At 41.4% G+C, this 53,986-nt stretch overlaps 4 protein-coding genes across 4 annotated transcripts in view; all 4 read left to right on the plus strand.

The window, feature by feature from the left end:
* Window positions 1-2,441, plus strand: part of LOC105192538 (nucleolysin TIAR) — a 472,885-nt gene extending 470,444 nt beyond the window's left edge. Inside the window, exon 11 of the mRNA XM_025298465.1 lies at window positions 2,353-2,441. Within this exon, the coding sequence (XP_025154250.1) occupies window positions 2,353-2,367 (15 nt within the window). The 3' untranslated portion in view covers window positions 2,368-2,441. The remainder of the gene's footprint in view (window positions 1-2,352) is intronic.
* Window positions 2,442-15,130: 12,689 nt separating this feature from the next.
* Window positions 15,131-17,862, plus strand: Prp3 (pre-mRNA processing factor 3). The gene is made up of 5 exons (XM_011156735.3): window positions 15,131-15,502; window positions 15,651-15,862; window positions 15,961-16,744; window positions 16,849-17,206; window positions 17,309-17,862. The coding sequence occupies exons 1-5, from the start codon at window positions 15,355-15,357 to the stop codon at window positions 17,709-17,711; spliced, it is 1,905 nt and encodes a 634-aa protein (XP_011155037.1). The 5' UTR covers window positions 15,131-15,354; the 3' UTR covers window positions 17,712-17,862.
* Window positions 17,863-18,653: 791 nt separating this feature from the next.
* LOC105192536 (peroxidasin) lies at window positions 18,654-28,205 on the plus strand. Its single transcript, XM_011156734.3, has 8 exons — window positions 18,654-18,837; window positions 21,682-22,453; window positions 22,901-23,328; window positions 24,280-24,527; window positions 26,405-26,654; window positions 27,179-27,297; window positions 27,559-27,718; window positions 27,854-28,205. The coding sequence occupies exons 1-8, from the start codon at window positions 18,782-18,784 to the stop codon at window positions 27,936-27,938; spliced, it is 2,118 nt and encodes a 705-aa protein (XP_011155036.1). The 5' UTR covers window positions 18,654-18,781; the 3' UTR covers window positions 27,939-28,205.
* Window positions 28,206-31,053: 2,848 nt separating this feature from the next.
* On the plus strand, window positions 31,054-36,263 carry Hsc70-5 (Heat shock protein 70 cognate 5). Its single transcript, XM_011156731.3, has 11 exons — window positions 31,054-31,307; window positions 32,126-32,187; window positions 32,417-32,562; window positions 32,699-32,822; window positions 32,916-33,224; window positions 33,424-33,586; window positions 33,666-34,122; window positions 34,333-34,629; window positions 34,871-35,058; window positions 35,133-35,273; window positions 35,364-36,263. The coding sequence occupies exons 1-11, from the start codon at window positions 31,215-31,217 to the stop codon at window positions 35,439-35,441; spliced, it is 2,058 nt and encodes a 685-aa protein (XP_011155033.1). The 5' UTR covers window positions 31,054-31,214; the 3' UTR covers window positions 35,442-36,263.
* Window positions 36,264-53,986: the final 17,723 nt, after the last annotated feature.

The following is a 53,986-nucleotide window of genomic DNA, read 5'->3' on the forward strand; positions in this document are numbered from 1 at the left end:
GTGATAGCACGAGCAGTTTCAATACTTGAAAAGATGGGAAGCGGCTGGAAACTTACTGCAACCCCTCTCCGTTATCTCCGCGCTCGATCTTTTGTATCTCCATCGTCCTATCTCTCGCTCCTCATACCCGCCAACCATTCTCACCCCTTCGGTTTTAAGTACCGCGGCTCATGCTCGTCGCACCGATAATATCTTGTCTCCTCTTTTCCTCAGAACGCGTTTATGTAGGAGCAACGCCTCAACGGTAGAATCAGACGCGAATCTAATGCGGAAACTAACGAAACTAAAAAACGAGCCCCGAGGCTCGCTCAGACTGTCAAGAGGCCCTGAAGAATATAAGATTGATCACAGATATCTCTTTTTCTCTCCAATTTATGTGTACGTATGTACACTTCAAGCTTGAACATCAATTTATTTTCTAAAATTTCGTGAATTATAAATGTGAAAACGTAAATCAATGTTTTTTCACCATATCGCTCTCTTCACTTCTCTACTGCATATCCGTTGGTTATGCTGCCGCGGGCGTAGCCTTCGGAGCCTCGGCGAGTCATCGCCTGCCCCTGCGTAGAACGTGTTTGAGATTTGGCATTCTCGACGTGCCCCGACACGAATTTTCAATAGTACTATTCTCCCTTGTATCGGGAAACTCGCGGCTCGAAAGAGTCGCGCTTTGAAGGGGTGCGATGACTCGTCTGACGTCTCTTCCGAATGAAACTCTCTCGCGACACCACATCCCGTGGATATGTAATCCATAATTTTGCCCGCGAGAGAACGGATAAAAGACGAAAAAACAAAAAAAACAGCAAAGAGAGAGACAGAGAGGAAAGGAAAGAAGAGGTTAGATAGATAGACGGATGGGGAGAGTTCGTCGATGATGACTGAAATGAAAACGAGATAGGACGAGTGATAGACGACTTTGTTATTAATCAAAAGACGGACGGAGATCGTACTTTAAGCGAATCAAAAGCGTGTTCGACGTTCCTCAATCAAAAAAAAAAAAATGAAAGAAAAAGGGAGAAAGATCGATGATTAAAGTGCGACGCGCGAAGTGCTCGAAACGCGGGAGTGAAGAAACGGCACAATCAAACCTGCCCAACATCGTGTAGAGTTTAGATGTTTTGCGATGAAAATAGTGTCTACCGTTAATCCGTCGCGCGATTGTGTCGACCGGCTAAAAGAGTGGCTTTTCCATGTGAGAGAGAGAGAGAGAGGGGGGGAGGGGGGAGGAAGAAAAAGAGAGAGAGAGAGAGAGAGAGAGAGAGAGAAAAAGAGAAAAAGAGAGGCAAGCCCGACAATAAAAATCGCCACAATTCCAATGTTTTCTATCGCGATGAGTGATTCCGATACAGTGATTCGTACGTAATCGAAATTAAGAGTGATAGTCGTGTTGCCGCTACGTGCATTTTGTTGGCTGCGTTTTGTGTCGCCTCGCTTTTCCGCGATTTGCAGGTCTTCAGAGAGAGTGTTTCACGATGATTCAAAACGCAGACTATCGTTCTGAGTTTTGTTTCGTAAAGTTTTGCCAAAAATTACACTAGAGGGTGTGCCTCGCGCTGGGTTAATCATCCGAATTTGTTCTCATTGCTTATAATATCGTCGTTATATTAACGTTATTATCATTACCGGTGTGTTACATCAACATATTCCATGATGCAATCAGAGCATCATATCAGAAATATTCACGTTCACATATATACGTTCAGATTTTTTCTTTACCTGCACATAACTCTCTTACTGAATGCATTTAGCTTACCCCAAATTTTCTACTTTACTGTATCTTTAATTTAGTGCAACACGTGTTTGATATCCTTATTTTAATTGAGTTCTTATACAAATTATCATGCATGATCGCACGTTATGTAAACACGACCGCGATTACTTCCGGTATCTTCCGCATGTTCGAATCGAGCATTAATTCTTTAACCATCTTTCGACTTATTTCTCTCGTAACCTGCACACTGAGAACAATTCTTTCTATAATCAAGTTACAATCAAGTGTTGTTATCTTCCGTGTGGCCAGTCGATTATCTTTATAGTGTGTAACGACATAAATTTCGATAAAACCGTAACGCGTTGTCGTAATAAATTAGAACTCGATTCTTTTCCACGCTAATGCTAAACGAAATGTATTTTGAATCGCGCGTGATTGTGCAACATCAAGTCAATCCGTAAACTATTGACAACGTTAAAAGTACTAGAAAGAGAGAAAGAGAGATGGAGAGAGAAAGCGTATAGATACACGACGTTACAATAAAATGCAGGTTACAATCGTAATTTGCAAAAGTTTTGCATCATTTCAAATTCTAGCTTAAAATGAAATCGTCATGCTAACCAAATCTCGTTTTCTACTAGAAATTGGGTGACTAGCCTCGAGGACACGGCACGAGTATGCAAAGAGAAAGCAACAAAATTATAAATAAATATATATACATACATATAAATACAAATACATATATATGTATATATTATATATATAAATATATATTTGTAGCCATATATACGTATATATTTATATATATACACATATATATACATATATGTATATATATATATATATATATATATATATATATATACACATACAGCATACACACTTACGCGCAGCGGCGGCGAGGGCTGTTATTTTCAATCGTCGTGCGTAAAAAACAAAGCGCTGTGCGTGAGAAAGTTAGCTCGTAAGAAGCGAACGTAAATAAAGAAAAAATAAAAGGGAAAATATCGTGTACATTATTAGTTAGGCGAAAGAAATAAAAGTATAGGTTATTTTTGTGAAAGGTGGAACGAGCGAGGGGAGAGGGGGAGAACGGAGACCGAGAGTGGCAAGTGGGACCCAATGGCAGATTGTAATAAGAATTATGCAATAAGAGCCCGTTCTATTACCGCGTACATTCGCATCTGTCGATCAAATCCTGTAACGATAACGCATCCTCCGAGAGGCGTTTAACCAACAAAAAGAGAGAAAAGAAAGAAAGTTGATCGGATCTGACACACTCTACTTTTACGTTCCTTACGTTCCACCCAGTCGCTCCCCTTGTCGAATTGCTCGCTATGCACTCCGACTCGATTCCACCTTCGACAGAGAAAAAGCGAGGGATCCTGCACTCTTTTAAAGAATCAGCGTGGACGCCCGATCCTGTAAAAAGTATTTGAAGAAAGGCGCCTTAAGTATTAAGGCGTGTATATGACTTAATGTAGTACCGTACGTTGTCTAGGGCATATACCGAGTGGAGCTAGCCGAGTCTTAAACGAGTCGTCGCGTTAAATGAGAAACCAAAAGTATAGCATAAAAAGTGATAGATAGATAATTATTAATGTAATCTAACTTATATAGTAGGCGAAAAAGAGAACAAGACAAACAAACGGGCGGGCGGTGGAATCGCGCGCGGAAACGGCGATTAGCGGGAAAACGAGGAACGGAGCGAAATAAGATGTAAAAAAGAAAAGAAAAGGAGAAGAAAAAGGCAAAAAGGGACAAAAAGGTATGCGAACTCGACGAGAGAGAGAGAGAGAGAGAGAGAGAGAGAGAGAGAGAGAGAGAGAGAGAGAGAGAGAGAGAGAGAGCCGCACAGTGTAGAGCGAAACTGGCGAGAGATCCACTTTACGGTACCTAAAACGTCGCGAACGCATCCGGGAAAAGACACGCGCGCGCGCACAAATGCGAGCGGACGCGTACACGTGGTGTAAAAACATATACGCGTATGTAAATACACATTACACCAAGTACACAAAAGATGAACACACAGCGTATGTGTAGTTGTGTAGCGGCGAGAAACTTAACAAAAGCTCTAGACACGTAGTCTAGTCTAGTCTAGCTTGTCGATCACTAGGTTAACGAGTAAGAAGACGAAAAAAAAGCGTTCATGAGAAATAGTGCAATAACTATATCCGCAAGTTATACTCAGCACCCAAAATACACGGCACAATACCGGCAGGACGCGTGTATATGCATACACCTACCGAAAGGAAAAAAAAATAAACACAGACACACTCACACATATATACACAGAGACACACACACACGTGCCGCGGCTGCTGCCTCCATCCTTCGCTCGCGTCCTCAAGTCGCAGTTCTCAGATTCTATATAACCCGGTAACGGTAAGTTGAATAGCGTGAGATTCATACCGCTTTAAGATTTTTACCGTCGCGTCGTTTGAGCTTCAGCGAGCGACCGCCCTGACCATCCAACCTCTCATCGAATCACCGCATTCTCGAGTTGCAACAAAATTTAATGCGTGCCTTTTTTCTTCCTCGCTCCCCGATTCCCGTCACGCAGCCTGTTTCCTCTCTCTCTCTCTCTCTCTCTCTCTCTCTCTCTCTCTCTCTCTCTCTCTCTCTCTCTCTCTCTCTCTCTCTCTCTCTCTCTCTCTGTCTGTCTCTTTCTCTCACTCTCTCCTCCGTCGTAGTATCTCGTAACGGACACTATGTTATTTTCACCCCTTCTCTCCCTCCCGTCTCTCCGTGCCTCGTCTCTACCCTCGATGCTCTCTTATTTGTTTCCGACGACTGATGTGTCCCGACGCCACCCCTCGCATGTTCCTCCGCCCGGACAGACTTATCTCGCGGAGACTTACCAAACGATAGTCGACAATCATTGAAGAAACATACATTTAGAAACTTGTACGTGTTCTTTTCACTGAGCGAGAGAGAGAGAGAGGGGAGGCTAGGTATTAATTATCGTTACCGACGTGTTTGCACAAGTCCCGTGCAGGCAATGGACAGAGGAGGTGGCGTCGGTCCTAGGGGGAAGATAAGAGAGCAAGGAGTATCGATTGCCCGCGATGCTATCCTATCGTGTTCGCAATGCTTTCACCTCCCGCGAATGCACCACAAAACGCGATTTTGATAACGATCGACACGTAGGCACCGCGAATGCACACACGAAACATATCATCGAGCCAATCAGACGATCCTACCGCTCCCAATTAGGAACTGCAATGAGGGACGTGGAATGCAATTAAGCAATTGATGTTTCGGGTTACTCTCGAACCGTCGTTGTTCGCTCGTGAAAAGCGCTTTCTCTCTTTTTTACAACAACAATACGGGGCTCCCCGTGACTGTTTAAGAAATCAATTTTCAGCCGGCCGATCAATCCGCGAGAACAAACGAAACAAAACACGCATTTATCGTGCGCTCATTTCAACCTCACCGCGAATCACGCGAGTAGCAATGACAATCGCCTGACAAATTTACTCGAGAATACAATGCGAGCGCGATACCGAGAAGAGTATTTATCGATCGCGTCTACATAAAGGATAAACGAGGCACTTTGATTTTATTCGCGACTGCGGACTTTCGCTAACGAATATCTACGAACGGCAATTTAATAGACAAAAAGGCAGCGAATTATCGGGATTCTTTGCGTATCGATAATCGACATAGCCATATCAGATCACGCATGGTTTTTTACTCGATAATCATCATCGATCGTTATAGAAAGTTAAGCAGAGTTGATTTTCGAATCTTCACGAAGTACCGTCGCCCATTAGCGCGTAAATTGCCACCGAACGCGCGCATTTCCATTCATCGTCGAAGAAAAGGCGAGGCGCATTTTACAATTAAATTATTCACATCGTGACGCCGCTCGCGCGAGTCTGACATAATTCTTAACGGGACGAGGGCAGCAGTCGGGCCAAATTGGGATACTTAACCGATGCAAAGCACCATGGAAACAGCTTAGTGTTAGCGCAAGAACGTTTAAAGAGAACAAAAGCACACAATGAAAGAAAAAACAAAAAAGTAGGAGCCATAAGCGTAGATACCGAAGCATAACGTAAAATAATGTATGTTTATGATCATATGTATTACAAGAAAGACTACAAAAACGAGACACGCGCATCTATATGTAATACAGATATGTATATTATATATACATATATGCATATATGTGTAAGAAGATAATATTATAGCCAACAGATAGAAATTATATCGGATCTAAGCTTAACGAGGTGGAGATGGGAGCGAACGAATGCGGGTGCGTGACATCTGTAAATGCACGTCCCGCGACATACTGTGTTAAATACTTTTAGCCGTAAGAGAGAAATAAGGAAGCACACATTGAGAAGCGTAACTCGTAAGGGAAAAAATAAATGTTGTGGCTAGCTTGCCGGACCCCCTCCCCTCCTCCCGTGCCCCTAATTATATATATATATACGTGTGATGTATGGGACAAGAGAGAGAGAGAGAGAGAGAGAGAGAGAGAGAGAGAGAGAGAGAGAGAGAGAGAGAGAGAGGGAGAGGGTGCATGGAATTGCGTGAAAGAGAGCGTGCGTGAGAGAAAACGGATGAATAGGGCGAGCATACGAGGGCGAGGCGCAGAGAACGAGTGGTTTGGTGGTCGGGCGGAGGGATGAATCCAGCGAAAGTAAGAGCGAACCATGGGGAGAATAAAAGAAAGAGTGAGAGACACGATTCAGCCGAAGAAAACGTTCCAAGAGATAAAAATCCAAAGATAAAAAAAAGAGAGAGGGACACAATTGCGATCACGTCCGATTACAGAGAGGAGAGGGAGAGAAAGAGAAAAATTACGACACACGTTCCTTCATTGTAATCCCGTAGCTTTTCGTATGACTTCGACGAAATTCTGCGTTTGCGGGGCCTCGAATAGACACGGCCCCTCTCCCTACCCCGGTGTGAGAGACGCGGCATATCACTTACGACCGTATGCTAAGAAGTTAGGTGCCTTTTTCCACTTCTTTATGTGTATGCATTTCGGTAAAAGAGAACGACAACGAGGGGAAGCGTGAGAGCAGCAGGGAGCAGCGAGGAGAGACGGGGAGTTAGCGAAACGCGAGAACGATCGGGGAAAAGGGGGCGAAACGTATGCACCGGCGAAATATACATATATTGTAATATCACGCATTAAAAAAAGAAAAAGAGAGAGAGAGAGAGAGAGAGAAAAAAAGAGAATACGGCACGGCGAAGAGTTCGAGGGAAGGGGCCGGTACGACATCCATCCATCGTGCATCGCGTTCGGCGTAGTGCTCATACATACATACATACATACGTATGACAAATGTGTGTGCGTATGTGTGTGTGTGTGTGTGTGCGCGCGGTACACACAGCCTCCGGAATGATAGGTGCGCGAGACGTGTGTGTAGGAAGCGAGCGGCGACAAACGTCGTCGTGATAATAAACGAAATGCGACGCGGGGGCGATCGAGCGCTTCGTGACTTAAGTATACTTCCGTGATTAAACGTATGGCCCGCGGGGTTCTATGGCAGCCTGCGTTGCGTGCTTAAGTTTAAGGAAACTAAGGACGGCTCGTGAGCGACACGCTGAGCGAAAGCTATATTAATGTACATGTAATTTGCAACGACGTGACATACGCGCGGGCGCAGCGGCGCACGCAGGCACAACAACAGCGACAGCAACAGCAACAACACGACGCCAACAATAACAACAACAAAATATACACAACTACCACCGAGACATAACAACAATACACGAAACCGTACACGTACGGTAGGGAAAACGAGAGAACGAGAGAAGAGAAGCCGGTGTAACGCGCGATGCAAGGCAGTGGAAACAGACAGCGTGTGCACACAGGCACGACAAGCAGGGAGGTGGGGGGGGGGGGAAGGGGGCTGCGTTACACTAGCAGAAACAATTTTCCACAGGACACACACACACACACGCACACACACACGCATACACGACACTACCGCGAGACGCCCTGGGACATGCGTAAGAAAAAAAACGTGTATGATATTATATATACATAACATAAAGTACACTATAAATAATGATGAATATAAATAAAAAATATATATAAATACTATATAAAAAAAGTAAATAAAATATAAATATGAAGGAAGTATATAAACAAAAATATAGGATAAATCACGCATAGGCTTAAGAATACAAGATATTATTATGATGATGTATGGTTGGTTTATAATGTAAAATATATTATAGAAAATGTATGTGCGTTTTTGCTGTCTCTTTTAATCCTGATTCGACCCCGCATCACCAACCCGACGAGATTACTCGCTCGGGGGAGCAGCGACGAGATGTATGCACGTGATGAAGATGCATCCCAACACCGAAAGTCGTTAGCCAACGGGCGAACACTCCAGGCCTCGCGCATGAAATGAAATGTCAAATCGGCGAAAAGCCACGGGAAATCCCCGTGAAAAGATTCGACGGTGCGATTAAGGTAAGTTTGCACACATTTGTGTGACCGACGACGACGCGAAGAGGTTCGCATTTATGAAATGAAGAAAGTCCAATCCGCTGATAATTTCCGCGCGATAACTTACTTCTTTTTTACGCTCGCGCGCACGCGCGCGCGGCTGTACTAATTTCGCAACGATAATCTTTGCCATCTGTTTATATGATGAAAACAAAGAGCATTTAACTCTAAGTACAAACAGCGCGTAACAATTAAACGTTTGCATTCAGCGGTAATTAAACGTAAATATCACTCGCATCGATAGTAGCCGCGAGATATAACGGCTGTATACGCTTGTTCTCCCCGTTAAAAAAATAAGGGATGTGCGCGCCGCGCGCCGCAACGTGCGGCTGGTAATTATACAAACGCGGCAAGCAACGCGGGAACGAGGAGAAGGGAAGAAACACGATGCAGCAGCAGCAGCGCGCAAAACATCAATCGAAAAAGAAAAATCGGGAGTTACGGTGCGCTGACGATTTAATCCTGCAAATATTTGCGTATCCCAATCTGAAATCATTTCCGTGTTACATACGTGTAACATCTTCGAATCTCGGTCAGTGAATTAGTACGACGGTAGAGCTTGTAAAATTTTCTAATAGGCAGAGAGAAGAAAAATACCGTATGTACTCTGCTATACGCCAAGGTACATTTCAACAATTTCCACGATTCCTCATGTGTCAATAGAAAACGTTAGAGAATACGCCAGAATACAAAAAAGGGCTGAGAGACAGCAAGTCTCGCGACGAGCGCGAGGGTGCCGAATACTTGTTGTCATGACTGCTGTCACGTCGATGTTTCTACGCCGTTGAAAAGTACCACGATCCGCCAGACAGTAATTGCCGAATAACGCGCGCAACGACATGTGATGCACGCGAGATGTGACGAAATTGAAAATAAACAAAGTGAGCCGACGATCTCCAGAGTAAGGCTCACGCTGAGAGCTGCGAATGCCGCTCTGTGAATTCACCCTTTGCGCAACGCTCTCTCTTGCTCTCCCTTCATCCCCCCCCCTCTCTCTCTCTCTCTCTCTCTCTCTCTCTCTCTCTCTCTCTCTCTCTCTCTCTCTCTCTTTCTCCTCCTCTACGTATTCGTGCACACACTTGCGTACACGTTTCTGCATAGACCGAGGGGATCGTACGTTGCGTATAACCGGTAGATATAGTCGCGCTTAATTGCGAAGCAGGGGTGCGGTGCCCGGTTATTTTAGCCCGGCTGACGGACGCGCGGACATGACAGCTGAGAAAGTCCGAGCTCTCCCCGTTCGTCCTGCGTGCAGTAACATCGCAGCAATGCTCAACCACTTACGTGTCGCGTTGCGCTAATTATTTTCTTGGCCGTGCTAATTTCGCTGCGTCGGCAAACGTCGCTTCCTTTTTCACAATGAGAGGAGAAAGAGAAAGGGGGAGGGGGAGGGGGGGGGAGAGAGAGAGAGAGAGAGAGAGAGGGAGAGAGAGAGAGAGAGAGAGCTCGATCTCGCCACGTGTATTCTCGTTTATCATATTTGGATTTACTCGGAAAATCCGCGAGAAATCAGACACAGTGGTAAATATTGATATAAATGCGTGGAAAAAGGATCGTATTATCCGATTGATAATGGCGCAGCAATATTATCGGGTACGATGTAATTACATGTAATAAATTCCAAAATGACTTTGCTCAACTTTTTTAACTAAAGCACCCTCTCGCATCGGGAGTTTCTGCGTTTAATATTTTAGGATCTTAACAAATTGTGAGAGAAATATTATAAATTTACGCAAATCCCCCCGCGAGTCGGAAAACGCGTTTTAATTGTCTGCGCGCGCGCGCGCGCGCACACGCGCGGTATCGTTAGACCAAATGATAAAATATAACGTTGCATTTCGAAGTGCAGCCGGGCTTAGGGTTAATGACCGCAAAATTTGGGAACCTCTATCATATGGATACATGTTCAGCAGCACGTGTACACATATACGTATATACGATCCATCACGTATCTTTACGCGCATGATATGTAGATACGCGTCTCTGTATACGCGAACGTACACACAACCGGCGCGCTCTCCGTTAATACATCGAATACCCAACGGCCGTACAAGAGAATAGCGTAGTATAAAGCATAAACTACAATTAGTGGTAATCCGCGTGACACGGGCATGGCACCCTTTGCGCATATTAGAGCATTAGCTGCCGAGTCATACGAGCGAACCGTACATCATTTCGGGACGTGCCCACGTCTACCGGCAAAATCGTTAAATTTACGAAGAAACACGACTGACCCGATACATAGTGACTGAATATAACTCGCGAGGCATGGCGCCCGCGGCAGCATCGTGCGTATCGCGTCGTTATTGCGCAAATAACGGGATAAGTTTTTACGCAAAATTGCGCGAGCGTAATGATACGGCTGACGGGGGAGGGTTTCGTCGGGGAGAGACTCGGGCGATCGAGCTAAATCAAGCCAAATGGAACGCCTTGCTTTGCATGCTGGCGAACTCCGTTATGTTATGGACGGATCATTAGACAGGACTGTTCCTATTTGCCCCGCGACTGCATGATTATTTACTGCTCCCATGTCGCGAAAACTAGTTTGCATCGACCACGGTGATAAACGATCTAAGCTCGCCGCGTTAATGCCGCGGGTTAATGCAGTTCTCGTGATTATCAAGACGTTGACGACGCATCTCACGGATAAAGACTCGGAATCCTGCCACTTATCTGTACAGTCGAGTAAGTACGGCAACGGGGGCACCACGATTTTATGGTTTCACGGAAATAGATATGGACTATACAGTCAAGAGCCAAGCGAGGCAGAACGCGATCGTAAAAAAAAAAAGAAAAAGAGAGAGAAAGAAAGAACGAGAGAGATATTGGACTATTCCGGAAAGGTGCATCGTCTGCAGAGTCTGTTTTAAGAGGATGAAAGATTCTTGAAATGTAAGTTCTTTTCCTATGATTTGCGACGCAAAGCAGATTACTTAAAAGTTATGGCGGCCGCCCACACCGGCATCGAGCCGTTATCGACGCGGTTTACGCAGATACATCAATAGCTGTTACACACAGCCATTTACATACCCTTATTTTTTTACGTACCTCCGAGAACGTTAAGGTTTCTATAAAATAAACTCGCACGACCGCAGCGCAGCTTTTATGATCCGTAACGCTTTTTACAGCGCAAAGGGAATCAATCGGCGCGAGCGCGTATCTTCGGGAGAATCAAGGAAGATAGCGGAATAACAACGATCGATCGCTTTCATCTTAATCTCTACTGACATTCTATTTCCACATTATTCCCGGCGATACAAATTCTGCACAGCCCGCACTTTTTTCTTTCTTTTTTTTTTTTTATGAAAATAACGTCGGAAAAATTCTGGCCGATTGTCACGACTCCGGATCATATTCTTTTTTTTTTACGCGAAATAATTTCAATAAAAAGTTCGAAACGGTCGATTCTGCACTGGATGTTGGGATGAAGTTTGGTTTTACAAACTGGATTCAGGAACTGCACATTCACGCTAGGTATCCCATTCCGTATCAACAGTCAGTTTCAGTTACTTTGTAGTAATTTGCCTAACAGATAACTATGGTGCAACTTTTATTAGCGAATACAAATCAAACGACTTGCGTGAGGTGCCCATAGTCGGAGGTTGTAGCCTGATCAGACGTACTACTTTTCGAGAACATGCCCTCATTTTTACATTGCATCCTCGGACTTCCTCGCGTATTCTTTATATACTGATTCTCATTTCACATTCACAATTCGTGATCATAAATTTGGATATATTTTCTGTTCTATTTGCTACCTTCGTATACTGCGGGCATATATATCAGCAGTCAGATTTATATGAATCTGTGAAATACCGTTCTCCGAATTTTTTCACGCCAAATTTATAAACAGTGTTGTGATTAATATAATATGCAAAACGAAATGTAAAGCGCTTTCGCGTTGTTTTTGTCATTAAATATAGAGCATTTATTTCCAGGATACTCATTCATTAATTATCGGACGGTCGTATGTTTATTTTATGTCAGTGAAAAGCGCGCAAAATAAGCATTGCTCGGCGTATCCTCCAGAATAAACTCGAGCCAAAATTTTGCCTTTACAATAACACTGCAAATTCTGTCAAATTTAAAGGACCAATAAAGAATTTCAAGATATAACACGATGCAAACTATTGCACTACCTGGATACTGCAAATAATGACTCACTGTCGTTACTTTTATCTTGAATATTGTAAAGAAAAATATTTCAAAATTATTTGATACTTGATTATCTCTCATAATATTCTACACACATCTATATTTAATATTTATTCTTAATTTCCATCAGCAATGTATTAATTAGTTAATCGTAATTTATTAAGCTGCAAATAAAATATGTGAGATGGGTAAATATTAAATAATTCAATAAAAATTAAAGATTAATATGCAGATAAATAAAAGAAACAATAATTTTTTATTCCCTCATCTCTCTTCCTCATCTCGATATAATGAGATATTAAATAATTTTCTTTGAATATACAATAAATAATTAACCATATAATTGCTAAAATTTTATTTCTAAAATTCTTTTTCTTTTCCCTCTTTTAAATCTCTGTATCGTGACAAGTTTCTCACTTCAATAAAAAATCATAAAGAAGTTGTTAAGGAAGAAAATTTTCTTTTTATTCGTTTCCTGATCTTTATTGAATTATTTGATTTTTTTATCTCGCATACTATATATTTACAGTAGGTAAGTAATTAATACATTGCTGATTGAAATTAAGAATAAGATGAAACGTATTTTAGAATATTGACAAATAATTGAATATTAAATAATTCTATAGAATAAATCTTTCTTTAAAACTCAACATAATCGAGCTAGGACAAAATAGCTTACACAATGCTGTAACTCCAGATTCTCTGTTGATGCTTCAAGTTTGGTGGAATTTGCAGGGTTAATGTAGAACCAAAATTTCGACTCGGTAAAATAAACAGTAATGCACTACGATACACCGTAAGCGCCAATTAAGTTTAATTGATGCCTAAACCGAACAAAGGAAATGCGAGGCGCGGAATTCCAATTCCTTCATTTCAATCAACAGAAAAGTTTAGAGCAACAGCCTTGGAATGGAGCAAATGTGGTTCGCAGAATTGGCCTCATCGGTCACCAGAGAAGCGTGGAACAGCGTAGTTCCCTCTGCCATTCTCATTTGCGGTTGTCGGTCCACTGCCATTCCACCACCCTCGCAACCGCTTTCGTCCTTTACACCTTCGTATATTTCGTTCCAACAACACGTTACGTTGTAAGTCTCCTCTGAACGGCCGTAAGATGCATAGTGATTGATTGTTTGGCGCTTCGGTACCCGCCGGAACTATTGAAAGTGGTCGGGAACGAGCGTCGGAATTCAATAATTCGATTCTCACGCAATGTTCTGATTAGATCACGTCACGATAATAGATGATGTAATTAAGTAAAAGAATTTTGGACATGTAAACAATATTTTAACCAGCGTACCACATATATCCATTCCAAATTAATATTTCAAGTCAATTAATATGACGTTGTTGTCGAGTGCCTTTTGTATTGGAGCAGTAGCACACAAACACGTTATCGAATAAATAAATTATTATTTAAAAATAGCTTTGTCGTCATTCATTTTTGCTCTCTTTTATATTTTCCCAGTTTTACTTTGTTTTCCACAAACCGATGAAATAAAGATTATACGCATATATTATCAGTAATGTTATTTTCAAGCTTTCAAATAGTTTTCCGACATAAAAACCAAGTTATATATATCCACATCTCAAAGAAAAAATAGAATATATTTAAAACATACAATTATGTTATCATAATATATAATTTTTTATTCAATATCATCTCGTTCCAGAATATCAAATGAAAAAATTATATATATATATACACTGATACGTTAAATTTTTCTCACACTGATAAATACATCGCGACAAAACAAATTTATTCTCTTTCTTATTGAAGCACATGTACTGTAGCATCAAAGTGCATAGCGTGTTGTATGCATAGCCTCTCAAACTTGAAGATCCAGTCAAGGGTCAATGCGTGCCAATTACGAGAAGCTACCTAAATCTCCCTTGAGAGTACTTCTCGCTTGAAGGGTGAGTGTAAATATCGTCATTAGCAAAATTAGTAAGTGTCAGGAAATTAATAATTTGAATAATCACGTTATTGTAGTATCTATATGAGGATACAAAGAATTATCATTGACAAATATCCCACTGCTGAAATTTATAATCTATATAGTTCTCTTCTATATTTTTAATTTTTGTATATTTTTCTATAAAAAGAAAGAGATAACAAGGACTAGGGAATTTATATTCACTAAAAATCAATAGAAGAAGATAACTGCCGACCAATGGTAACTGAATTCTAGTAGAAACGTAGTACCTCTAGGGAATAATACGCGAGTCGTGTGGTTACTAGAAAATTTTTTCCCTTTCTGTAAATAACAGATATGTAACATGTAGCAATTAATTATAGTGTTGTTTTCTATCACGTATACACACTATTTCCTGTAAATATTATTAAAAATGACAGAATGTTATTAAAAATTGTATTCGAAAAATACAGTCTGCATGTTCCGATATTCACTGCCAACATTGAAAAAACATAGTTTGTGTCACGTATACTATAGATTTTCAGTGCTGGCAGTGAATATCGGAACGCAGCCATATGGTCTGTTCTGTTTAGCTACACTACTGAACTGGTGCGATAAGTTAAAGTGAGAAAAAATATAGTTGTCTCATTCTAACTTATTGCACTAGTTCCGCAGTGTGCAGCTAGAAAGAACAGACCAATAATGGACAGGCATTGTCTTTTGGGACCTAACTTGATTGGTACTTAGAAGTATCAGATCTAGAAGCATATGCGAATCACAAGTAACTCAATAAGCATACAACAGTTATGTTTTTTGATCACGACCAACATGGTATCATAGCAAGCTTACTGTTTGAAATTTATCACTATCTTGTACGATTGAAATATAGTGAAAGTATATGTACCTATGTGTTCTTTTGTATAGTAAACAAAAATCTTAGTGTTGAGCACAGTTCAAAATAGTTATCTTTGACCTTAGTGCATACTTTGTGTCAATACTTAACCTTAAAACTGAGATTATATTATGAAAACAAATTATTTTTTAAATTTGTAAATTGTTATTTGTAATCCAGCAACTAAAATAAAATTAGAAAAATGTCGTATTTAACGAGAAAAGAAATAGACGAAATGAAGCCTCAGATTGAAAAAGCGGTTCACAAGTTCCTTGGCTTCAGTGAACCAGCAATAGTTACTACTGCTGTAAATTGTATCACTTCTGGGTATGATAAACGTAAAACAGCAGGTCAGTAGTAAATGTGTAACAAAAATATTTTACATAAAACGTCTACTGTCAATTTTTATATGAAAGGCAATATTACAATATACGTGCGACATGATAAGAATATGTATATATGTATAAAATTTTATAATATATATTTTTTAAATTGTAGACAAATTATCAGCATTATTAGAAGAGAAGAAAGCTTCTAAATTGACAGAAAAAATATTTACAATATACGATGATACTAAAGCAGCTCAAAAAAACAAAAAGAGAGCTCATGCCGAAGATAAGGATAAAGAAAAAGATGTAAAGAAATCAAGATTTAGAGATGATGATGTAAAAAATGACAAGCCTATAGAGACTCAATATTCTGAAGATAAGGTACACTATAAAATTTCTATTTTCACAATCGTAACTTTCTAATATTAGTATAATACTTTCTGTATGTGTTCTAATACTTGCTTTATATATATTTTTAGATAAGACAAATGATGGCTAATGCACAAAGGGAAATAGAAGAGAGGAAAAGAGCTTTGAAAGCAACAAACCAAGAAGATATTTCTGCAAAGCCGCTATTCAAGGGACGTGACACATTACCTACAGTAGGGAGCATGTATAATCAGGGCCTATTAAGTAAAACGGATTCAGACAAGGCACGGAAAATAGCTGCATTGCAAGCTCAAATCAGGAATAAGCTAAACTCAGGGGTACTTGGTAATGTTAATGTACCAGACAAACCAACACCTTTAATCTTAGATGAATCTGGCAGAACAGTAGATATAACAGGCAAAGAAGTGCAACTCACTCAAGTAGTACCCACTTTAAAAGCTAATATACGTGCGAAGAAGAGGGAAGAATTCAAGGCTCAGTTGCAAGAGTCGAAAGGTCCAGAAGAGATACAAGATACGTACTTTTTCGACAATAGAATAAGAGTGAAATCAGCGGTACGCGGTAAACGTTCATTGAAATTTCACGAACCGGGCAAGTTCCAACAACAGGCGGAAAGAATGCGCATGAAGGCGCAATTAGAAAAACTACAAAATGAAATTAGTCAAATTGCTAGAAAAACTGGTATTAGTTCGGCGACTAAATTAGCTCTCATAGCACCTAAGAACGAAGCTCTCTCTGAAGATGTGCCTAATGTGGAATGGTGGGATTCCGTTATATTAACCGGTGGATATCCCAATGAAGATGAGCCAACGACAATCAAAAGTTCTACTATCACCAATTTAGTGGAGCATCCGACGCAAATGCGAGCCCCGAGTATATATTAAATTAATTTTATCTCTCTCATGTATCTCTCTCTCGTTAATATACTCGTTAAAATACACTATCAACTCACACGTAATTATTTCGTACCGTTACAGCGGATCCTCTGAAGCCGATATACATGCCTGTTTTCCTCACGAAGAAAGAACGTAAGAAATTGAGGAGGCAAAATAGACGAGAGGCATGGAAGGAAGAGCAAGAGAAGATTCGATTAGGATTAGAACCACCGCCAGAGCCGAAGCTACGTATCTCGAATCTCATGCGAGTTTTAGGGACCGAAGCTGTGCAGGATCCTACTAAAATCGAAGCTCATGTACGGCAACAAATGGCCAAGAGATTGAAAGCCCATGAGGACGCGAATGCAGCGCGGAGACTTACTGCTGATCAACGTCGCGAGAAAAAAGCTAGGAAACTTAAAGAAGATACCAGTCTCGGTGTACACGTTGCCGTTTACAGGTGTGTATGGATATATTACACATTACGCGTATATATTGTATGTGTAATTTTATCCTGCGCATCATATATATGCATAACGTATAATAAATGTTTTTATTACAGAATACGCGATCTTACGAACAACAATGCCTCAAAGAAATTCAAAGTGGAAACCAATGCGAAACAACTCTACCTCACCGGTTGCGTGATGCTGTTCAGAGACTGTAATGTTATTGTAGTAGAGGGCGGAGCGAAACAATTGGCCAAGTACAAACGATTGATGATGCATCGCGTCAAGTGGGAAGAGGATATAGTAAAGGATAACGACGGGAACGACGTACCAAACAGATGCGTGCTAGTTTGGGAGGGAACGAGCAAGCAACGGCATTTCGGCGATGTGAAGACTAAATTGTGTCCGATCGAGAAGATGGCTCGAGAACATTTCAAGAAGCATCAAGTCGAGCACTATTGGGACCTGGCCTACAGTGGCGCGGTTCTCGATAACACAGATGACGTACGTTCTTAAGACGTACTCTTGTAAATTAACGAGGCGTATACTATTACAAATGCAGTGATAAATTTCTGTACAACTTAATAAAACGGAGGTACTATGAGGAGACAGACAAAAGAGATGTATCGGTGACTGATAAAACATAAATAAAAAAAAAATAGTGGTAACCTGAAAGATGTACTTGTGGTTACCATGCGATCCTACATTCGAATCTTGGGATAAGGCGCAGTCACGTCGCGCCAGCTGAACCTACTACATGTATAAACGTACGTCATATTTGACCGTCCGATCGTTTATACCGTATTTCGACAACAGCTACCAAACGTTAAGAGAAATTTCTGCTCGGCGAAGACAGCAATTTCGCCTCGTCCCACGCACGACACGACACGCGATTTATCACCGGCAACTATCCCGTTCATCTGCACGGGGAAAGTAGCGTACAGAGGGACGCGTGCGGGACTGTCCGAATGAATCACGGATGGTGTCATCCCGAGGAATCTTAATCCGCGAACGACATCGCGGTCGAGCCCGTACGCGACAATTAGCATAGCGCAATGGCGCTGTGATGTGCCTACTGTTATGACATTATGCAAAGGAAGACGCGCGCGCGCGCGTGCGATATGCCGCCGTCTCACGACGTACGAACGAAGGTGCGAACGGAACGTCGGGCCTTGAAACCTTCGGCACCTACGGCCGCAATTTCCAATAACGTAGCTGAGGAAAGGCGAACCTTGGTCCCGTTCATAACGCACTAATACGGCAGCCCGCCGTGCCGCGCGATGCACTTTTACCAGCCGCGTACGTGTTATACTTCGATGCACCACCGTGTATACACCATTGATAGCTCGCGATTGCTGCGATCCTGGTTGGGGCCCCACTCCCTAGGATAGACCGGACGGACTCCGAGTTTTACTTTCGTTCGTCCGAGCATCGCACTCAGTTCAGGTTTACCGCTGCGCGTTCTCGCGCACACCGTTCTCGCGCGGCTCTTGCGAAATTCCACGGGGCAGATGAATGCCACCGCGTATTAAGTACAGGAGTGATCCTTACGTTGCGAGGATATCGCGCGCATTATCCCGAGAAAGATGTTGGTTCCGGCCAGAAACATCGCCGCCGCCGGCACGCTCGTCTTCGTATCGCGGTGAGTGCTTTTCGATTGTACCAGTATACGTTCCAGCGTATGCGATAGGTCAGCGATTAATGTTATTCGTTAAAACAAAAGACTTGTGCACACGTCCGGTTTGAAATGATGATATGGAAATTGCGGCGGCTCTCTTGCGGTTCAACTAATGTAATATTTGTAATAGCGTCTGCAAAACTCAAATTCCTTTTTGCTTTGTAAACACTGATCTGACGATTTGAGAGGGCAAAGTAATAAATAGATAAGGACATGTGATTGCAAATATGCCTTGAAAATTCCGACAGCCTCATTTCCCGCGCGGCAAAAGCAATTGGAAATGATACGCGAAAGAATTAATTCAAGAAACCGTACATAGAAAATTCACCTGTGAAGCAACACTGTTGATTCTAACCGACCGGCAGCTCCTGTTCGTTAAAAGAAGGAACGTGCTGTCCGTAATATAGGGAAGATGAAACAGCGCGCGAGCGAGAACAATGCGCTTACATAATTGACTATTTTTCCCAGTATGGGTTTCGTAAGGATCGTTAGCCGCTTCGAAATCGGAAGGGTTGATTAAGCGTGGGTTGTTACATATCGGATAATTAGCTCATAGATTCCATCCCGGCGGCGGATAAACAGCGAAACGGCAACGTTATGAAACCTGCTGCTAATGTGAATGTGTTGAAGTCTTGGCATAACGATTTGTACTCGCAGTCAGGTACGTTTCTCTCAATCTCATTACTTCATCAAAGGTTACCGATTACGTCGCGCGAGACCCGTTCGGGGTCTCCACATAAATCGCCGTACGATCGTCGCGTGGGCGACACGAAACTAATTGCTTAATAATTATTATAATAATATTGTACAGTCGCTGCGCCTCGCATACCATGTCGGCTCGCGCAAAGATCTGCGCTGCAGACTTGTTGCTAAGACAATACATCTCGTACAGATTATCTCTGACTATTATTTGAAAATAATAAGTCACTTTGAGGCGTTTATTCGTGAGGATGAAGATTGCGAATGTCAATCAGGATTTTATATAAGAGGCGTGAGAAAATATATAACTCACTGCAAACTGTACCGTCGTAGTGCAGTCAACGCAGTCCTTCGATGCGGTCATTGTGATGATCCTTCGACGCAGTCATCGTAGTCCTTCGGTAGGATCGTCGCAGCGAATTTGACACTTTTCCTCAATGCGATCGTCTGAAACGAAAAAGATTCGAACGAATGTTAGAAATAATGCTTCCGCAAAAATGGAAATTTAGTCGAATTCGAACTGAACTCAGTGCCGAAATAGTGCCGAAATTGGCATTTCGGCGAATCGTATTTAATTTCATCGAGATTTAATTTCATCCGATGCTGATTATTCGCCGGCTAATTGCGTGGAAAAGTCGCCTGATAGTCACAAAGTTCAAAAATCGCGCGAGATAGCTTCGTAACATCGTACGGAGAAGCGACGCACACTTAACGACCTCTCCATATGGTCGATTACTGTAAAAAGAATAAATCATCACGCGAGTAGCGTTCTAACGCAACGTAATTATGTAATTTACCCCGTCGATCCTACCGATCCTTTAAGTCAGCGCAAATCTCCCTCGCGCCCGCAAAGTGCATGCTCGTGTTCGAACAACAATCAAGTTCCGGGTCGATAAGGAGATTAACGGTTCAGACGTAATCGGTCGAGAGTGATCGATCCGCGAGGCGATTGTTTCCATCGATTCGCGCGAACGCTAATCATGGGAATAAAGAAGATTACGTAAAGCAATCACAAAAGAACCAGGAAGGATCCTAAATGTCAGCCGCCGTTCGACCTCCCCCTGAGGTCGCCCGTCGTATCTGCTCCGACCTTATGTCGTATCGTAAAAAATAGCACAGTCCCGCTCGAGAAATTGGCCCGAGGCACATGCTCGAGTTGATGAATGAATTTGTTGCGGTAAACGCCGCCATGAATAATGCCTCCAATGTAGCGAGGCGAAATGCCATCGCGTAGACAAGGTCTTCGGAGTTCATTGCGATCGCGCGATAAATTACGAAACGTGTTTGTAATCTATTCAATATCATGTGTCTCGGTTTCGCTGTCACGTAGGGCAAATTACGCGAAACCGCGCTTGCCCTTAACCCGCTGTACATCAGCGTTACGTCGTCGTAACGTGACTTCAACGAGATCTTATCGTGTGTCTATATTGCTAATACGCTGCTGAAACGTAGAGGAGCCAACGATAGATAAGAAGAGAAAAAGAGAGTGAGAGAGGGGGGGCGAGGGCGAGAGGGAGAGAGAGAGAGAGAGAGAGAGAGAGAGAGAGAGAGAGAGAGAAAGAGAGAGAGAGAGAGAGAGAGAGAGAATGAGTTCGCGCGCTGCACGATACACGCGGCGAGACGATGTCGACAACGAACATTTCGCTAATGGAACTAATTGCGCACGCGGACCTATTGCAATCAGGGATCGATAGAAATCAGCGCGGCTGCGTGACCTTAAATTCGCGCGTGTTCGCGCGAGAGGCAAATGCCGCGGCCGCGATACTTCTGTTTGACATTCATTTCGGTTCATTTGCAATGCGGATGTACGAGAACGTGCGATCGCATCCTTACCGCCGCGCGGCATTCGACGCTGTGTGTAATTGCGTTTTCAATGATTGATTGTATCGCGTCGTGTTGCTAAGTTAGATAATAACTGGCCATTGAAATCTGCATAACAATTATTGGATAACAATGAGCGACATGCCGCCGCCGTGCAGAGCGCGCGCGCGCGCACGCGTTCGCACAAGAGCGCACCTCGATTCCAGGGCGTAGCCGTTTCGCCGTGGCGGTATCTCACCACCGCGAGAATATGCGATCTTCTATCTATCTTTAGATCCCGATCCACAGATTCCTCGCTCTAACGACACTCGTCGGTGCCACGACCTTGCCGCCCAGAATGCTGCAGGATCTCGGTAGGCGCACCAACGTCTCCATGGAGCGGTACAGTCAGGCGGAACGGGCGATCCTGAACTCCCGCACGCATCTGAACCGCGGCTCGCCGTCCTGGTTCCTCGGCGCCTCGCATGAGATGACCGAGGGCGCCCAGAATCTGTCGAGAAGGGCCTTGAGGATCGAGACGATGGCGGTGATGCTCGTGGAGGCGCTCAACATGTCGTCGAAGCAAGCGTCCTCGGTGCTGCCAACGGTGGCCGCGATCCTGTGCCCCGACTCACCCAGCTTCCTGCGGGTGATGTCGGACTGCAAGAAGACGGATGTCCGTTTCAGGACGCACACCGGTCGGTGCAACAACGCGCTGCACCCGACCTGGGGCGCGGCTCTGGAGTCTTACGTGAGATTCCTGCCGCCGGAGTACGAGGACGGCGTTTCTCTGCCCCGTACAAAGCTGCCGAGCGCGAGAGAAGTCTCCTCGAAGGTACATTCCGGCGGGTTGGACCTTAAGCATCCTTACTTGATGGCGCTCACCGCGCTTTTCAGCCAGTTCCTCGCTCACGACCTGGCGCACACGCCCAGGATGGAATTGCCGGACGGCACCAGGCTCAAGTGCTGCGACGTCGACTATGAAAACTTCCACCCCGAGTGCTTCCCCATCCGGGCGGAGAACCCAGTCGGGTGCATGGAGTACGCACGGTCGGCGCCGCATCCTGGAAATTCGTTACAGGTAACCGCAAATGAAATCTTCCGTAACTTGCATTCACGAGGAAATCTTCGGACGCGCGCCGAGCTCTGCGATTTCTTCGCGTAAACTCGATTCGGGCATTTTTCACATATCCTGTGAATTCTACTTGAAGACTTGAAGCTCTCTTTCTCTCTCCCTCTCTGTCACTCGAATACGTTTGAAAGACGGCAATGGTGTCTCCGCTGATGATGGCACGTCGATCATCTACGAACGACGTGGGAAATTCACGTCTCTCGAAAGAATGGCTATCGGGAATATTTATAGCAAAAATCGCAGTGTTGAAACTTGAATACGAGCCTTCCCCGAAGCGCATCGCCGAGACAGCGAATGAATACCGAAACGAAACACGCATAAAGCGCGGGAAAAGTTTAGGATTAGGATTCTGTGGCGCGGAAGATTCGCGTGTACGTCAGATATCGTTCAATTCAGGGTTGCAAGTTGGGCTCAAGGCAGCAGATCAACCAGGCGTCCTCCTACCTCGACCTGTCGCCGCTCTACGGCAGCTCCGAAGAGACGGCCAGAGCTTTGCGGTCGGGCAAGGGCGGCTTGCTGAATACACAGCGAAAGAACCTGCCGATGGCCTCGCCGAGGTACGAGAGCTGCAGAAGCGCCAGCAAGGCGTTCCCGTGTTTCCTCAGCGGCGACACCAGGGTGAACGAGAACCCGGGTCTCACGCTGATGCACGTGCTGTTCTTGCGGGAGCACAATCGAGTGGCCGGGGAATTGGAACGGCTGAATCCTCATTGGGACGACGAGAGACTCTATCAGGAAGCGAGACGGATCGTTATCGCCGAGTTACAGCACATAACTTATAATGAGTTTCTGCCAGTCATCCTCGGGGAGAGCACCCTCGACAAGTACGTAACGTTTTCCTAAATTGCGCCTCGCTCATCTCCCAGCAAACGCTTCGAACATTCCTTTTCTTTCTCTTTTTTTTCTCTTCCAATGGACATTTGTCTGAAGTCTAAGACGTTGAGAGGGAGCAAAGCTGACAAAATGATGTATATCGCGCGCCACGTGACACCACGTGCATCTCTCGTGTGACGTGTATCTCGAAAGCGGTATCGACGACGTGTGCCCCGGCAGACAGGCGCACTCGCTTGACGCAATAATTTCATACATGCATCTGTCGTTTCCAATCGCGCATACGCCGGCTATTTCATAAATTATAAATTGGTGTCGCGTCCCGATAACTTCATTTGGCCGGCTTCAACGCGGCTTCTTGCCGCGTCATTACAAGAACTAATCGCAACACAGCCGGCGTACGCGATGAAAGATAAGCAGATAACGGTGTTGGGCTACACGAAAAGCGGTACTTCATCTCCAACGGCGTACGCGCGCGCGTGCATCGAGTCATATTTTACATATTTACGTAACGGGGCTTGCACACACAGAAGGCTCGCACCGCGACTCCCATAGCGCGAGTTATCTTCCCTATTGTTTGCAATTTTTTCATGCGCCGCGTCAGACGCGTCGGCCCGCGAGCCACCGACGAGCGCTTTTCCAGCATCAGCGAGTCAGCCGATCGGTGCCCTTTCCGAATCGATTTGCGCGACGACCCTGCTCACATAATCGGAAATTCCAACAGCGCGATGACTCCGCTTTACGTTCACTCGGGTGTCTTCCGATCGGCGCCAAATCAAATACACAACGCTCGTCTCGCACATGCGAGGAACATGTGTGGCGCAATCAAGTTACATCATATCACATCGACCCCCGCACTCTCCACGAGACGCAACACGCGTACGCGCGCGATTATCGCCTTTCTCCCGTTATCGTTGTCGTATCTGTTACGTGTTCCTGCGAAGGTTCAACCTGCGGCTGACACAGCGGGGCTACTTCCGAGGCTACGACAGCCGCGTGGACGCGACGCTCGCGAATTCGGCAGCGTCGGCCGGGCTCTTCTTCGTCGCCGCGCTGACCCCGAAAACCCTCGATCTCGTCGACTCGCGATCGGCGCTCAAGTCTGGCGAAAGGTCCTTACTGTCGGCCTTCTACGCGCCGCAGGAGTTCTACGAGGCTGGCGCGATCGACCGGCTGATCGTCGGAGCTACAGGTCAGTTGGGATCAGCCGTTGTAGTCGAAAACGTTAGTGTGTGAAGCAAAATTGCTGAAACGCGGCGGAAAGGAGGGGCAGGGTGGGGGGGGGGAAGAGATGTGTCGCGCGATAGTGAAATATGAGGATGAGGAGCGTAAGAAACGGATACGAGAAAGCGCTCATATCTCGAGACGGAATATCCGTCATAAATCTTCAGCGGTAATCTTCGCTATGAGTCTGACTGTGAGATTATGTTCTCATAACGCTATCGTGACGCGCGATTATCCAACGGCACGAAGATTTCATCCTTCGCGTTATACATCCATAACGTCATGATTTCTAAATTAGAATGCCTAACGTTCACTCGGCTTCTTTTCTAACGTGCGCGCGTAAACTCCTCCGCGCTTTTGCACAACATCGCACGGCGGCGCCAAGTGATGAATGTCACTCAAATTGCGCGTCGAGGAGGCCACACAATACCGGCAATCAAGTCAGCCGCGCTTGTCTCGCACCCAAGATGGAAATCAATGCATTACCTGTGGCCCCGGTATGTTAAAAAAATAAGGGAAATCATCTCGCGAGTGAAGGGAAATGCACTTGCCTCGCGAGATGCACCTCGCGCTCGATCGTAGTGAAATATATTTCAGTCAAACGAGGACGCAGCTCTCGCGCATTACAATTTACAACGATACACTGGAAAATGCCGTCGTTTCATGTAAACCGCTTAGCTGTGATTACTATTGTGCTTGGCGTGCACGCACGCTCCGTGCAGTCTTCATAAGATTGGCTTGACTTTTTATCACTTGAATATTTCCACCTTTCACTTTTTCTCTAAACGGTGTGTATAACGGTATTATGTTTTCATGAAAATATTACGAGTGAGGAAGAGAGAGAGAGAGAGAGAGAGAGAGAGAGAGAGAGAGAGAGAAAGAGAAGAAAGGATATTACAGTGGAGGAAAAATTCTCATATGACAATCCACGTTCTTCCTTCAAGAAAGAACTCCGTCATAGCGGAGTTTTATTAGCGTGGAAATTCTTATCACCGATAACTTAAATCGAAATCCGTCTTCTCGCGAGGAGAAGGAAAGCGAGAAGACTGCGCAAGCTTCGACACGATCTCACAAAAGTTCACGGAATATGTACTTCCATCTTCGCGCGCGAACAATAGCGCGCGCGAACTTTTTAATTACATAGTGGAAAAGAATGTAACATCGGTGAAAGGCACGTTGCAACGGTAGCGACGCCTTTTTTTGCGAAATTTTACGAGCGCACGTGACTCAAGGAAGTCAACGTAAAAAAGTTGATATTAAACTTTTTTGTACACATTTCGGGGAGCGGAGCGACGCAAAAATCGGGTTCCGTGAAAACGTGTACTCGTCCACGCTTGTCTCGGCCATCATTTGGGAACAGTCGGAATAGTAAAAAGAAAAGAGGGAGGAAAAAGGAGAAGTCCGGTTTATTCCTTCAAATTTTATATCCCGCAGCGCTATTTCGCGAAACGATCCCCAGCGTTACCGTGCACGACCCGGAATTTCCAAAGTGCTGACATAATTTTCCCGAAGACGGAGAACGGGAACGGAGAATGTCATTGTGTAACTTTCGTAAATTATAACGCCCACGAGAGAGGATAAGACGACGCGACGCGCGCGTAACTCCGTGCAAATTTAAATACCGTTTTCGTGCCGGCGCATACGTACGTCCCGATGATCCTTTTTTTTTCGTTCCTCGAACCGGTCCGAACTTTCAAAGAGAAGGAGGAAGCAACTTGGAAATTCTCCGCGCACACGTACACTAGTAAAATTGTCTAGGATGCTGACACGATTTACCGGCACTGACTCCCATGAGAACTTGGTTTTAATGACGATCTAGGATGCAAGATCTAATTTCCGCGACAGCGGGACATTCTAGGAAGCCTCTGCCTCCGGGCTTGAACGAAATACTCCTGGAACGATACTTCCACGACGGGAAGACCAACGACGTGGCCGTGGACTACGCAGCGCAAATTATACAGCAAGGAAGGGATCACGGCCTACCGCCTTACGTCAGATGGCGAGGCTTCTGTGATCTGCCGGATCTTGCCGACTTTCAGGACCTCAAAGGCACAGTGACCAAAGATACTGTCGAGAAGCTCAGAGCAGTCTACAAGTAAGATGAAATACAGAGAGAGAGAGAGAGAGAGAGAGAGAGAGAGAGAGAGAGAGAGAGAGAGAGAAAGAGAGAGAGAGAGAGAGAGAGAGAGAGAGAGAGAGAGTGTGTGTATATGTGTGTGTAAAAGATATAGGTAGTACACTGCAAATCCGAGTGTATTATTTTGACACGTATAAGCTGAAGCTTTCTTCACGCGTTTCTTGTCGTCTGAAATCACGTCTGATGCATTTCGATATCACTTAACGCGTTTAAACGCGTTAAACAACGTGATTTAAGACGACCAGATACGCGTAAAGGAAGCTTCAGCTTATATTTCATAATCATTCATAGCGTCAAAATTACACACTCGGGTTTGCAGTGTAATGTAGATCGTTATCACTTGAACTCGTACCGTGACTTTAAGTAAGAAGTAAATAGTATAATCATCACTCGAAATGTTCTACCGATTTTCTCGAGATTCTACCGATGTGATTTCGCGAATTGATCCAACCTGAAGAGCACCGTTCTCATTTCATTTGCAGGAACGTGGAGGATATAGATCTAGTGACGGGAGCTCTTTCGGAAGCGCCGATACCTGACTCTGTTCTCGGACCAACGTTTCTTTGTTTGTTAGGCCGAACGTTTCGGAATATCCGTTTAGGTAGACATTACTCTATCTTCGTGTAAGATGAATAATTTTCTATGGCGAAGTGAAGTGAATCTCGCGTCGCACGGGGCGCATTCTCGTCCTGTCGAATTTACAAATACGCGATCCGATTTCTCTGTCGCATTTTCTTAATTTCTCTTAAAATAACAATCCGCAGTGGAAGAGAGCGAGGGCCGAAGCGCGCTCCGTGTCTCGCAAATTTAAGACAGAATCGAAATTTTCATCTTATCTCTTACAATTTCCTCACATGTATAGGCGATAGGTACTGGTATGAAAATGGAAACACCCCCGGTGCATTTACGATAAAGCAGTTGGAAGAGATACGAAAGAGTACGATGGCGCAAATTTTGTGTCGCAACGGCGACAGGCTACAGTGGATGCAGCCGCGAGCTTTTATCTTGAAGGATCCTTTTCTGTAAATATTATTTCCGATCTCTAATTATCACGAATTCACTTACGAGTTCATAAACTGACACTGATGCAACGATATAGTCGACTGATGACGCGTTTAATCAAGCGATTTAATTCAAATATTATTTTTACTTTTCAGAAATGGCATGACAAACTGCACAGTCTACATAGCAGGATCCTTGAATTTAACAGCTTGGAAAGAAAGGACAGAAGATCCAATTTAATCTGAAACCTCACGTCCATCATCGTGACTTTAACATTGCTCATGTTAAACAATGTTGTTCCTGACCACATTAAGGATCGCATGTTCGATTAAAATCAGCGAGATATTTTGTTCCGCTACTACTTCCAAAATCGCGCAAATAAAAAAAAAACATGTTACATAGATGCTATCGCTAAGGTAAATTGATACAATTTATCTGTAGCGATTAATTGGAAAAATGTGTAATCGTCATTTCACTTCAGATACGGAACAAATCAACTTTAATCAAACGAAACTTTGTTAAGAAAATATTAATAACAATTAAGAATAAAAAATAAGATGTTTTTTTTTATAATCGATTCATTGTTGACCAATATATATATATTTTTTTTTTCTTTTTTTTTTATTAAGATTGCAACGTGCGTCAATAGTTTTAATACCTCATGTAACGAAAGAAGAACTGTTCATAATGATCTCCATCTCATTTCTAATACGCACATTTGTTAATACACATTTTGTTGTACTACTCGTTGTAATTTTATTGCAAGCTGCCACCGTTATTATATCTCCGAGTTATTTAATCTTAAGATTACGAATATATTTTCGCATGCGTTTGCATCATGGATATTCAATGTCGTTCTAAAAATGAAAATATTCTAAATTTGAAAATTTCGTTTGAACAATATGTATGATATAATATACGTATATGCGGGAGATATTCTAACGATGAATGATACACGATGGAGCAACACACGATGGAGTGATACACCGAATAATAATGCTGTATATAATACACACGCATATATATATATATATATATATATAGCTCGATCGTTTCAATCGAGCATTCGGTAGCATACTTCGTCTTCTTTTTTTTCCTTTTTTTCTCTCGCGTAGATTTAATCTCAGGACTTTAACTTATTTTAACTTCGATGTGTATTGCGCCCGAATAAAGTACATTATATAATATATTATACGCAACGATATGTAAACCTGTACGACGGATATCTCTTTTACGTTATTATATATTTTTCGTTCATTTGAAAGCCATATTAGCAGAGTATGAATCTCACCTAATTTCATCTTATATCAACAACTGTTGTCATCGTAACGTTATTCGAGGATCGCGAGAAAACAGTATCCGATCTCAGATATTCCGGATTGCAGCTCGTTTCCATACGAGCAACAACTTTCCCACTTGGTGCTATATGCTCGATTCAATATTTCACTTTTAAAACGAAACTGGCACCAAGCGCCATATATAGTTTCGATTGCAAAAGTTTTTTGACTTACCACGCGTAAGTCCAATGCATCTGCGCGTAACTATTGCAGGTTATCCGGGTTGTTTTGCCATATTCTCATCATGTTTGATACTTTGTCTTCCTCTCGCCTCTGAAACATTCACGACATTTTTCAAATCGTGAAAGGCCTAACAGATCAATCGCTCGAATCGCGTATTTTCAATAGCATATATAATCTTATATTTCTTTCGAGACGAGGAGGGGAGATTTAGATTCAGTTTAATCTGAGGACTTTTATTTATTTTAACATCGATATATATCGCGCCCAAATATACTTTATAATATACTGAAACATTATATATAATCTGTAAAACAGATATCTCTCTAGTACGTTTTTTTATATTACTACATATTTTACGTTCATTTGGAAGCCATATTGGTAACGTACTTTTATGTTCATTTGGAAGCCATATTGGTAACGTACTTTTTGCGTTGGAACTACGAATCTCGCGTATACTAATATATAAACTAAATCTCACCTAATTTCATCTCAAGTCGACGCCTGTTGCCATTTTAACGTTACTTGACACGAAGAATTTACAAGGAGACGGTATTCGATCTTGATTATTCCGGATTGCCGCTCAATACTTTACGCTCAATTCAACGTCTCGCTTTCGAAACACGGAAATTGGCGCCTAACATTACGCGCATTCCGATTGTAAAATTTGTTTGACTTACCGTAGATGCTGACATCTAACGTCACAGAACGTAACTACTGCAAACTATCCGCGTCCTTTTCTCATCGCGATTTGTCTCCCTCTAGTTTCTAGAACATTCGTGATGTTTCTCACAAATCACACAAGACATAATAGATGAATCGTTTGAATCGCGCATTTTCGATAACATATATCGTTTTATTTCTTTTCTTTCGAGGCGGGAAGAAAAGTTAGGTTAAATTTAGCCTAAAGACTGTGACCCATATTCAGAACATGCTTATAATTATGTTAGTGCGCTGTTAACTAATCAGAAGGCATATTGCGTGGCTTTTCATTGGTTAACAACGCGCTAACATAGTTACAAGCGTGTTCTGAATATGGGCCCTTATCTCTATTTTAATTTCGATGTGTACTGCACCTCAATAAAGTATGTGTAATATTATAAATTAATATATTGCCACAAGACGTATAAATTATAAAACAGATATATGCATCGTGTCTTTTGTGTTACTATATTTTTTATATTCATGAAAAAGCCATACTTTATGTACATGTACCTTTTGCGTTAGAAAGAGAGAATTTCGAATCTCGCGTATATCTCTGATGCAACCACGACTGCGTTCCGATATTCACTGCCAGTACTGAAAATACATAGTTTGTGATCTTAAATATAAGACTGGACTATGAATACGGCCCTACATCTTACCTAATTTCATCTCATATTAGCAACCGTTGCTATCATTAACGTTACTCGACACGAAGAGCTTACAAAAAAATAGCATTTGATCTCGATTATTCCGGATCATCGCTGCTCGATGCTTTAATCGTCGCACGATTTAACATCTCGCGTTTGAAAGTCGAAAATTGGCGCCCAGCCACATATAATTCCGGTAGCGAGACCTCTTTGACTTACCATGCACATAAACGCCTAATGCAACAATGCGCAGCTATTGCAGCTATCCGCATAACTTTATCAAAACAATTCCTCCTATATATATATATATATATAACGACTTTTTTAATATCTTATCGTGTTTGATGCTCGATCCTCTTGCCTCTGATTTCAACGGAACATTCGCGATTCATCTCGAATCACGGCGGACGTAATAACCATGTATAGCTACCATTGGCGGATTCCGCAAGATTCGTTATCTCATTAGTGGACGTGACCGTAACCATTTCCCGATCATCGACGGGGAGCAACACGAAGTGCGAGCCTGCGAGCGTGTCTGCGCATTACGGGTCTTTTCATTCGCGGTTGCGTCATTACACGTGAAGAGGGTAACCCGCCTATCCTACTAATTTGTTGGAACTCCAAGGAATCGTCAAAAGAAAGCCAAAATGTTGACCGCCGCGAAGATGCTGAGCCGCACCTACGTTGGTGTATCAGGTGACATAGTCAGAAAGCAACAATTCAGCACAATCCTAAAAAATGTGAGTCTTGATAGCGAAATCGTCACGCGGTTTCGTCGTGCTTTTTCTAGCTTCTTGCAATCGTAGCTATTTGTGTGGTCATCATTTGACGAAATGGTTCGCCGCTGACGATGCGTATTTATTACTATAGCCGATAGATTTTAAATCACTTCGCGATTGCAAATAGTAATATTACCCCGATTAATTACATTAATCTCGCTACGACGCCGATTTTAAAGCCGGCACGTGAACGCACTATTATCTTACGTTCACCAAATACCTTTAGATCTTACAGAATGATAACAGTTTTAGTCTCTGATATTTTATTCTTCAGTTTGATTACTTGACAATGACTATTCTTTGCTTCAGGAAACTTTCAGTCCTGCTATTATGATTTCTATTTTGCAACAAGATTCTCAGATAAAAATCCTAGCAGTATTAAAAGTATACTTCCATAAAAAATTGATGTATATATGTCAAATGCATATATAAAATTAATCTAATTATTGTTCTACATGAGAAATAAAAATTTTGCTGTTTTAATTATTAATGTTCTTTTAAATTGACAAAATAAGTTACAAGATAATCTATGAATTGTAGCATTTCTCCTTACCGTTATGGTAAGCTTAAAAAAAAATTATAATTCCATGTTCCTTCCTCTTCCTTAAATTTATTTAATAAAAATTTTCTTGAGAATATCCTGATATGTATAATTTGTATATGTGTGTGTATATATGTACATACATATATATGTATATATATGCATGATAAAATGATCTAAATATTAAGATATATATATATATGCATATATTAGTCTATTCATTCTTAATATATTAAAGGTTGCTGTTCCATTAGTTACTGTACCACAACGATTTACTGACTTACAACAATATCGACACAAGTGAGTAAAAAGAATATATATAAAATATAAATATATCAATTCTTGTATATATTGATATTTTATTAATATTAATGTCATATTTATATTGATATATATTATTGTATGTCACATACTAGATTATGCGCATCAGAATTCACAAAACATCAATCATGATATTATAAACACAACACTATAAATCTTAACATATCTCTTTTTGATCTAAAATAATATGAAAATAAATCAATTATAGATCGGAAGGTGTAAAAGGTGCAGTTATTGGTATCGATCTTGGAACTACTTTCTCATGTGTAGCAGTGATGGAGGGTAAACAAGCTAAAGTTATAGAAAATGCTGAAGGCTCTAGAACTACTCCATCTTATGTTGCTTTCACAAAAGGTAATTGCTAAGTCATTGTTAGCATTATTTTTATATATTGATAAGCTAATGACTTTTGCATTCTATTATATGTCATTATAAGTTGCAGTAATTTAATAACAATTCATAGATTTCGCAAATATCTTTATCTTTTCAGATAACGAGCGTTTGGTCGGTATGCCTGCAAAACGACAAGCAGTTACAAATTCTGTCAATACATTTTATGCAACAAAACGATTGATTGGACGCAGATTTGAAGATCCTGAAGTAAAAAAGGATATGTATGTATTATATCGATATCTATATGATTTGTTTAAACATATGATTATACAGATATGTATCTGTATGCTGATATATATAATATACTTTTATAGGAATAGCGTGTCATATAAAATTGTTAAAGCATCTAATGGAGATGCATGGGTACAGGGTGGAGATGGAAAAATGTATTCTCCCAGTCAGATAGGAGCATTTGTATTAATGAAAATGAAGGAAACTGCTGCATCTTACTTAAGCACTTCAGTAAAGAATGCTGTCATTACTGTACCAGCATATTTTAATGATTCACAACGACAAGCTACAAAAGATGCTGGTCAGATAGCTGGATTGAATGTACTTCGTGTAATTAATGAACCAACTGCAGCTGCGCTTGCATATGGCATGGATAAACAGGAAGATAAAATGTATATAAGAAATATGCTATATTGATATATAATACGAAAAACACTTGTAAATGTAATGATTATCATATTTTTCGTCTCTTAGAGATATGTATTTATCAAAAGTGCTGACACATTTCTCTGAACATTGTGTTATATATTCCTTATAATTGAAGAATAGAGAAAAGGTGATGAGATAACAAAATTTATTTTTCTCTTCCAGTATTGCTGTTTATGATTTAGGTGGAGGTACCTTTGATATCTCAATTCTAGAAATTCAAAAGGGTGTTTTTGAAGTGAAGTCAACAAATGGTGATACATTTTTGGGTGGAGAAGATTTCGACAATGCTTTAGTTAATTACCTTGTGAAGGAGTTCAAAAAAGAGGTATTTATTCTGTTGCAACTTTTGATTATAATAATTTATTATAATGTGTTATGTCTGATGACTTGATAAAACATTGCAGCAAGGTATCGACGTGACTAAAGACGCAATGGCAATGCAAAGATTGAAGGAAGCGGCGGAAAAAGCGAAAATTGAGCTGTCGAGTTCGCTTCAGACAGATATAAATCTGCCCTACCTTACTATGGATTCTAGTGGACCAAAACATTTAAATCTGAAATTGTCCCGAAGTAAATTTGAAAGTCTCGTAAATGATCTGATCAAACGTACCATTACACCATGCCAGAAAGCACTTTCTGATGCTGAAGTCTCGAAATCTGACATTGGAGAAGTCCTGTTGGTCGGTGGTATGACCAGAGTTCCTAAAGTACAACTAACAGTTCAAGATATATTTGGTAGACAACCGTCGAAGGCTGTAAATCCAGATGAAGCTGTTGCTGTTGGCGCTGCAGTTCAAGGAGGTGTACTTGCAGGAGACGTGACGGATGTCCTGCTACTCGATGTTACTCCCTTATCGTTAGGTAAATCATTAATGCTTCAAGTTGTTCTGTTATCGCGTATATATACAAAACTGTGATGTATCAGACTAATCTTCTCTCTGATATTAATGAAGATACCGATTTACTGAGTTTCTTTCTATTAGTCTAACTTTCCAAGTAAAGTTGCAGCTATATACATATATGTGTGTCGTGTGTAGCAAGGGAAAAAACTTTTTAAATTTTACTGTACAGGTATCGAAACACTTGGTGGTGTATTCACAAGATTAATCTCTCGTAATACAACCATACCCACAAAAAAGAGTCAGGTATTCTCTACAGCAGCGGATGGTCAGACTCAAGTGGAGATTAAAGTTCATCAGGGCGAACGAGAAATGGCTAGCGACAATAAACTCTTAGGACAATTCAGTCTTGTTGGAATTCCACCTGCACCGAGGGGTGTACCGCAAATAGAAGTAACATTTGACATTGACGCGAACGGTATAGTGCATGTATCAGCCAGGGATAAAGGAACTGGCAAGGAGCAACAAAGTATGTTGTTTTTTGCATTATTTGTTATTATTTATATATATATATATATATATATATATATATATATATTGATGAAGATATAATTGACACTACAATGATGAATTTTATTTTTCGTCGCTCAAGTTTATTTTAAGATAAAGTAAAATGTGTGGACATTCTTTAACTGAATTATCATGGTAATTAACGACGAATTATGTTTCTCATACGGTATTATTATTTCAAACCGCATGTTTCATTACAGTTGTTATACAATCCAGTGGTGGCCTTAGCAAAGATGAAATTGAGAACATGGTTAAAAATGCGGAACAATACGCTAAGGCAGATAAAATTAAAAAGGAAAGAGTTGAAGCTCTAAACCAAGCAGAAGGAATAATACATGATACAGAAACAAAGTTGGAAGAATTCAAAGCTCAAGTGCCTCAAGAAGAGGTAATTTTACTATTAATTATTACAATTTTAAACATTTCACGTCAGGATGTTTTTATACGTATATTTTTTTGCAGTGCGACAAGATTAAAGAATTAATTGCAAAATTGCGAGACACTTTGAGTAAAAAGGATGATGCGGATCCTGAAGAGATTAAAAGACAAACGAATGAACTCCAGCAAGCCAGTCTAAAACTGTTTGAGATGGCGTACAAAAAAGTATTCAATCTATGAATCTTAATTTGATAAACACAAAAAGCATTCTGCACGCAATTAAGTGAATATTATTTAATCACATTGATTTTACAGATGGCTGCAGAAAGAGAAAGCAGTCAAAACCAGTCACAACAGGAACCTGAAGGTGAGAAGAAAGAAGAGAAAAATTAAATATAATTATGTAATTTATGAAATAAACAAATTCCATGCACACATTTGTACAAGCGATATCTGTTGCAATATTGCAAGCTTAAGTTCATTTATTCAAGTAAAAAAGAAAAGAGGAAAATAGTTTAACGTAAAATTAAATTTCAATATTTTGCAAGCGATAATGAACAACAAACTAACGAAATTAAGAAAATAGTATATGTATTTCTCTTATATATATATATATATAATTACATACATATATATACGTATATAATTACATTCACATACTTGCATGGTTGTAAAGGTCAGAATCTTGTATTTTTTAATGTCACGCAAAATTAAATTTCTTGCAAAGTCTAAAATGCAACAATTATCGTTATGTGCATAGACACGGTTCTAAATTAATTTTTCTTAAAAACTCAATAGTATTATGTATTTTATACTGATGGTAAACAAATGATCAACAAATCAAACCTTAAAATATTTAGTTGATTAATTTTTACCTGCTTACAAATTATGTACACAGTTCACTTGCATAATATAACTGATGCAAATACAGCCTATAAACCAAATGCAAGATCAAGGTACCGTTCATAGTTACAATGATTAGCGATGTAAAGCGATTTGTACCAAAAACAATACAATAATGGTTTGTTAACAGTGTTATAATCTCACTATTGTAGAATGCTATGATAGTATATCCAATGAATGAATGTGAGATGAGAAAAAATATAAAGATGAAAGAGAAAAATGGAGAGAGTGGGATGAATGTGTGTATACAGAATAAGTTAATTCTGTAAGAAAAAGATTATTATAAAGTATATCGTTAGATTACCACAGTAACTGAACTTTTTTATTTGAATACCCTTGATCCAAAGAATACACTACTTGATAGTTTTGTTATATTATTCAATAAATCTTTTAAACTAATATATGAAAATAATTATAATATATCAAATTTCTGCATTGAGATTTTTTTTAGAGGAGAATGAATATACAGGGTGTTTGGTAATTCATGCAGCAATACCAATGGAGCCAATGGAGGCGTAGAACTGATTAAGACAAATATTTACTATAATTATCGAGTTATTAATTATAGAAATTTGAAGAGTGAACGCGTGCCGAGATGGGTGATTGGAGAAATATTACAGCCGTTCGGGCAAAAGTACAGCCCAGTCGATCTAACAACTGTTGCCGGCACGCAGCGAAGAGGACAACACTCTACTACTCGTGCCTTATGTCCTTATTAATTTACATTATAAGAATACTCTACATTTTTAGGTGGCTGTCGTGGATACATGCTTGTGGTAGACTGAATTTATTGCATAAAAGTTCTAAATATTTATTTATTGCATAAAGGTTCTGCTTATTACTCTTACTATCTGTGCCATCTTCGCTTTGAAGAACATGAACACAAAAGTATAGGAAGAGTATATCTAAATACTTGCTATACTAAATTTTTTGGACCTACTTGTAACAAGTGTCCAGTTACAACTGTGCACTATGTAATAGCAATAGAAATAATTATTAAGTGATTATAAACAGATAATAGGTAATAGATCCGTTGCTTTTAAATAAATAGAGTTCTTTGGTCGCGCATGCGCATTTCACTTTTGCCTTCATTAACATCAAAGGTGCCGACAAGAAGTTGCACTACTGTATATACCACGGTTATACAGTCAAAGGATAGTATCCAATCATCTTTATACAATCTTATCTTCCTTAAAGTATAGAATAGCATATAAGATTAATATCATAATTCTCGCCTGATATATTAATTACAAAATAAAATTAATAAATCAAAATTGCCGTCATTATACAAGTTTGGTACAGTTTTTGACATGTTATCAATGTATAACTCACAGAGCTCTCTCAATATCTATGTAACTTCTCTCTCTCTCTCTCTCTTTCTCCCTCCTTCCCCTCTCTTTCTTAGCTAGACCCAGGATCTTTCATTTCAAAATATATTAAAATAGCATTAACTATGTAAACACGGATTTGTACTGTTTTTTTTAAATAAAATCATTTTGAAAATCTTGATAAACACAAAATTTGATTTAGATCAAACATACTGATTCTTAGATACAATCTAAATTGTTCCACACATCAGAATTGATTTAGCATCTGCCATATGCAAGATTTTTACACTACCCAATATTCAAAAGTTAAAAGTGAGTAAAATGTTTATTGGCAATTCGGGAAGTCATAATTTGGTACATCCTTAAATTAATTTTGCATATTAGCTAATGTCACTGGATTCATTTCTATCTGTTCTCTTGGACTGACCATTTGCTGTTGCATTCCAAATACTTGTCTATATTGAGGTTGCGACTACAATGAAAAAATGTTGCTTGCAATATGCATTTAACTTATACATAGTGGATTAATATAATTAAAATTTTATTTCTCATTTGCTACAATAAATGTTTGAGATCAATATTATTGATAGAGACAGGACACATCAATTTTTATTAAGTGTTAACCTGTTAATTAAGTTTTAGTAGCTGAGTTGAAGCTTCTTTGTGCTTATTGTATAAAAATGCCCTGTATAAAAAAAAAGGAAAAGCAATATTACTTAGAACACATGGCGATAACTCTTTTAACCGATTTTGAGCAGAACGTTTGTCATGTAATTATGCCAAAGCTATTTGTGATTAATTAAAAATTGAGAATTATCTCAAGTTGCTGTTTATATTGCATTTCTTGTTGCTGCGCCACTGCCAGGTTTTGTTGAATCTAATAATTGCAACTATAAACATATCTGTATCCGAGAGTTAGTTCTATTCGTAATTTAAGATTATATTAATTTCCAACTGTTGTTGAGCGGCCACTAACATTTGTCTGTTTTGAATTTTCCACAGTCTTTGATAATTGGGTAATGTAGAATATGGGCCTTCTCACCAATTTCGCTGAAAATTTATACAATTATGTATTTTAGTGCATAGAACACAATTTTGAAAGGAAACAGCGTTGCTCTCAAACAGATCAAAAGTTATAAAAGTTTGAAAAATGACGCACATGGAATAAAGAAACCTACCATACCGATAATACAGACTAACTGAGCAGCATGTGCAATTTGTCAACGTGTAAAGTAATACCAGAGAGGAACGTGAGAGCGGCCAACACGGCCTTTTCGGAGACATCGACTTTCCGCACTAGGAAAAGGCGCCATCTGCATCCACTTTGAGAGAGGAACTACGATACTACATCCATTTTCAGGTTTCGGTGGTAAATCCTGCATGTACCATAATAACGTACTTGACAACCCCGGTCTCGCACATTGTTACGCGTTTATAACATGAATTAACATGTTAACATGTACAAAAGAAAAAGAATTGACATTGTGTACGATTAATATCATGAAGATCATACAAAGGGTCCGATAATTAGCTGCCAACCCGAAGTGTCAGGGTAGATTGAGTTGAGACAAACACAAAAGTCCCAAACCGTTTTGCGAGATTCGCAATAATTATCGATTTATTAATGACAGAAATTTGAGGAGTTGTAGTGTACCGACATAGATGATTGGAGAAGTGTTACAAATGCTCAGGGCAGCGGTCATGAATCTTTTCCCTAACGTGAACTAGTGAAAAGTGAAAGACTTCTGTGAATTAATGAAAGATGAAAAATTTTATATGAATTTGTGAAAATCGAAACATTTCATACGACAATTGAACAACAGTTCTGGCAGTTGCGTTCTGGATAATTTTTAATGAACATCAAAGAAATCAAAATAATCAAAATAAAAATGTCCGTATGGTCTGAAGGATATTACGTGACACGCAAAATCCGTCTGATATAATATCCAAAGAAAATGTTTCGAAATATATATGTACAGGTAATATAAACCTTTTGCACCGACGAAATACTATAAAAACTGATGACCTTTACGGGATTTAGGGTACCAGAAAAATTTCGCTGTGCACTCTTAGGAATATCGTGGCCGAAATATGAAACATAGCTCGAAATAAGCATGGATGGTAACAGATATGGAATAATGGGAAAAAGATATCGGAAGATATCAAAGACTATTAATACAAAGTCTTAACGCACGATCAAGCGCGAGTTATGAAGATTCAGTTTCCGCGAAGAAACTATAGTCGGAAGACATTTGCAGCCGCGGTCGAATTTAACGCTCGCGTTCGCAAGGTTCTAATATTCTACTCGCGAAGTGACGCCATCGCCCCTCTTTTCACAACGGTGCGGACGTTTAACTCCTTTTTTCCTTTACCGCGACAACGATACTGCGACTCTAACAAGGCAAGTTCGCTTATAACCAGCGTTTATGTCAAGAGTGCTACTCGGGAACATTCCGCTCGAGGGGTTAGTCCGCGATAGAAAGTGTCCTGCGACCGGAGGCCGCTGTGGTTTAAAGTTAAATTGCAGCAAGAGCTATCCGGCAGCCCTGAGACGGGCTGCTATCATCCGTCCGTGACGCTGCCTCGCGCCTTTGCGATTATCGGCAAATTCAGTTTTCTCGATTGTTCGCGCGATTTCAAGTGGCCATAATATGTGGCGATAATACATGGTAATATGTGGCAATAATATATGGCAACAATATACGGTAACAATATATGGCAACAATATATGGCAATAACATATGGCCATAATATATGGCAATAATTCATGGAATATATTTTTCGTTACCAAAGTCAATGCAAATTTACGGCATGCACAATGTAATAATAAAAGAGCTCTCTGCGAGCATTGAGTCAAACGCTCACCGATGATGATATTGATGATGATGCGTTGCATCCAACCAGATCCATCAATGTCTGCCCGTGTCCGCAGCCGTTCTCCATGTTGCGCAGCATCCATTTTGCAGCGCGTCCCACGTTGATTGCTACACTTCCGCGACGCGGTCGATATTTGTATTAGAGCGGCGATATTTGCGTCAATTAACGAACGTTTTACGTCGACATCGGAGGAAACTTTTTACGCGCTGCGAAACGGTCTCTAAATAAACTCGATTCGCGAGGAGCAAGAACCGTGTGAAAATTTATCGATTTGTCCAACGGATTTTTATGGCGCTTTTCGCGATCACGTCTGAAAAGTAGCGAAAATACGGGAGTATCGATATCTACGAGAATATTCGCGAATGCATATGAGGGAAAATTAGACAATTAGAAACCGGTCACTCCGAGGGGGCGCAAAGAGGGAGAGCGGGGCAAAGTTTTCACGCATGCTAGTTCCGTCACGACGAAGCTTACGTTCGCGATACTTTGGCGAAATGAGAATTTAAGCTTTCTTTGTTAGCAGCGCGGGTAAAAACGCGTATATTGATAACCGCGGTCGCGATATTCAAAGGCACGCGAGCGAGGATACCTCAAGCTCATCGTGCGCTGGCGCAATTTCTGCGCGCATTATACGCTACTCGAGACAATAGGGATCGTGATGAATAGACAATATTGCCAAATAATTTTACAGCCTGTTTCGGAAATGAAAGAAAAGTAGTCAACGGTATCGGCATTTATGCGTATGAATATTATATTTTACGGACAAATACGGACAATTGAATATTGTCAAATAATTGACGTTAAATAATTCTGTGGCCCGCTTGAAAAATGAAAATAAAGTAGCTGATGACCGTATCGCGTTTGTAGATATGAATATCTCTTATTCAGATGAACATCAAAAGAGAATCATTCGGTATTTTAAATCTCGTATGTAATGCAGGCTATCGATAAAGTAATCCCCTGATTGTTTCGAGTAATGTATCTTATTCAACGTCACAAACACAAACATGCAAAATCTATTTGCAATTCGCATTGACTCGAACGATATTTTATCTAGTCCCACATCCGTCATGCGGAATTTTATTTCTTTTTTCATTTTGTATTTACTCACCGAAACGACTTGCAGTCAGAGCCGGCCACGTTCCGCTTCAACTCTGTAACAAAAAATTCACATTCGCTCATCAGATTTGACCAACGAGTGCGGGCGAGTAAAAGAGTAGTTTACCCTCTGCGATCGTAATTCAAGTCGAGCCGAAAATTATATCCCAGCTCTACAAGATGTAGATCGCCAAGTGTCAAACAGAGAACTATAGTAGACTTGTAAATTTACCTTCAAGCCGACTCTGCTTGGCCCGAATCGGATCCTCCGATGCGGCATCCGCGTCCGCCGGATTGCTGTTGCTTTACGCAACAACTGAAACAGAAAATAATTTTCCCGATTGATAACCTGCGGTAGAGAGAGTATATCTTTGATCGGGACGAATCGAAAATAAGGAAATATTTTGATACGGAATTTTGATCTTTATATTTTTGTTCCAACATTGTAAATTTAAATGAGACTCGAAGCTTCCAAGAGAGCTGATGAGGAACAAGTTGCAAAGACAAAGATCGTAAAGGGTTGAACACAGATGTGTAGGAAACTTGTGAACTTTACCTTCCGACCGACTCTGCTTGGCCCGAACCGGATCCTCCGGTACGGCATCCGCATCTGCCGGATTGTTGCTGCTTTCCGCAACAACTGAAACAGAAAAGTAGTTTTCCCAGTTGATAATCTGCGGTAGAGAGAGAATATCTTTGATCGAGACGAATCGAAAATACGAAAATATTTTGATATGGGATTTTTATCTTTATATTTTTGTTCCAACATTGAAAATTTAAATGAGACATGAAGCTTTCAAGAGAGCTGATGAGGAACAAGTTGCAAAGATTGTAAAGATTGTAAAGACTTGAATACAGATGTGTAGGAAACTTGTAAACCATACCTTCTGGCCGATCCTGCTCTGCCCGAACCGGATCCTCCGGTACAGCATCCGCGTCCGCCGAACTTGCTTCCCGCAACGTCTGGAACAAAAATTTAGCGTTTTTGGTAAGCTGGTTGATAAGCTGCGGTAGAGAAAGAATGTTTGGTCGGGATGAGTGGAGAATATTCGCTACGGTTTTTTTTCTTCATTGACATTGAAAGTCTAAATAGAACTTGGAGCTCTTGAAAGAGCTGATGAATAAAAATGACAACAAGAAGCGAAGACAACAGTTGTGTGCTCTCGAAAATACTCTTTTACGAATGGACATTTAAATTTAGATCTCGTAACGAGAATAAACAGACTTGAAAGAGGTGCTGATCGAAAACAAATAAGGTCGCAGTCTAAGAAGCGGTATGACGTTGAATATTCTACACAAGACCGGTATACTCATATAGGGAATTATTCAGAATGTTTGATTGAGAACATAATGAATTAAAGATCCGCGTTCATGGAACGTTACCCGTCTCTGTCTGGATCAATATTTCTTGTATACAACACGCAATAAATAGATAGACAGAAATTGACGAGAGTAATTGCAAATTTATAAAGTCATGATTATTAGTCGGATGACGACGGATTGTGAATGCCGAACGCGAAATTCCGACTTCTTATTCCCGGAAAATTCGTCAAACGTCCGTTCTCGTTATCGGAGATCTCCCGCATAATAAATGATTCCACATACCTGGAAACGTGACGTATCACTGCCGGCGTCCTGCTTCCCGGCTGCTAGAGTCCTCCGGATTTCACTCGCTCACGCTTCTAATGCCGATACTCGCGGATTCGACCGTGCGGTTAATGAACGCGATGTCGATTGAGTATCTCGAGAACCGACGAGATACATTTCTTTCAATACACGAGACGGAAGTGACGAGCGCGTCGCGCACGGCTGCTGTTGATGGAATGAAGTCGAATAAGCAAGGCTCGCGAGTATCAATACGAAGGACATAAAGTGTCGTCGTTCGCGAGCCAATCAACACAATCGGCGCGATGTAAACATTGCGGGCCTCGGCGGCAGTTGAAGCAAGAGAGACTTCCCAGGTAGCAGACTGACGTCAAATGACGTACTAATGACGTCTTAATGACGTTAGCTAACGTCATTAAGACGTCATTAGTACGTCATTTGACGTCAGTCTGCTACCAGGGTTGTCCTTGGACGTCTTTTTGTTTCTCGAAGGTTCCGTAATAATGAGGGGAATGCGAGGAGGCCTTTCAACTATACGCGATATTGATTTACTCTATTTATTGATTACTGAAAATAAAGAAAATTACTCTGTCGAAGCATCAGACATTTGTTAGCTTTATGATAATTAAAGTGGAATGCGTACGATCAGAAAATGTGTTAGCAATTAATTGTACAGAGTGTCAAAGTTGTTGTGACGCCGTTTTTGGAGAATAATTAAAGGTCACGGTAGCGTTAAAGAGTGGAATTTCATCCCATGCGAATTTTGTCTCGGTCTTATTAAATGTTAGATTATCCGCTGCGGACAATAACTCTTCTATTTTTCATTTAATATTCAATGATGATAAATAACATTTATTTGCGTTCGTTTGGCTTTTTTTATTTCGAAAATAAAAAAATATATACCAGGATAAGATTTCACCCATGACAACATCAACGTAATTTTCTTTGATGCTTTTTTTAAAAGTTCAGATATTTCGTTGACTCGCGGGATCGCGGGGGAACGGCGTCGTAACAACTTTGACACTCTGTACAATTAGTTGCTAACACATTTTCTGATCGTACACATTCCACTTTAATTATCATAAAGCTAACAAATGTCCGATGCTTCGACAGAGTAATTTTCTTTATTTTCAGTAATCAATAAATAGAGTAAATCAATGTCGCGTATAATCAAAAGGCCTCCTTGCATTCTCCTCGTCGTTCCGGAACCTTCGAGAAACTAAAAGACGCCCAAGGGCAAGTCTCTCTTGCTTCAACCGCCGCCGAGCCCTGCAATGTTTACATTGCGCCGATTGTGTTGATCGGCTCGCGAGCGACGATACTTCTTGCCCTTTGTATTAATACTCTCGCGCCTTGCGTACTCAACGCCATTCCATCAGCAGCAGCCGTGCGCGACGTCCTCGTCACTTCTGTCTCGTGTAATTGAAAGAAATGTATCTCGTCGGTTCTCGAGATACTCAGTCGGGATACTTCTACTGGGAATTGAGAGTCGAAATTTATGGTGGGGATAGGGTTGATACAGGACTATATTGAGGCAAAAGCGCGTTCCTGTATCTTGAGCCGTTTAGGAGATATCGAAGGTTACATTTTTAAATTTTACGTTAATTTTAATTGAAATTTGAATTTAAATGTCCATATCTCCGCTTCTACTGGGAATTGAGAGTCGAAATTTATGGTGGGGATAGGGTTGATTCAGGAGTATATTGAGGCAAAAGCGCGTTCCTGTATCATGAGCCGTTTAGGAGATACCGAATGTTACATTTTTAAATTTTAAGATAATTTTAATTGAAATTTGAATTTAAATGTTCATATCTCCGCTTCTACTGGGAATTGAGAGTCGAAATTTATGGTGGGATAGAGTTGATACAGGACTATATTGAGGCAAAAGCGCGTTCCTGTATCTTGAGCCGTTTAGGAGATATCGAAGGTTAAAGTTTTCTAACCTTTCTCCGTCGATATCCAGCCTTCATCCGTCGATATCTCCGCTTCTATTGGGAGTAGAGGGTCGTCATTGTAGTCGAAAATGTAGGGTTTTGAAAGGGCTTTAATTTGGTACCTGTCCGAAGCCTGTATCTCTAACCGTTTAGGAGATATCGAAGGTTAAAGTTTTCTAACCTTTCTCCGTCGATATCCAGCCTTCATCCGTCGATATCTCCGCTTCTATTGGGAGTAGAGGGTCGTATTGTAGTCCAAAATGTAGGGTTTTGAAAGGGCTTTAATTTGGTACCTGTCCGAAGCCTGTATCTCTAACCGTTTAGGAGATATCGAAGGTTAAAGTTTTCTAACCTTTCTCCGTCGATATCCAGCCTTCATCCGTCGATATCTCCGCTTCTATTGGGAGTAGAGGGTCGTCATTGTAGTCCAAAATGTAGGGTTTTGAAAGGGCTTTAATTTGGTACCTGTCCGAAGCCTGTATCTCTAACCGTTTAGGAGATATCGAAGGTTAAAGTTTTCTAACCTTTCTCCGTCGATATCCAGCCTTCATCCGTCGATATCTCCGCTTCTATTGGGAGTAGAGGGTCGTCATTGTAGTCCAAAATGTAGGGTTTTGAAAGGGCTTTAATTTGGTACCTGTCCGAAGCCTGTATCTCTAACCGTTTAGGAGATATCGAAGGTTAAAGTTTTCTAACCTTTCTCCGTCGATATCCAGCCTTCATCCGTCGATATCTCCGCTTCTATTGGGAGTAGAGGGTCGTCATTGTAGTCCAAAATGTAGGGTTTTGAAAGGGCTTTAATTTGGTACCTGTCCGAAGCCTGTATCTCTAACCGTTTAGGAGATATCGAAGGTTAAAGTTTTCTAACCTTTCTCCGTCGATATCCAGCCTTCATCCGTCGATATCTCCGCTTCTATTGGGAGTAGAGGGTCGTCATTGTAGTCCAAAATGTAGGGTTTTGAAAGGGCTTTAATTTGGTACCTGTCCGAAGCCTGTATCTCTAACCGTTTAGGAGATATCGAAGGTTAAAGTTTTCTAACCTTTCTCCGTCGATATCCAGCCTTCATCCGTCGATATCTCCGCTTCTATTGGGAGTAGAGGGTCGTCATTGTAGTCCAAAATGTAGGGTTTTGAAAGGGCTTTAATTTGGTACCTGTCCGAAGCCTGTATCTCTAACCGTTTAGGAGATATCGAAGGTTAAAGTTTTCTAACCTTTCTCCGTCGATATCCAGCCTTCATCCGTCGATATCTCCGCTTCTATTGGGAGTAGAGGGTCGTCATTGTAGTCCAAAATGTAGGGTTTTGAAAGGGCTTTAATTTGGTACCTGTCCGAAGCCTGTATCTCTAACCGTTTAGGAGATATCGAAGGTTAAAGTTTTCTAACCTTTCTCCGTCGATATCCAGCCTTCATCCGTCGATATCTCCGCTTCTATTGGGAGTAGAGGGTCGTCATTGTAGTCCAAAATGTAGGGTTTTGAAAGGGCTTTAATTTGGTACCTGTCCGAAGCCTGTATCTCTAACCGTTTAGGAGATATCGAAGGTTAAAGTTTTCTAACCTTTCTCCGTCGATATCCAGCCTTCATCCGTCGATATCTCCGCTTCTATTGGGAGTAGAGGGTCGTCATTGTAGTCCAAAATGTAGGGTTTTGAAAGGGCTTTAATTTGGTACCTGTCCGAAGCCTGTATCTCTAACCGTTTAGGAGATATCGAAGGTTAAAGTTTTCTAACCTTTCTCCGTCGATATCCAGCCTTCATCCGTCGATATCTCCGCTTCTATTGGGAGTAGAGGGTCGTCATTGTAGTCCAAAATGTAGGGTTTTGAAAGGGCTTTAATTTGGTACCTGTCCGAAGCCTGTATCTCTAACCGTTTAGGAGATATCGAAGGTTAAAGTTTTCTAACCTTTCTCCGTCGATATCCAGCCTTCATCCGTCGATATCTCCGCTTCTATTGGGAGTAGAGGGTCGTCATTGTAGTCCAAAATGTAGGGTTTTGAAAGGGCTTTAATTTGGTACCTGTCCGAAGCCTGTATCTCTAACCGTTTAGGAGATATCGAAGGTTAAAGTTTTCTAACCTTTCCGTCGATATCCAGCCTTCATCCGTCGATATCTCCGCTTCTATTGGGAGTAGAGGGTCGTCATTGTAGTCCAAAATGTAGGGTTTTGAAAGGGCTTTAATTTGGTACCTGTCCGAAGCCTGTATCTCTAACCGTTTAGGAGATATCGAAGGTTAAAGTTTTCTAACCTTTCTCCGTCGATATCCAGCCTTCATCCGTCGATATCTCCGCTTCTATTGGGAGTAGAGGGTCGTCATTGTAGTCCAAAATGTAGGGTTTTGAAAGGGCTTTAATTTGGTACCTGTCCGAAGCCTGTATCTCTAACCGTTTAGGAGATATCGAAGGTTAAAGTTTTCTAACCTTTCTCCGTCGATATCCAGCCTTCATCCGTCGATATCTCCGCTTCTATTGGGAGTAGAGGGTCGTCATTGTAGTCCAAAATGTAGGGTTTTGAAAGGGCTTTAATTTGGTACCTGTCCGAAGCCTGTATCTCTAACCGTTTAGGAGATATCGAAGGTTAAAGTTTTCTAACCTTTCTCCGTCGATATCCAGCCTTCATCCGTCGATATCTCCGCTTCTATTGGGAGTAGAGGGTCGTCATTGTAGTCCAAAATGTAGGGTTTTGAAAGGGCTTTAATTTGGTACCTGTCCGAAGCCTGTATCTCTAACCGTTTAGGAGATATCGAAGGTTAAAGTTTTCTAACCTTTCTCCGTCGATATCCAGCCTTCATCCGTCGATATCTCCGCTTCTATTGGGAGTAGAGGGTCGTCATTGTAGTCCAAAATGTAGGGTTTTGAAAGGGCTTTAATTTGGTACCTGTCCGAAGCCTGTATCTCTAACCGTTTAGGAGATATCGAAGGTTAAAGTTTTCTAACCTTTCTCCGTCGATATCCAGCCTTCATCCGTCGATATCTCCGCTTCTATTGGGAGTAGAGGGTCGTCATTGTAGTCCAAAATGTAGGGTTTTGAAAGGGCTTTAATTTGGTACCTGTCCGAAGCCTGTATCTCTAACCGTTTAGGAGATATCGAAGGTTAAAGTTTTCTAACCTTTCTCCGTCGATATCCAGCCTTCATCCGTCGATATCTCCGCTTCTATTGGGAGTAGAGGGTCGTCATTGTAGTCCAAAATGTAGGGTTTTGAAAGGGCTTTAATTTGGTACCTGTCCGAAGCCTGTATCTCTAACCGTTTAGGAGATATCGAAGGTTAAAGTTTTCTAACCTTTCTCCGTCGATATCCAGCCTTCATCCGTCGATATCTCCGCTTCTATTGGGAGTAGAGGGTCGTCATTGTAGTCCAAAATGTAGGGTTTTGAAAGGGCTTTAATTTGGTACCTGTCCGAAGCCTGTATCTCTAACCGTTTAGGAGATATCGAAGGTTAAAGTTTTCTAACCTTTCTCCGTCGATATCCAGCCTTCATCCGTCGATATCTCCGCTTCTATTGGGAGTAGAGGGTCGTCATTGTAGTCCAAAATGTAGGGTTTTGAAAGGGCTTTAATTTGGTACCTGTCCGAAGCCTGTATCTCTAACCGTTTAGGAGATATCGAAGGTTAAAGTTTTCTAACCTTTCTCCGTCGATATCCAGCCTTCATCCGTCGATATCTCCGCTTCTATTGGGAGTAGAGGGTCGTCATTGTAGTCCAAAATGTAGGGTTTTGAAAGGGCTTTAATTTGGTACCTGTCCGAAGCCTGTATCTCTAACCGTTTAGGAGATATCGAAGGTTAAAGTTTTCTAACCTTTCTCCGTCGATATCCAGCCTTCATCCGTCGATATCTCCGCTTCTATTGGGAGTAGAGGGTCGTCATTGTAGTCCAAAATGTAGGGTTTTGAAAGGGCTTTAATTTGGTACCTGTCCGAAGCCTGTATCTCTAACCGTTTAGGAGATATCGAAGGTTAAAGTTTTCTAACCTTTCTCCGTCGATATCCAGCCTTCATCCGTCGATATCTCCGCTTCTATTGGGAGTAGAGGGTCGTCATTGTAGTCCAAAATGTAGGGTTTTGAAAGGGCTTTAATTTGGTACCTGTCCGAAGCCTGTATCTCTAACCGTTTAGGAGATATCGAAGGTTAAAGTTTTCTAACCTTTCTCCGTCGATATCCAGCCTTCATCCGTCGATATCTCCGCTTCTATTGGGAGTAGAGGGTCGTCATTGTAGTCCAAAATGTAGGGTTTTGAAAGGGCTTTAATTTGGTACCTGTCCGAAGCCTGTATCTCTAACCGTTTAGGAGATATCGAAGGTTAAAGTTTTCTAACCTTTCTCCGTCGATATCCAGCCTTCATCCGTCGATATCTCCGCTTCTATTGGGAGTAGAGGGTCGTCATTGTAGTCCAAAATGTAGGGTTTTGAAAGGGCTTTAATTTGGTACCTGTCCGAAGCCTGTATCTCTAACCGTTTAGGAGATATCGAAGGTTAAAGTTTTCTAACCTTTCTCCGTCGATATCCAGCCTTCATCCGTCGATATCTCCGCTTCTATTGGGAGTAGAGGGTCGTCATTGTAGTCCAAAATGTAGGGTTTTGAAAGGGCTTTAATTTGGTACCTGTCCGAAGCCTGTATCTCTAACCGTTTAGGAGATATCGAAGGTTAAAGTTTTCTAACCTTTCTTCATCCGTCGATATCTCCGCTTCTATTGGGAGTAGAGGGTCGTCATTGTAGTCCAAAATGTAGGGTTTTGAAAGGGCTTTAATTTGGTACCTGTCCGAAGCCTGTATCTCTAACCGTTTAGGAGATATCGAAGGTTAAAGTTTTCTAACCTTTCTCCGTCGATATCCAGCCTTCATCCGTCGATATCTCCGCTTCTATTGGGAGTAGAGGGTCGTCATTGTAGTCCAAAATGTAGGGTTTTGAAAGGGCTTTAATTTGGTACCTGTCCGAAGCCTGTATCTCTAACCGTTTAGGAGATATCGAAGGTTAAAGTTTTCTAACCTTTCTCCGTCGATATCCAGCCTTCATCCGTCGATATCTCCGCTTCTATTGGGAGTAGAGGGTCGTCATTGTAGTCCAAAATGTAGGGTTTTGAAAGGGCTTTAATTTGGTACCTGTCCGAAGCCTGTATCTCTAACCGTTTAGGAGATATCGAAGGTTAAAGTTTTCTAACCTTTCTCCGTCGATATCCAGCCTTCATCCGTCGATATCTCCGCTTCTATTGGGAGTAGAGGGTCGTCATTGTAGTCCAAAATGTAGGGTTTTGAAAGGGCTTTAATTTGGTACCTGTCCGAAGCCTGTATCTCTAACCGTTTAGGAGATATCGAAGGTTAAAGTTTTCTAACCTTTCTCCGTCGATATCCAGCCTTCATCCGTCGATATCTCCGCTTCTATTGGGAGTAGAGGGTCGTCATTGTAGTCCAAAATGTAGGGTTTTGAAAGGGCTTTAATTTGGTACCTGTCCGAAGCCTGTATCTCTAACCGTTTAGGAGATATCGAAGGTTAAAGTTTTCTAACCTTTCTCCGTCGATATCCAGCCTTCATCCGTCGATATCTCCGCTTCTATTGGGAGTAGAGGGTCGTCATTGTAGTCCAAAATGTAGGGTTTTGAAAGGGCTTTAATTTGGTACCTGTCCGAAGCCTGTATCTCTAACCGTTTAGGAGATATCGAAGGTTAAAGTTTTCTAACCTTTCTCCGTCGATATCCAGCCTTCATCCGTCGATATCTCCGCTTCTATTGGGAGTAGAGGGTCGTCATTGTAGTCCAAAATGTAGGGTTTTGAAAGGGCTTTAATTTGGTACCTGTCCGAAGCCTGTATCTCTAACCGTTTAGGAGATATCGAAGGTTAAAGTTTTCTAACCTTTCTCCGTCGATATCCAGCCTTCATCCGTCGATATCTCCGCTTCTATTGGGAGTAGAGGGTCGTCATTGTAGTCCAAAATGTAGGGTTTTGAAAGGGCTTTAATTTGGTACCTGTCCGAAGCCTGTATCTCTAACCGTTTAGGAGATATCGAAGGTTAAAGTTTTCTAACCTTTCTCCGTCGATATCCAGCCTTCATCCGTCGATATCTCCGCTTCTATTGGGAGTAGAGGGTCGTCATTGTAGTCCAAAATGTAGGGTTTTGAAAGGGCTTTAATTTGGTACCTGTCCGAAGCCTGTATCTCTAACCGTTTAGGAGATATCGAAGGTTAAAGTTTTCTAACCTTTCTCCGTCGATATCAGCCTTCATCCGTCGATATCTCCGCTTCTATTGGGAGTAGAGGGTCGTCATTGTAGTCCAAAATGTAGGGTTTTGAAAGGGCTTTAATTTGGTACCTGTCCGAAGCCTGTATCTCTAACCGTTTAGGAGATATCGAAGGTTAAAGTTTTCTAACCTTTCTCCGTCGATATCCAGCCTTCATCCGTCGATATCTCCGCTTCTATTGGGAGTAGAGGGTCGTCATTGTAGTCCAAAATGTAGGGTTTTGAAAGGGCTTTAATTTGGTACCTGTCCGAAGCCTGTATCTCTAACCGTTTAGGAGATATCGAAGGTTAAAGTTTTCTAACCTTTCTCCGTCGATATCCAGCCTTCATCCGTCGATATCTCCGCTTCTATTGGGAGTAGAGGGTCGTCATTGTAGTCCAAAATGTAGGGTTTTGAAAGGGCTTTAATTTGGTACCTGTCCGAAGCCTGTATCTCTAACCGTTTAGGAGATATCGAAGGTTAAAGTTTTCTAACCTTTTCCATCCGTCGATATCTCCGCTTCTATTGGGAGTAGAGGGTCGTCATTGTAGTCCAAAATGTAGGGTTTTGAAAGGGCTTTAATTTGGTACCTGTCCGAAGCCTGTATCTCTAACCGTTTAGGAGATATCGAAGGTTAAAGTTTTCTAACCTTTCTCCGTCGATATCCAGCCTTCATCCGTCGATATCTCCGCTTCTATTGGGAGTAGAGGGTCGTCATTGTAGTCCAAAATGTAGGGTTTTGAAAGGGCTTTAATTTGGTACCTGTCCGAAGCCTGTATCTCTAACCGTTTAGGAGATATCGAAGGTTAAAGTTTTCTAACCTTTCTCCGTCGATATCCAGCCTTCATCCGTCGATATCTCCGCTTCTATTGGGAGTAGAGGGTCGTCATTGTAGTCCAAAATGTAGGGTTTTGAAAGGGCTTTAATTTGGTACCTGTCCGAAGCCTGTATCTCTAACCGTTTAGGAGATATCGAAGGTTAAAGTTTTCTAACCTTTCTCCGTCGATATCCAGCCTTCATCCGTCGATATCTCCGCTTCTATTGGGAGTAGAGGGTCGTCATTGTAGTCCAAAATGTAGGGTTTTGAAAGGGCTTTAATTTGGTACCTGTCCGAAGCCTGTATCTCTAACCGTTTAGGAGATATCGAAGGTTAAAGTTTTCTAACCTTTCTCCGTCGATATCCAGCCTTCATCCGTCGATATCTCCGCTTCTATTGGGAGTAGAGGGTCGTCATTGTAGTCCAAAATGTAGGGTTTTGAAAGGGCTTTAATTTGGTACCTGTCCGAAGCCTGTATCTCTAACCGTTTAGGAGATATCGAAGGTTAAAGTTTTCTAACCTTTCTCCGTCGATATCCAGCCTTCATCCGTCGATATCTCCGCTTCTATTGGGAGTAGAGGGTCGTCATTGTAGTCCAAAATGTAGGGTTTTGAAAGGGCTTTAATTTGGTACCTGTCCGAAGCCTGTATCTCTAACCGTTTAGGAGATATCGAAGGTTAAAGTTTTCTAACCTTTCTCCGTCGATATCCAGCCTTCATCCGTCGATATCTCCGCTTCTATTGGGAGTAGAGGGTCGTCATTGTAGTCCAAAATGTAGGGTTTTGAAAGGGCTTTAATTTGGTACCTGTCCGAAGCCTGTATCTCTAACCGTTTAGGAGATATCGAAGGTTAAAGTTTTCTAACCTTTCTCCGTCGATATCCAGCCTTCATCCGTCGATATCTCCGCTTCTATTGGGAGTAGAGGGTCGTCATTGTAGTCCAAAATGTAGGGTTTTGAAAGGGCTTTAATTTGGTACCTGTCCGAAGCCTGTATCTCTAACCGTTTAGGAGATATCGAAGGTTAAAGTTTTCTAACCTTTCTCCGTCGATATCCAGCCTTCATCCGTCGATATCTCCGCTTCTATTGGGAGTAGAGGGTCGTCATTGTAGTCCAAAATGTAGGGTTTTGAAAGGGCTTTAATTTGGTACCTGTCCGAAGCCTGTATCTCTAACCGTTTAGGAGATATCGAAGGTTAAAGTTTTCTAACCTTTCTCCGTCGATATCCAGCCTTCATCCGTCGATATCTCCGCTTCTATTGGGAGTAGAGGGTCGTCATTGTAGTCCAAAATGTAGGGTTTTGAAAGGGCTTTAATTTGGTACCTGTCCGAAGCCTGTATCTCTAACCGTTTAGGAGATATCGAAGGTTAAAGTTTTCTAACCTTTCTCCGTCGATATCCAGCCTTCATCCGTCGATATCTCCGCTTCTATTGGGAGTAGAGGGTCGTCATTGTAGTCCAAAATGTAGGGTTTTGAAAGGGCTTTAATTTGGTACCTGTCCGAAGCCTGTATCTCTAACCGTTTAGGAGATATCGAAGGTTAAAGTTTTCTAACCTTTCTCCGTCGATATCCAGCCTTCATCCGTCGATATCTCCGCTTCTATTGGGAGTAGAGGGTCGTCATTGTAGTCCAAAATGTAGGGTTTTGAAAGGGCTTTAATTTGGTACCTGTCCGAAGCCTGTATCTCTAACCGTTTAGGAGATATCGAAGGTTAAAGTTTTCTAACCTTTCTCCGTCGATATCCAGCCTTCATCCGTCGATATCTCCGCTTCTATTGGGAGTAGAGGGTCGTCATTGTAGTCCAAAATGTAGGGTTTTGAAAGGGCTTTAATTTGGTACCTGTCCGAAGCCTGTATCTCTAACCGTTTAGGAGATATCGAAGGTTAAAGTTTTCTAACCTTTCTCCGTCGATATCCAGCCTTCATTCGTCGATATCTCCGCTTCTATTGGGAGTAGAGGGTCGTCATGTAGTCCAAAATGTAGGGTTTTGAAAGGGCTTTAATTTGGTACCTGTCCGAAGCCTGTATCTCTAACCGTTTAGGAGATATCGAAGGTTAAAGTTTTCTAACCTTTCTCCGTCGATATACCTTTCTCCGTCGATATCTCCGCTTCTATGGGAGTAGAGGTCGTCCATGTAGTCCAAAATGTAGGGTTTTGAAAGGGCTTTAATTTGGTAC

Source organism: Harpegnathos saltator, unplaced genomic scaffold, assembly GCF_003227715.2.
Source record: "Harpegnathos saltator strain DR-91 unplaced genomic scaffold, Hsal_v8.6 scaffold219, whole genome shotgun sequence".
Classification (NCBI taxonomy): domain Eukaryota; kingdom Metazoa; phylum Arthropoda; class Insecta; order Hymenoptera; family Formicidae; genus Harpegnathos; species Harpegnathos saltator.

Bases quoted from the DNA above. Each gene is read 5' to 3' on its own strand.
- Hsc70-5 (XM_011156731.3), top strand. From the start codon at position 31,215: ATGTTGACCGCCGCGAAGATGCTGAGCCGCACCTACGTTGGTGTATCA. The intron at 32,823-32,915 runs GTATGTATTATA...ATACTTTTATAG, and splicing joins CCTGAAGTAAAAAAGGATAT to GAATAGCGTGTCATATAAAA. The intron at 33,225-33,423 runs GTATATAAGAAA...TTTCTCTTCCAG, and splicing joins GATAAACAGGAAGATAAAAT to TATTGCTGTTTATGATTTAG.
- Prp3 (XM_011156735.3), top strand. From the start codon at position 15,355: ATGTCGTATTTAACGAGAAAAGAAATAGACGAAATGAAGCCTCAGATT. The intron at 15,503-15,650 runs GTCAGTAGTAAA...TTTAAATTGTAG, and splicing joins TGATAAACGTAAAACAGCAG to ACAAATTATCAGCATTATTA. The intron at 15,863-15,960 runs GTACACTATAAA...ATATATTTTTAG, and splicing joins CTCAATATTCTGAAGATAAG to ATAAGACAAATGATGGCTAA.
- LOC105192536 (XM_011156734.3), top strand. From the start codon at position 18,782: ATGTTGGTTCCGGCCAGAAACATCGCCGCCGCCGGCACGCTCGTCTTC. The intron at 22,454-22,900 runs GTAACCGCAAAT...CGTTCAATTCAG, and splicing joins ATCCTGGAAATTCGTTACAG to GGTTGCAAGTTGGGCTCAAG. The intron at 23,329-24,279 runs GTACGTAACGTT...GTTCCTGCGAAG, and splicing joins GGGGAGAGCACCCTCGACAA to GTTCAACCTGCGGCTGACAC.